This window comes from Seriola lalandi, unplaced genomic scaffold (genome assembly GCF_002814215.2).
Source record: "Seriola lalandi dorsalis isolate HSWRI2012SDOR001 ecotype SW California unplaced genomic scaffold, Sedor1 jcf7180002053680, whole genome shotgun sequence".
NCBI lineage: Eukaryota > Metazoa > Chordata > Actinopteri > Carangiformes > Carangidae > Seriola > Seriola lalandi.
This window is the reverse complement of record NW_019524233.1, coordinates 135,370-207,202: the sequence shown is the minus strand read 5'-3', so window position 1 is coordinate 207,202 and position 71,833 is coordinate 135,370. Positions and strand designations below refer to the sequence as shown.

The 71,833-nt window shown below is 42.7% G+C and overlaps 2 protein-coding genes across 5 annotated transcripts; one reads left to right on the top strand and one right to left on the bottom strand.

The window, feature by feature from the left end:
* Positions 1-5,647: 5,647 nt before the first annotated feature.
* On the bottom strand, positions 5,648-12,334 carry rdh8a (retinol dehydrogenase 8a). Its single transcript, XM_023401431.2, has 6 exons — positions 11,940-12,334; positions 9,382-9,543; positions 8,154-8,333; positions 7,101-7,194; positions 6,819-7,002; positions 5,648-6,661 (listed from the first exon to the last, which is right to left on the bottom strand). The coding sequence occupies exons 1-6, from the start codon at positions 12,043-12,045 to the stop codon at positions 6,434-6,436; spliced, it is 954 nt and encodes a 317-aa protein (XP_023257199.1). The 5' UTR covers positions 12,046-12,334; the 3' UTR covers positions 5,648-6,433.
* A 3,295-nt stretch (positions 12,335-15,629) lies between these two features.
* col5a3a (collagen, type V, alpha 3a) lies at positions 15,630-68,449 on the top strand. Of its 4 annotated transcripts, none has more exons than XM_087172718.1 (67): positions 15,630-15,975; positions 30,709-30,876; positions 31,209-31,422; positions 31,911-32,073; positions 36,994-37,116; positions 38,627-39,034; positions 39,952-40,071; positions 40,156-40,266; positions 40,372-40,425; positions 40,536-40,577; positions 41,057-41,119; positions 42,679-42,753; positions 42,929-43,012; positions 43,172-43,228; positions 43,589-43,642; positions 43,788-43,841; positions 43,967-44,020; positions 44,660-44,713; positions 44,967-45,020; positions 45,578-45,622; positions 46,865-46,918; positions 47,115-47,159; positions 47,428-47,481; positions 47,663-47,707; positions 48,123-48,176; positions 49,100-49,144; positions 49,556-49,609; positions 50,197-50,241; positions 50,373-50,426; positions 50,532-50,639; positions 51,119-51,172; positions 51,516-51,569; positions 51,692-51,736; positions 51,944-51,997; positions 52,339-52,383; positions 52,563-52,616; positions 52,754-52,807; positions 53,078-53,131; positions 53,271-53,378; positions 53,697-53,786; positions 54,057-54,110; positions 54,306-54,413; positions 54,739-54,846; positions 54,967-55,020; positions 55,225-55,278; positions 55,370-55,477; positions 55,610-55,663; positions 58,844-58,897; positions 60,485-60,538; positions 60,687-60,740; positions 60,856-60,963; positions 61,055-61,108; positions 61,197-61,250; positions 61,434-61,487; positions 61,600-61,653; positions 61,766-61,873; positions 61,988-62,041; positions 62,208-62,261; positions 62,350-62,457; positions 62,553-62,606; positions 63,388-63,423; positions 63,881-63,934; positions 64,036-64,336; positions 64,524-64,636; positions 64,780-64,848; positions 65,631-65,864; positions 66,098-68,449. In XM_087172718.1, exons 1-67 carry the CDS (start codon positions 15,963-15,965, stop codon positions 66,242-66,244), a joined length of 5,538 nt encoding a protein of 1,845 aa, XP_087028844.1. In that variant the 5' UTR covers positions 15,630-15,962; the 3' UTR covers positions 66,245-68,449. The 4 variants fall into 4 exon arrangements, with proteins under 4 accessions (XP_087028844.1, XP_023257186.1, XP_023257185.1 ...); XM_023401418.2 differs by lacking the exon at positions 15,630-15,975 and adding an exon at positions 21,272-21,556 and having other exon boundaries at positions 38,627-39,022; XM_023401417.2 differs by lacking the exon at positions 15,630-15,975 and adding an exon at positions 21,272-21,556.
* Positions 68,450-71,833: the final 3,384 nt, after the last annotated feature.

Sequence of the window (71,833 nt, the reverse complement as noted above, 5' to 3'; positions counted from 1 at the left end):
GTCTATTGCAATATATATATTTTGAGGTGTATTATTAATCTTTAATGTAAGGTTTAAACAAATACAGAAAAAAAAAAAGATCGCAATGACTGCTGGAAATGTACTTTAAATACACAAACACAAAACTGTTAAAACAAAACTTGTAAAACAAAAGGACAAATGTTCAGTACAGTCAGTGGAGGACACGCTGTGGGTTGTGTACACAGCGTAGGAAAAATAATCTTGCCTCTTGCGAGATCCAGTGACAGCGTGCAGAACGTGGAGTGACGTAGTGCCCACATCAATACGACCACACTCCACTGCCTGAAGAACAAGCATGTGTGCATAGGGTTCCCAGTCATATACTTTCCAACACTGAAAACTACTCTCCTATAGGATTCAAAAGAACCGGCCAGTTGGCACATGATGTACTTTGCAGTGTAGTATTTTGAATTACATTTCCAAATGAACAGAAGATTTTATTTTTGAATTCTGTACCTAACGTATAGAACTGTGCGCAGTGTTTAGTTTCAAACATTCGTAACATTGAAAACTTTTAAATGTTCAACTCCTAATGAATAACTTTAGCATAAGCGTAGTTAAAATTGATTTGGTTCTGGTCTTGTTTTTCCTTGTAACGTAGCCATGGATCTGGAGGTGAGCAGTGTAGTGTGTATGCATTACTTTTCGTCAAGGAAACTGTAAACTTGAACATATGACATGGACCTGGGACATGAACCCCCGTATTTATCAGGAATCCAGCATAAGTCTACTCCCTCAGGGACTCTCCTTACATCACAACACTTCCCCCTCGAGCAACCGAAACCAGGCTGTGCACAGACAAGCAAAGTTAATGTATGCCAGGCCTCAGTTACTTTGCCTCAGGGAGAAACATCCACCATCTAGATGAATAGATGAGATAGAAGGAAGATGAAAGAGAAAAAAATAAATCAGAGGCCAAGGTGGGAAGAAGAGGCCCAGAGAGAATAACGGCATGGTGTGATTTTCTCTCTATTGCACACACACATAAATAAGAGTTAAAAGGAGAGAGTGTGTAGAAAATAGAAGTGAAAATGAATGGAGGCGAGAGATAGAAATAGAATCTAATTTGTAACATCAGTTAATAAGAGACAGAGTGACAGAGAGGGAGAGATGAAGGGTGAGAGGGAGAGCAGCCAAATGACAGAGGCGTGTTTGTGTTCTGATTAGGCTGAGCCAAGTGGAGGCGGCTCACCAATGGAGATAACCAACAAAGACATCACTTCACTCGGGACAAGTCTACGAACATCGTTTCGCGGTCAATAGACGGAGGCATTCTTTTGTGTTTGGTGAAGAAAAAAAAAAAAAAAAAAAAATCAGCTCGGGTGGATCCATGAATGCAGCACAAAGTTTACCGTTCATCTGCTCTTGAATGAAGCAGATGACCGACATGCCAACTGGTTTCAGAGTCCAGGGGCATGGAAGTGTGCACAAGAGCTGTTTTCATTTTTCTTATGCTTAGCTGAGCCACTTCTTGAATCCATGTTATTAACTGACATTTTGAATATCTATTCACTCCCCTCCTGGCTGCCAAGATGTGATGCACTCAAGCTGAATAAACAATGATGTGGTCTCTTTGGGCTAAGACAGGCTTCCTGGCATGGGTGTGCCCCGCACCCTGTTTAGTTTCTCATCTTTTTGGTTGGCGACAGTGAATGGATCAGATCTGTGGCAGTGCTGATGGGGTCCACGGTGAGGCTTTCTCTATGGCAGGCGGAATAGGCCTGGGATACAGCCACGGTTGCCAGGCATGGACAAACTTCAATAATGATAGACTCTCTGATGAGGTCACTGTCTGTCACACAAAGCCCCCAAAGTGTCTGTCACTGTGCATACTATAATCTATCTATCTATCTATCTATCTATCTATCTATCTATCTATCTATCTATCTATCTATCTGCCTGTATCTGTCTCTCTCTCTCAGTCTTACTCATACACACATGCACAGACACATGCACTAAACTCACTCATGCTGCCAGAGGCACAACAGAAAAACGGAACCATCCCTGGGAAACAAATTAAAAGGATAATCATCTCTTGGTTGAAAATATTTTTTTCTCGGTGTCGGTCACACCAGAAAGCAAAAGCATATCGTTTTTTTTTTTCTTGTAAATTATAGTAAAAATAAAAATGCTTCACCGCACTAGATTCCCAGACGTCTAATTACAACATTGAAAGAGAGAAACAACTGATCCATGGTGGAAGAGGTTAGAAACCAAAGGAAAGATGATATGTTAGAGGAAGAAATGTGAGTGTACAGAATGGTGAGAAAAGGGCGATTTGTTTTTCTGGGATTGCCCACTTTATATGCACTATGTGTACCAATACAAGGTTGTGTGTTGTTTTCTCCTTATCTGTTAACTGTTTGCTTTTTTTTTGTGTGTGTTTTTTTTTTTTGCTTTGCCCCTTGGCTTGTCTTGCCCACAAACAGGAGTTTCAGGTTTTGACAGAAATCTGTGCACTGCTATCAGCAGCTTTGCTGTCAGACTCCTCTTGTGGAATATTACACCAATCTTACCTTACTGTCCACAATGCAAACAAGAGGATCATGTTATCCCAGGTCAGATTACATCATCTCTAAACCCAGCACAATCACCCATCAACCCCTTGTTCGAGAATCATAATCCCCGCACACAGATTGAGTCCTCTAATCACAGTTTCACAGTCACTGGAACTGGTAATTTTGAGAAAGTGAACACAGCGGAACACAACAATACGGTAGTGGGCAAACTGAGGCCCAGTCTGGAAATTCCTGCTGGATTGTTTATGTGCAGGAAGAGCATTAGGGAAAAGGAACAACACTAATGTTGTAACGATAGAGACAATAGAGGTTCTGTGTCGGTAAAACAATGTGTATGACTGGCCAGCGTGAGCCAAGATTCTTTTGATTTATGTTCCGACCTCCAAAAGATCCTGAATAGACGTGCAAACAAGCAGTTCTACTCAGAACGAGAGATGATGACCTCCCCCACCCCCACCCCCGCCCCCCTCTCTCTATGTGTGAATAAACAAGTGACCCACGTTGGGTCTGTGAGAGGTCACTGCACAGCGGAGTTATGGAGATGGACGGAGAAGAGGGCAGACAGACAGTGGGCCTCAGAGAGACAGAGAGAGAGTGAGGAGGAAAAAGAAAGGGAATAGACAGAGAGGGAGGGAGAAGGAGAGATAGAGGTTGTGTATTTGTTTCTCCCCCGTGGCCTCTCCTGCCCTATTAGACCTGGTCGCCCCAGGACAGCCACAGGGCAACTTTGGCTTCTCCTGTTTTGACTATATAAAGATTGATAGCCCCCCTCGGATCCCAGATCAGCTCTATGGATAGTAATATGTCCCATGTGGCCACATCCCCAGTCCCATGCAGCTGTGTTAAATAGTGGCTGCCCTCCACCTTGTTTTTCAGCTTTCATCCGTCTTGTTGTGCCTTGAATATATTTCTGATCCACAGGTCAGGTCATGTGGTGACTCTGTTTAATATTCTGTAACACTCCTCACAATTATTCAGATTGGATCCTTGATAGCAAGGGGAGTAGAGACAGAAACAGATAGTTGGAACCCGATTTAGATCCATCCTGACCTGGGATCAGGCTGAAGCACCATGTCTAGACACCAGTTCCACTTACTGTGATGCCAGCATCCCACAGCACCCAGACCTCTCTATCTATCTCTTTCTTTTCTTCTTGTGCTTCTTTCAAGCTTTCCCTTCCCTTTTGTTTGTTGCACAGTTTTCTGACATCTGCAGCTCCCTTTTGTTTTTGATCTCTGACTCCCCAGACTATCTCTTCACTCTCTGAGTCAGGCTTAGGTGCGGTTCTCTGGAGATGATGACAATAAAAGGAGGATACATACGGTAAAACGGTTGAACCTGATATGACCTGGCGACAGAGAAGGCAGACAGGTTGCAAAGCACAAATCCTGCTGACATGCCAACTTATTTTCCTTCTCTCAATGTATTAAATACCCAGAAATGCAAGTGGCATGTTAGTCAGTAAACAGCAAAGCTACATGCAGGAAGAGCTAATGTATGTTTAGTAGCTCAGTAATTGTGACAGGGTTACAATTAAGGGAAGACCCAACCACGTCACGCTACCCTCATTATATTGCAATTATGTTCTTGATTGTGAAACAAAGGTACACAACAATGGTTTGATAAGACCTCTTGTTTAATGAGACTTTGCTGTAACTCCTGTGTTCATTCAATTAGTAAACAGGTCCTCCATTCAGGCCCGGGCACCCCAATTCTCATTTTCCCAAATGCGACACACCCCCACCTCTCGCCGCCCCAAAATCCCCCCACCCACACCCTGCCCTTAGCCTTCAGCGTCCCACATTGGATCTTGGCATCCCCCTGAACATTCAGGACACACAGACTCCTCCCCCGACCTCCTCGGATCCCCCTCAACCCCTTCCCCTCCACCCCCTGCACACACACCCATTTGATTGTGATTGACAGCGTCTTTGTTCCATTGTGTGGAGCTGTCGCCTCTGATGAAGACACATACACAGAGCTGAGGCGCTGCGCTCATTGTACATTGCGAAGAAACTACAGGTCTGCAACCAGTTGCACTTTCCTCTGATGATGAGCTCTCTGCTTTGACCAGGTGACTGTAACTAGCCTGGACACGGCAGGGCACGGCAGGATGGGATGGGACAGGGTGTGCACACCGGGTAAACTCTGGTTAGGCTATCCAGGCCAGACCTCAGGCCTCTCCTAGTGTGGACCAGGGGGTCCCGGCCCGATGGGCTAAGGGGGCCAGCTGGAGAGGGAGGCTCAGGGCTGCGCAATGTGTCTGAGGAGGCCGTCATTAGGGTTCACCCCTCCTCAGGGATGGGAACCAGGTCACATTCTCTCACACGGCACAAAGCAGGGTGTGTGTGTGTGAGAGGGGTGGGGGTTCAAGGGAGGGGTTTTGATGGGGAGCAGGCCATGACCTCTTTATATCCATCAACAGATCACTAACTTGGCCCACAGACATGCTCATACAACATATTCACACACACACACACGCATGCATGCAAACACATGCTAATGTGCGCGTATGTGCACAGACGTGCACTCACAACAATGCTGATTTAAAAAGAAGGACGTGTTCTGCTGGAGGCCTTATGTGTGTCTTTACCTGAATATGGTCCCAGCAGCAGGTCTGATCGCTGGGATACAGTTGTTACATGAAAACTTTTATACAACTAAGGAATAGAAATATAGAATACAATATAGAAATTAGCCTTTCATAATTATCTGTATGAATTCATGTTGAATATTGAACTATTGAAACACATACTGCTCCAAATCCACGATTTAAACAAATATCCCTAGAAAAACATGATTGCAACATTGCATAATCACAATATAAAAATTTGAATTAATCAGTTCTATTGCACTTGTCTATCGGAAGCCACCGAGGACAAATTCCTTTACACTATTGCTCCAACCCTCTTGTTGCTGATCCTGTGAAATCCACAGGTTGATTACCAGGGGGGCAAAAAAACAGTAAAACACCGCCCCCTCTTGTTAGCCAAGGAGTCGTGCAGACAGACGGAAGAACCCTCCGGAGCTTTCAGTATTACTAAGCATTATTGATCAATATGGTCACATTTTGTTATCGATATCATCACAAAACAAAAATAAATACCTTTGAGGGTAAATCAGAATTCTGTTTATTACTAAATCAAGTTGCTGGATTAAAAATATCTGACCCACCCCTTCACAAACCTTTAAATCCCAAAAAACATTCAGTTTATCAAAAGAAGATTAAAAATATGATTCAACAGCAGTTATGACCATGAGAACACTATGTTAATGCAAACATGAAATAAAGAGCACAACACAATAAAAGCAGATATATTCTTTCTGACTCTGTCTTACATGTTATAACTCTGGTGAGCCTGAGTGTACAGTTATCTAGCTACAAGTTATAGCATTATTATTTCTCTATAATGGTATTCTTCCTCTCTGTAACTGAGTTCATTTTTTGTGCTTTGTTGTCTGTCCATGGGACTTGTATCTCATGTTCTGTGTGTGTGTGTGTTCTCGTTCAAACAAAATAGACATCTGGCCACTTACACTATATCTGCTCAGACCCTCCCATATAGCAATGACTCAGGCGTGGCCTCCTCTTTATAATATGTATGTACAATAATCCGATGTGTGTGTGTTGTTGTTTTGTGTATGCATGTTTCTGTGAGAGCACATGAGGTCATTCTGCATACAACATCTCTGTGACAAACTTGTGCAATTGTGCATGTTTTCTGGCAAAGCTTATCATGGTGGTGTCTTTGAACTGAAAGGCACCTCCCCTCTCCAGGTTACTGGTTCTAGTCTACCTGCTTAGCCCAAAACCTCAGGAAAAGACACCGGGGAACTGATTGGGGTCAACAAACTGGGAGGGTGAGGTTAAAGGGCAGGATTGGACACCCTCTTCAGTTAGGTGAGATTGTGCGTCTACGCAGGCAGCTGCACGTCAGGCACTTGAGGATGCTCATGGTTATGTGCATGAGGGGGCCGAAATTGAAGAGCAGGTTGTAGAAGGTGTTGACAGACAGGCCGCCAGTCTCATCTGCATACTTTAAGGCCACAATGGGTGTGTAGAGGCTGTTGGTCAGATTCCGAAAGCGAGGGCTGCTTGACTCAATAACCTTTTTAGTGCACTGGAGAGACGAGAAACAAAAGAGGTTTAGACTGGATTCCATTACTCTGTAGGCTGTTTGAATGTTTGTACCAGTTAGTGATCAGAGAAACACAACACTGATTCTTGAATGCTGAGATAAATTCAGCAAAATGTGAGATAGAAAAGTGTTCCCTTACTTTGGCTATGTCCTCCGGTGTCTGGCCCATGGCTTCAAAAATATCTATGGATGACGGCAGGTAAACATCTTTAAAATAACGAACTGTGTCTGCATCTACTCCCGGATACTCCATCTTAGCCACATCCTCCATCATCTTGGTCTCAAACTCGGTGTGCACTGGGCCAGGCTCAATCATGGACAACCTGAGGGGAGTCAGATACGGAAAAGCCTAAGAGGGAGCACCTACAATACGGAGTGAAGACAGATGTGGAGGAAGAACAGAGGAAAGAGGGTAATCTACCGGATATTGAACTTCATCAGTTGTACGGCCATACTCTCACAGAACCCTTCCATGGCAAACTTAGAGGCAGTGTAAACATCATTGAACACCACTCCTGATCCGGGGGGGAAAAAACGGGGAGATAAGGGACAACATCACTGCACTGCATTATCACATTTCACAGTGTTGAATTATCAGCAGACATCAGTGACACATCATTTACATATAAAGACCTATTTGCACTTGAATCAACCAAAGGAAAAGATAACACAAGACAATAAGTGCCAGACAGAATATTACAGTAAAGTCAGTGTAGCTCAGTTGCGTGGGATTGACAACTTATCAGACACTCTTAACTCCACCCACCTGGCAAACAAGTTAAAACAAACACTAAAAATTCTTTGCAACTGCTTGCTATTTGCTGCTTGCCATGGCCTTTACTGAAAATGTAAGACAAAGATCGGCCTGCAATAAACACTTTAAAATAAATACCTGTAAATACACATTTTTCATTCAAACATTCTGAAAAACCTTTAACTTAAAACTGCTTGCAAACATTGCCCGCACTTCTTCTGGGAAACAAAAGCACCAAGTTAAAGATGCTACACTTGGTTGAATTGTTTTGAATTGTACAGCACTGTAAACTCTAATTTCTGATGTCATTATTTTCATTTCATGCTGAAGAATGGAACACACTGTATAATTTACAGCCCAGTATGAGTGATTTCCAAGGTTTCAGGCTCTGCACTGCTCTGTCCAACAAAAAGTTCAGGTCACCACAGATGATTTGCAAATTTTTCCTCTTAGTGTGCAGAAATTTTGAATAAAAAAATTCTCTTGCTTTTCAACTGAGCCTTAGACCAACTAATATATCAAGTATTTTTATGACTGCTGCCGGACAAACTCAGCTGATGTGATGTTGGCGCAGCTGAGTGCAGCGCTCTTGTCTGCGACTGCATATTCAGCCTTTAAACGTGTCTTTTCGCAAACGGTTGGACATGTAAGTATCTGTTTCCGGTGATCCTGGATCAAAACGCTTTTTCCAATGTGTTGTTAATTACACACAGATCATACCCTGAAGACCCATGACGCTGCTCATGACAACGATGTGTCCTGAACGCCTCTTCTTCATGTCTGGCATCACTTCTTTGATCATGCGAACCACACCAAAGAAGTTGGTCTCGAACACTCTCTTCATCTCCTCGATGCTGATGCTTTCCACAGGTCCAAGCAAGCCCACACCTGCATTGTTGACTGACAGGAAACAGGCACACACACACACACACACACACACAAACACATGCAGATGACACACTGCTCGTATCTCCAACATTGCAATTATCAACCCTTCTAAACAGGATATTGTCAACTTAATATGAACAGATAACAGAACAGTTTGCGCTGTTCACTCGGCCTTTCTACATGAGGTGAACAGATTGGAGATGGTATTACTTGATATTGCCACCAGGTGTCAGTGCGTGACAAGAGCAGAGAGGTGTGATGTAACACCACTGCATGGGTATTGAGTAATTGGGTGAAGGGGGATAAATTTCTTGGATTTAGAGTGAGATGGAGACTGAGTCATAAATAGAACCTTTATTCAGACTAAATGTTTAAACATAAGAACTGAAAGAGTCACCTATACATAAGTTATCGATCTAGCAACCTACAATTTACTGCCCCGCAGCTCAAAATGGCCATAAAATGACTTAAGGGCTTTTATAGAGCGATTGATCGGTACCAAGGACTTAGTTGTTGTTGATCTGCTGAGATTTCTGCGTTTAAAAGGACATCTTCTGCTCTTACATACTGGTTGTCCTTCTTATTTGCCCACTGGATGTTCATGGCTCAGTGTCCTCCCCCCACATACACTTCTTAATGTCAAGTGCAAAACCATAGAGGACAATTCTACAGGACAGTCACCACTGTTTCAAGACTGTTTCAGTTATGAATCTTAAAAAAAACCATTGTCCTAAAGTTGTATTATCACAGTAATAACACTGTACTATGATATCATAAAGTCTGTTAGATTTTTACCCGTTTCTTGTCTTTCTCATGAAAAGTAGGATATCACTGTTTGTGTTAAATACGAGCTACTATAAAGGGAAGGTTACCATTCCTACATACAGTTAAGAAACTGAGTTATAGTCATACAGTAGATTACATAATGACTTTAGGTTCAACGTTGAAACTATTTAGCAACTGTAATAAAAGAAACACAACATTTTCATGCACATATGTTTATCCACACGTGTGGGTCAAATGGGAGAGGCAGACAAAGTTTCAGGTGTGTCTGACTCACTCAGGATATCAATATGACGGTCCTTGACATTACTGATGCACTGCTTGACCGACTCGTCGCTGCACACGTCCAGTGGGAGCAACATCAAGGTCTTGCCATATGCATCTCCTGCTGCTTCCACTAGCTTGTCCTTCTTCTTCAGGTCCCGCATGGTGGCAATAACTGATAAGGAGAGACAGAGAAGTGGGAAGTGTTATTAAACTCGTATGATGTGGCTTCAAACTAAAGAGCTTCTATAATACAAAAGAAAATGATTCTTTAGACTTGTACAGTCACATACCCTGGAATGAGAAGACATATTTAGGAATATATGGAGCACAGCATTAAGATGACTTTTTATTTGAGGCCATGTTTGTATATTTTACATTTCCTACTGTAGGGAATCATTAAGGAAATCATTAATAACTCTTTTCTGCAGTTTAAAAAAAAACCAAAAAAACCTTTACCCAGTGTTACACTGTTGACGTAACACTGTGAAACTTATGATCTGTGAAGTCACCACTAAACCGCTTCCTTAACACACACACACTCACATGCAAGCAAGCACACACGCAAACACTCAACAGTTGTGACAGAATCAGTTGTGCGGGTCAGAGTTCCTAGAAAAGACCACGCCTGTCAGTTTACAGGACACAGGATTGATCTCCTCTGAACTTTACACGCTGGGCAACATTAACCTAGACACAGCACAGGAATCTATCACGAGCAGTGACAGCAGCTATCAACAACAGTGTTGACTTGGCTTTCCCGGTTTCTTCCACGTTGTGTGCTCTGCTTACACTTTGCTGACTGACGTTATCTAGCAAAAGAAAAGAGAGACAGTGCTGTTCCACATTGGTAATCAGTAGGAGTAAACAACCTCTTATTCATCTAAATCCACCCGTTGTCCTTGACAGATAAAGGCAAACCCTCACCTGATTCATGTCTGAACAAAGACAGGGCTGGATTAGTGAGAGTAAAAGAGGTAATGCTAAGCTGTTGAGCTTTTGCATTGCTGTGAAATGTTACTAATGTAATATTTCATGATGTATGGTAATGAAACCAGACTTATTTTTTCAGAATCTTGCTTTGTAAGTGGCATGTGACTTATCTTTGCAAGCAGTCGAACACACACTATGCATTAATGACGTCTCAGGCACTCTAATTAAGTCTAATATTATGATTTGAGGACTGGGTGTCCATGAAGCAACACAGAGATTTACGTATTGGTAGAGACGTGAACAAGAGATCCATTGTTCCTCTGGCTCCTGCAGGAATTACTCTTGGGCAGCTTAAACATTCTTGAATGAACCCACATCGCATTACACACACAGAGGTCTTTTCGGGGGTTTCTCTGAATTCTGAGCATGTTACTGCAACTAATTATTACTTTATGCACAATGCAATATTTAATCTCTGTTGGATTTCCTAAAAACCCTGGGAAAAGAGCGAATCAGCTTCATAGCTCAGAGGTGGCCTTATTGAAAGCAGGTCACACTGCTCAAACCAATGTTGAGGGAGCAGTTAATCGCTTTTGCTAATCTATTTCACTGTAGGCCTAACATTCCCATCAGATCCCAGTGGCCCTCAAAGAAAAAGAAAACTTTAACTAACCTTTGCACACTTGCTCCTAAAGTTGCAAAAGGACAACACTAATGACTTGACTTGACTAACTTTTGTTACAGTGTAAGGTGAGTGTGGTAAAAGGGTAACACTCACTGACTGTAGGCTTACAGACAATTGTGTAAATTCTGCATGAAGTCGCACCTAACAACAAAATCTTGTCACAGGGGGTCTTGAAAGCAAACTCCTAACAACTGGGGTGGTGGTGGTGTTAGGGGTGGGGGGTGGGGGGGTGTTGGTCTAATGCAATTCTCTCCGAGGCTCCTGACATGGAAACGTTTTGGATCCCCAGTTCCTAGATTGACATTAATGACGGCTGGGAAGCAGGAGAGGAGACGCACCGAGCAACAATGTTAAAGTGGGACACCCTAACTCCACTGTGCACCAATGAAGACTTCAAACAAGGCCCTTGCTTCAGAGTGAACTCTGCTTGTACAGGTCTCAAACTTTGTCCCCCTTTCAACACTCGCTCCAGAGAGGGGACTATAGGCACATTAGACACGGCACTAAACCGGAGCAGGCGGTCTACAATTCACTGCGATAAAAGGGGGCTTTGTGCTGGAGAAGTCACTTGAAAGAGAACTGACAAGACTCCTTTTATGATTCCGCCTGGCAAGCGGCATCCTTGCAGAGCCCTACCCTGGAAACTGCGCTTTCAAATGATAATAGTTGAACCAGAGGAGCGACTGAACCCCAGTCCTTACAAAAGGATATGGATCCGATACCATTAGGGTTAAGTATTTCAATGGGCACTACACGAAATCACTTATTTGCGTTAAGACGGAGCGTTGCGCATGAAACTCAACCGAACTTTGTGCGTAAAGGAGCCTTGGTGCAATAGCAGAGCTTTGCAGGAAAAAGTAAACACGGAATGGTTTTTCAGGCGAACCACACTATTATAGGCTTGCTACTAGTAGGTTCGATCAAAGAAACAATGTAGAAGAAAGCGCATTTACCATGGTAACGCTTCTTTTCATCTTTGGCCAGCGTTACGGCGATTCGTAACCCGATGCCGGAGGAGCAGCCGGTGATCAGCACAACTTTCTGCCCGCTGTTCGCCATGATTTGTCCGGGTAGGCGCTGGTGTTTTTCAGCGGTCCTCTGCTCCGGATGGTCGCTGCCGAGGGAGCTACCGATCACCGGACTTTAAAAAACTAAAGCGGATCATGCAGCCACGGCAGCCATGTGAGCGTCTAATTCAGTCACATGTTCAATAAAATCAGCAAGCAAATAAAGACGTGGCATCGCAAACACCCCGTGCAGACAAGTTTGTAAACTTGATTGGTGCCGCCTGCCTTGAAAATGAAGTTAATTCCTTCAAAATGTGTGTGGTCGTGCATGCGCGCACGTGCGTGTTGTAGAGGGGGCAGTGCTTATTTGATTTCTGAGCTGGTGACCCCAACAACAAATAAATATAGGCTGCTATAGAGTATTCACCTAGTGATTTGCCATAGCTAATGCTATTTCCGCTTCTCTCCAATATTACAGTTCCTAATAGGACTTGTAGTTTTAGCACACCCGACTTTTATTTTATTTTATTATTATAAAATAATGAATTATATAATCTTTTAGAATTAAATTAAATTGAATTGGTTGATTAATTTAAAACAATCTTTTAAATTTGCTCTTATTTTAAATATTTGGGCTGAACATTTGAGCTAATTAAAATCACACCAATAAGAAAGAAATAAATAAATGAATAATAATAATAATCCTCTTTGCCGTTGCCCATACTATGAACCTAAATCTACTGTCATTCTCTAGTTTATTTATTTATAAATCATCCCATGCTGACCTTAATTCTGGTAGGTAATGTTTATAGTAATTTACAGCAATGTGCTGCATTGTACTGACATCTGGTGGTAAGGAAAGGCGCAGCACACTTAAGAATCACTCAGGCTTCCTGAATGCATAATACCTCATCAAATGAATAATAGTACTAATTGCATCACTGTAAACACAACATTTACGGAATACAAGACAGAGAAGAATGGTCTGAGTTGAGCTTATCAGTTATGTCTCACTTCTGGTTTGTCAGCTGATATGGTGATTAGTGGACCCTGTTCCTGATGGATGTTGTAAGAGGCCAAAGTGCCTGTGATAAGATCTGAAACTAGACTTGTTTCTTTTCCTCTTATGAAAGACCACTGTGCAAGAGTTAGAGTCTGCTGTGTCTGATCCTCTTGCTAAATATGATGCAACCCCATGCAAACTAAAAAAGCACAGGAGAGCACAGTAAGTTTAAGTTTACCATTTGCTCTAGTACTAATACTCATTATCCCACAGCAGGGATCACTGGATGTTCCAAAGAGCACTCTGGAGTGAATATTAAGTGAATGATTTGGCTAATGCAGTCTGTGCTTTAGATCCTTCTTTTATTTTATTTTATTTTATTATTTATTTTATATTTTATTCTACTTAAGCTGTTTTTGCATCCACTTATCAAATGTTAAGCTACCTTCACATGATGGAAAACACAACTGCTGGGTGCCCAATTAAGGGTGTTCTGTGATCATATTTTTTATCCCCTTACTTTTTGATTTTTTTAAATGCATAAATTCTTAATGTTTTAAAATATGTTATGTATATAATGTGATCATTATATAGGCTAGTGGAATAATTTGGACATTTGTTCCTGTTTTATAAAATTAATTGAACTTGGATTATTGATGGATGTTTTCTCTACGTGATGTAACTTGATCTTGCAAGTCAATACTTCTGCCCTTTAAAACAAAGTTGTGAACACAAGCGCACAATGATGACAGGTTTTAATCCTCCTGCTTGGCTAACCCCTTTAACGCCCATTCCCATTTTAACATGTTAACACAGTGTGAAGCATCAAAGGCAGAGAAAGGAAAAGAAAAGAGAAAAGGTGAAAGCAGAGGACAGCGATTAACACACACATAAATCAATAGAGGGGCCAGTAAGAGAGGACAGGCTCTGGTCCCTGGGTTTTCTAGCCAGTTTGTCTCCTCTGAGGGTAAACTAAGTTTACTTATGGACAGGCCTCCATCGTGAAGAGCAGTCTTTTCCATCATAACTTTGAAAGAAGACATACTCCCGTAGGGAAGACATATTTTAACAATGACTGCAGTCCTGGCCTGATCCATCAATGGTCAGCCAGGAACCAGCAGGATGATGGTGTGAGGACAGGTTCAGCCTTGCTGGAAAAAATCATCTTCAAGAATAAAATGCATACATAACTCAACACATAATAAAAAATCAATTTCATAGACCTCAATTCACCACCGCTTGTCATAAACTGTCTATTATTCAGACAACACAGAGCACACTGTCAGCTCACATAGAGTTCAGGCCCATTTTCCTCTTGCTGCCTCACAAAGCTGATGTCTGCTTATTTAGAACATCCCTAAGCCATGACCTATTTCTCTCACCGGAGAGTAGAAGTTTACAGCTGTATATATAATAAAGGTATAATTTGCATTGACACTGACTTGAAAACTTGCATTTTAGTTTACATATTTACATTTTACTACAGTTTGGATTTGAGGCATTTGGCTGACAGTCTTAACTGTCAACTGAGTGTAAAGGCAGAATAGATCATAATGAAAATCATAAGCAGCTAAAATAGTCATATACGAAAAGGGAGTCCATTTGAGCCATGCTGACTATTCATGCAAAATGAATTTGTCACAGAAAGTGTGTGCAGGATAGATTGCCACTAAGGATTGTTGCTTTTTTCATTTTCATGGCGGATCAGAAGGTGGTGATTTGAGCAAGTGTCATGGTCAGGGACAGAGAATGAAAAAATGGCCCTGAACCTTTGACCCAGACCAGACCACCAAAACTGAGCTAGCAATGAAAAAATAACAAATAGGCTATTTTACGGTCAATTCATTAGTTTGAAGTCAGTTCCAATTTAAGTTATTTGGCCCCTAATTTTTTATATCATGACACAATACGAGAAGGTATAAACTAACATCAACACAATCATGCTGTGGCCCAACAGGCTACTGATACTCTAGATGGCCTGTTGATCACTGGATAAGGTTCTGAGAGGGCGAGAGTAATCAATGTAGTAATGTAGTCGGGGGCGTTCCTGGCGTGCTTTCCCTTGTGCCTCCAGAGAAAGTGGACAGGTGTGGATGGAGATGAGGAGGGGTAGCCAGAGATGTCTACCAGCCTCCAAGCTATTGCTGTGGAATTCAGACGCTTGAGGCTCTGAGACACAGAGGGAGTGAGGAAAGAGACAAAGAGGAGGAGAAAGTACAAGTCCATACATGCGTTTCTATGACACGTGCTCTCTTTGCTTTTAAAATCCTGTTGTAAATCCTCCTCTCCTTTTCACCTCAGACTATATCCTTTCCATTTTCCCTGCTGGACCTCAATACCTATGTACCTACAGTATTTGACCCTCCTTGTAGCAGTCAATTTTTCAACATCCTCCCTCAGGACTTTTGCCTTTTCCCTCTGACACCTCAGAGCATACTCCAGCTGTGCCCTGAACCCAAGTCATCAGTGACCTCTCTATCGAAGTCCAAGTAATAGAAAATCCCCCCCCCCCCCCCCCCCCCCCCAATCCCCTGTAAACCCACTTTTATAGCTTAATAGTCAATTTCCTGTGTACTGACTTTAAGGATGCACAAGCAGATGGTCCTGGAACCTTCACTGCTTGTCCAGCTGATTTTATGAAGTCAGTGTCTGTTTGGAGTGATCATAATTAAAGATGAGCCATGTGATTAGATAGAGATGCTATTCTAAATATGCACATTTAACTATCTGCTTTAACAAATCATTTCAAATATTATCTCTTATGCATTCTTGTTTTTTAAATTTTACTAATCATTTCTAAAATAATATTCCACACCATATAGCAAGTGCATCGACTGACTTTCACTTGTTTTGTCCTCGTTTGTTAGTGGCATCTCCCTGCAGTGGCAATGGACAAGAGACATACTGGCTGATACTGCTGGAAGGACAAGGGACTCTGGCTGAGTGAAAGGGCCCGGAGGACTGGAATGTTTGCCACAGGTCAGGAGTGGCGCTTTCTGCTCTTTTGTGTGCAGTCTGCAGAGGAGGTGTGGAATGCAAACTTCATGAGAATAGAGGCGAAGAAAGGGACGAAGGGATAGAGAAGCTGGGGGTCGGTGGGCGGGCGGGAGGGAGACTTAAAAAGCAGGGAAAGAATGGGTGCAAAGACTTCGAAAGGAGTGAGCTGGGAAAGTGTTTGAGGGGTTCCGAGGCAGATAGAGCACACCGTTAATTGAGAGAAAGTGCTAAAAGAGTTGCCCACGAGCTGCACCAATAGAGGAGAGTTAAAATAATTGCTGCAGCTGCAGACCACAGGCAATGTGCTTTGAGAGCAATGGCATACTGAGGATCACCAGTGAATGCCATTCTTTGAAACATTCATAAAGTTACAGCACCTCATTATTACGTCATTTGTGCATTCTCAGACACATGCCTGTTGAATAGCATCACTCAAACAGTGAAATCTAGATTGTAGTTTTCATGTCATTAACTTAAATATGGAGGCAACGATTTTTGAGGCATGTATGTGCTTCATGGAAACAAGCTGAAACATTGCCACCTATAGGTTATTCAAAGGGCAGTGAAATTAGAAAGCAAAGAGAAACAACAGCGTGGTGCCAGTTACATCTGATCTTAGGCAAACAAAGTACACAAATAGATTCCCATGGGACTGTCCACTCAGGCACTGTGGCACCACGCTGCAGAAATCCTCTGACGAAATCATTTGCTCACTCTAAAAGTTCTCACGTACTCTGTAACCCTAACGGTAAAGCATATATCATTATATCAATGGAATTTACTCATTCATTATAAAAGCATAGCGGACATAATGAGTTTTCGGGCATATTTGCTCTAAAAATGGAAACAAATTTTAGACGTGTTCCACACGTTTGGAAGTTCCAAGAAATGATGTTTTGAATCATCTTTGGAGTCAGTATTTCGGTTTACCAGGTTTACCTCAAGTGTCCCTGCAAATACCACTTTTCAAACATAATCGCCTTGCCATTTAGAGATCAAAACAAAATCATGGGGTTTGGTGCCGTGAGCTAACAGTGAAGGAGGGTCCACAGCAGGGTAAGCTTGAGTGTGGTCGCTGGTTGAGTTTATTTAGTCTATTTGTTTGAGCAGTTCATTTAATAGACATGGTCCTTAGATGTTAATTAGCTTAGTCTCCGGTCCATCTCTAATGATTATAATTATCACCAGACTGGCAGTTCCTCTCACTGGCCCAGTGCAAAATGCAAAATTTCTGTATGCCTTTTTATGGTCCCAACTGTGTGGAGTGATATAACTGATAGCGTAGCTTTGCATCCAGTCCTATGCACAGATTCAGTTCTGATAGGGATCTCGCTCCCTTCAACAAAAGCTCAAGTACACTGTTTTGTTTTGTTTCTTTGCTTGTTTTTTTTTTCTCTTCGAATTCCATATACCACGATTGGTTAAGCTAAGTGTAGTAATGACGAAATACCAAGCAGGCAGCCTTATCCTGTCTAATGTGCACTTGTAGCGTAGGCAGCTAAACCCGGAATACCTGTTGCAGGATGGGTTTGTATCAGACGATGTGGTTTGGTGAAAACTCTCATGTAAGAACGCATGCTGTCTGATATATTGAGATGCTATCACCAGCAGTCAGTGGGTGGCACTTTCACATATCTCTTGAGGTACTTTGACAGATCAGGGGTTTTACCAGCCTCTGACAGATTAACCTACGTTTCTCCCCTCAAGCAAAATGTGCATTTGTTCTCTTTTGCCTTTTTTTTTTTTTTTCACTTGTACTCTCGATCAGTTAAGGATGTCAAATTGTTTTCTTTCTTGTATCGTAATCACTGACATAACCCACATTTTTACGCAAATTCTGCATAAAAGACCACATTTTCCATATAGCTTTATAGCTTTTCTTCCTCGTGACATACATGGCAGACAGATGTTGGCTGTTTCGCCATGTGCAGAAAAAAAAATTCATATCTAAGGTTCATTTACAATTCTGATATAAATGGTGAAATTAAGTGACAACAGATGAGCTGTCGGGCTCCACCACACACACAAACACACACACCCACCCACACCCACACACACACACACACAAAACACAAACTTAGATACACAATCATCAGTCACACTCATCTTTAAATCCTCATTATGTCACAATAACAGAAAGTAATAACAAGTTTATCACATAATATACAATTCAATGACACCGCAAGCCCATTAAGGGTTGGTGTGGGATGCAAAATGATTTGTATGGTGGTTATTTCACAATGACTGCATATGGAAAAAAGGTTTTTTTTTTTCTTTGAAACATACATAAATCAATTTTTGGCAAGTTGAAAGTGTCAGTTGCTTCTTTTGTTTGGATGCATATTTTTCCTGACAGGGATAACAGTTGTCCTGTTCTCTTGTTCTGGCATGTTTTAAACACAAGGAGCAGACCAGAGGCAGACTCAGTCCTAAACACTCATCAGCTTCTCTTGAAGATTAATAAGGTTTCACTATGTCTCACAGGCCCTAAAATAAGGTGATGACAGATGACTTCCAGTCAACCCTCTCAGTGATTAAATGATAAGAAAAGTCCACCATCATTTATCAGCACAGAATGACCTGCAGAGGGAGAAAGAGATGCTTTTGATTTGTGAGACCAAAGATCACATGTCTGGTATGAACTTCCATCTCCAGTACTGTAAGCACAACATGCATCATTCTGAGGAATTAGGGAGAAAAACAAAATAAAAATGACAAGGGACTAAAACTAAAACAGGGGGGAAGTGCAGAGGGGAAACAGAAACACATCCTTAAGCTTTTCTTTTCCTTCTACAAAGTCTGTAATAGATTCATCTCCTGCCAAACCTCACCTGTGATTTTGTTTCTAACCACTAATCCATGAATACTTGTCAAAACACATGGAGTATAATTTCCTATCTTGGTGTTTCCACAAAATTTGTAATGTGAAAAAAAAGTGGCTCTGTGAGTTTCTGCAGACTGAGTATCAGGATGAAGTGACTTCACTCTCCATGTATAGCACTTTTTAGCAGCATTGATGCGTTTACACCGACCTGAAAAATGATCATCCGTTTACCTTACATCACTCATTATCAGCCTAATCTGTGAAACCCTCTTGGTTAATGGAAGTTGACAAAATAGTGGCTTGAGATGGATGGAACTACTTTATCATGTCATATGTGATAATGGAAATATATGTGTTGGGTCTCAGGCTCAATCAATGAATGTTTGGTGCCAGTCATGTGGAAAAACCAAAGTCTGGGTGAGGTTTGTCAAATATTTCTTCATAAACGACTCAGTGTTTGTTACAAACCCGAGTTTTTGTTATATTGTTTTAAAGAAGAAGTATCTGTAAGCTGTACAGGTCCAGTAGTTGGACAAAGGTACATAGCACATGCTCTGAAATATTTCTCACCCAGAGCTCAGACTACCCACTGGACTCTTAGTAACTATCTGCTAAAAGCTGCTAGGAATGTGGCCCTGACTCAGGCTGGCTAAGCTGGTACTGAGAAGGGAGATGGTGGGAGGTCAGGGGGTCCATTGTTTACCTACCAGATCAACCTCAATCTGTCCAGTTATCTGGATGTTTCTGCTGAACCCGCCTCTATCTCTCTTTCTATGTTCTTTCTAATCAGTCTCCGACATGTGCTCCCACTATTCAGTGTTTTTGAGGATCAGGAAATGTGTCTTTTACATTGCCAGAGGGTTCTTTATTTTGAAGAATATGAATACATAATTTATTTAGCATGAAGAAGCATTACCATGTTTTGCTTTCACATCAGAGCTCTCTGCGGGTCAGTGGTGTTTAATGTCTAATACTTTGTGGCTCTGAGTTGGGTTTGGCTGGGAATAATATGGAACAGTATCTTTGGATAAAAGAAAGAATTGTGTCTTTTAAATGGATGTGTTTCTCCTTCTCTTTGTGGTTTGAGTCTCTTTTCCCTTGAGAATTTACAGTTTGGCTCCAGCTCCCAGTTACTTTACAAAGGCCTGTTGTATCTTGGACTCTAGAAAGCTTTTGGTCTTTGGTAATTTTCCAATTAGACAAGGTCTTCACAAGTCTTATCTTAGAGCATGTTTCAACTGAATACCACAGTCTTCTTGAATTAGTTAGGCTTCTGGCAGGAGCGTATTCAGCATCCACAAGTGATCAACACTGTATCAACTTTGGCAGAAGTTTTGGCAGATGATTGGGACGAATGTCCCCTGCAGTATGAAGAAGTAGGTGACTTGTCAAAACATATTACTTCTGCTCATTCCTCTCAGCAGTGTCCCAACTCAAACATTATTGACTTCTTGACATTTTATGCAAATTCTGCTCATATGATGTTATACCTGTAAAAACATGCTCAGATGTAAATATTTCTTCATTGTGATGAGGTTAAACAAGGACAAAATATATATTTCTGTTTTGTGTGAACATGAACTTTCTGTTGCCTGGTGGATTGGCCTATGTTGGGGAGCTTTAAAGGTGGGAGGACCACTCAAATTAAATGTAATGCTTGTGCAATAATAAATCTTATTATTTTAAATAATGTTTTTAGCCAGGTGTGACTGCCTCTGAACTAACAAAGCCGACCGATCTTGCACTGTCAGTAGTGAGCGACCTCTAACCTGAGATGTTTCAGCCTCCAGCCTCAAGCCCCAGCTCCATCTCTCAGTGGTCAAGCTCCAGCCCGAACAAGCATTGCTGCTGAAATGCTGGGATGAGATTAGGCTGATGGTGGAGATAACCTGCCCTGGTCTGCAAAAAAAAACTTGCTCATTGAAGTTTAATGTTTAGGAGTATTTACCTGCAGCTGTGAAGTTCACATACATCCTCAAGCTTCAAATGATTTGGTCAAACCTCTGATCTTCACTGTCAGGTGACACTTAACATGGGATCCATGGGCCAAATCCTTAGAATTAAATACAGAAATATCTGAAATGTTTGCATCATCATCATCATCATCATCATCATCATCATCATCATCATCTACCATGACCATCACTGTAAATCAAATAGTTTAATCCCTGTCTTGTTACAGTCTCGGTGGATGATAAAGTTTTCTACACATGGCTAGATCTGCAAAAATTAGGAAACTGCCAGGTTACCAGGTAAAACAGTTCCTATCGCCTCTGTTCCTAATGAGCACCCTTAAGAAGTGAGACCTAACAAATTATCGCGAGTAATAAAAGTGATTTATGACGGAGTCTTGTGCAGGCGTACCGCTCATCCATGAGTCCCAGGACACCGTCCTATGGGAGGGGAAGAGGCGGAGGAGGTGGAGAGCAGAGGGAGGGAGTGATGGTGAGAGGGAGAAATTGAATGAGAGGGACAGAGCGAAACTGAGAGGAGCCATCACAACAACAAAACTTCACCAACAATCAAGCAAGTGGAACTACGGACCGGCTTCTCTCCTTTTCTCACCGCATGGCTGCTTAGTTCCTGCTCACAGAACTACAGTGCAGTAGAAACTTGGTGTTTGCGGAGTCAGAGGGGGGTCTCCGCCTGGAAAGATGGACCATTTAGTAAGGACCAGGTCGCGCAGGAGAATATCGCTATTTCTTTTTATCCTGCTTCACGTGACGACCACACAAGCGGGTAAAGTATCAAGCTGCAACAACTGCAGTGAAATAATAAAGATATCCACGTAGAAGTGTCCATTGAAGTATCCTTAGTGCTTTCTGTAAATGATGCACTTCTCCTTTATCCAGGTCTCTATTACTTTTTTTTTTTTTTTTTTTCCAGACGCCTTCATTCATCACTTGGCCCTCGGCCAGCACAAAGTTGTTAGAACCAATGAATAATCTTTAGTCTCTGTCTGGTGCGGCTCACTTACAGGCTGGTGTGGGAGAGGCTGATATCTGTGCTGGGAATCTGTGTGAATGTTTGTGGTGATGCTGCTACTTGCCCCACAGAGTCGCTTCAGGCCGGGATTAAAACCGTGAGCTGGCGCAAATGACTTTTAGAAGTTGTCGGGACGTTTCAGAACTCTTCAAATTATGTGCAATTATGTATTATTTGAACACACACACACACACGCACGCACGCACACACGCACGCACACACACACACACACACACACACACACACACACACACACACACACACACATTCTATTAATTATTCGCGTCGTTGCACAAAGGGGGCACGCTTTGATTCAAACAGCTTCTTTCCTGCTCCAGCTTGCATTGTTATTAACACGTTTCCAAGGTTTGAATATGAATATGTTTTTTTTTTTTTTTTTCCTGCATGTGTCAGGTCAGGTGTGCCTGCAGCGACCTCAGGAGATGCATGATGTCATGTTTTGAGTTTGCTTGTGACCAGCGTCGGTTTACTGTGAAAAGATTTAGCGTTGGCTTGAGAAAGAGGTGAATGGTTGAACACTGACCGAGCTGAGTAGATTAAAATTCCTGTCATGGATCTGTTTAATGTGCCCTCTGCTCACATAGTTCTTAAGTGAAGGTGCTTAGCACTAACTCTCTTACTGCTTTAGTTATGATTATTCTGGCACATTAACATTTTTTTACATGCTGTGTCTGTCTGTGTGCCACAGTGTTCTGATGGACTCCAGTTTTTGATGCACTTTCAGGCATATTCAACGAAGCCTTGCAGCCATTTTCAAACTCCCCTGTTCCCCAAGACAGCCTGTAACAACCAGGTTGCGCATCTACACTGTATGTCATTTGGCCCGCTGCTATCTGTCACCCACACAGGCCTCCATGCCCCGTGGCCATGTCCTGAGTATCTTCGACTGGCAGCAGACTTATTTCCTTGCAGGTGCTGCTGTTTAGAGACTCCCTGATGGAGAGACATGCCCCAACAGCAGGAGTTAACCCTGTGGTCACCCTCGAGTGCTTTAAGATGTCTCATTTTCACTGGTGGCTTTTCCACATGCACCCACTTTAGGGCTGGCAGGAGCTGTTGGAATTTCATTGGCTGAAATAAAGCGATGGCAAAAGGAAGTGAGCCAACTGTCATAATCATATTCATGCGACACGGCGGCTGTGGTGTCCACTGCTCTCTAATGAGGGCCTGTGAAGTGAGAGGCTGAGATGATTTCAAATTGCATGGGACATATGGTGGCACTGATATGGCAGTCTTAGATTTGTGCATGTGGCTGATAATGCGTATGTGTGCCTCTGAGTCTGTGAGTGTTTGTGTGCATGTGTGTGTGTGTGTATTGCAGCGAAAGAATGTTTTCCCATATGCTTTCTGTGTGTGTTCGAGAGAGATGAGAGAGTACTTTGTAGTCATGTTTGCTGACAGGAAGTGAAACATTCTTGCAAACGTCCACAGTTAGTTTCAGTTAGAATCCTCTGTTCTTTTGCCTCAACGCCTTTTTTTTTTTTCTGTTTTCTTTTCCTTCTTTTCTTTTCTTTTTTTTTTTTAAATGTTACATTCAAAGTCTGTGAAGAGGGAGTGTTTGTTTTTATTTTATATGCATTATCACTTCATTTACATCATCTCCCTCCTCCTGCTTATGCCTTAATCCTTCACGGGTTCTATGACAGAGGAGAAATTGTGCATGTAGCCCCCTCACTGCGTCCCGTTTGATCCAACTTCCTTGCCAATCCCTTACCAGACTCCCAGAGGAGGGCGGCGAGCCTTGTTCGCCTTTGATCCAGCAGCAAATTAGTGGCAAATGAAAAAGGCAAGTGAATTTAGCAGGATAGAGAATAGGAAAAGAGGAATTTTTTTGATGCCTGTTACAGCTCTACTGTCTTCTTCTGTTATGAGCTTGTGTTTCTCTAATGGAAACATTAAACATCAGAGATGTCAGAGATGCTGATGTCTGTCCCCAGTCGCTGATGCCGCAAGTGTCACATCAAAATGCTTCTCAGACTTTTTGATGAGGCAAAGTGTTTGTAATTCTCCAAGTAAGTCTTTAATACGTAGAAATTATGCTTAAACAGTTCATGGAGCTGCAACTGCAATCTATAGTATTCAACACACATCTGGCATCCAGAAACTCACTAACTCCCTTCCCCTCAGGCTTCTATGGCTCTGTGCTTCTGATCACTGGATGCTTCAAGCAGCTTCTTGTGGCACCAGTTGCGAGGTGCTTCCTCTAGAATTGCAATGAGCAGACATCAGAGGAGCTGACTCCTTTGCAGTGTCCCTCAACATGTCATCTGCGTCTTTATCCCAGTTTATGAGCCTCAGAAGAGATTTATCACGCTCATCCATCTCTTCCACATCTCAGAGGTCACAGTAGTAAACCTTCCTACCGGAGCCATGTGTACGCTCTTGAAAAACAATATGCGACCCTCAGTGACATGGTGGCCCTGCTCATATTTACACTTCTGTCCTTTAGCATAGACGCTGAGCTGCTGCAGTAGAGGAACGTGTGTATATACCTGTATTACACATGGTGTGTGTAGCATATAGTGTTATGCTTTGATTTCGGCAGCGCTCGTGTTTCATTCCATAATAGCTGCCTCAGTGTTATGATGTCTGAGGGACTAAGTGATGGCTTAGAGTTGAAACGTGAATGGGCTTGGTCATGTGTACGCTTGCATGTTTGTGTCTGGGTAATCCTCTGTGCCTGAGGTCTTATATGCTGTATATACACATATGCTATAGAAACTGTATTGGTGCACCTTTGTTTGTATTTGTTATGGTGCTGTGTTACATATTTATGAGGACCCGATGAAGAGATGAGAAAAGATCTTCCAACATGAGGAAATTCTAAAGCCTCCACCACCTCTTAAAGGGAGTTCAGCGACTAGAAAGTGGGTCAGGATAGGTTAAGGGCCGATGTTAGGCATGCAGAGGAGATTATGGTTAGGGAATAGGTTTACTGTAGAATGTCCTCACAAATATAGAAGTACAAATGTGTGTTTCTGTGTGTGTGTGTGTGTGTGTGTGTGTGTGTGTGTGTGTGTGTGTGTGTGTGTGTGTGTGTGTGTGTGTGTTTCTGTGTGTTTGTGTGGACAGCCTGCCCAGTCTGAGGCCTTGAGGGGCAGGTGTTTTCTCTGCGGGCCAAGCAGCTTTTGGCCTGCTGGACCGACCTGCTGTGAACAAACATGAGCAGAACAAACTGTGGAGATTGAAGAATGTGGTGCTGATGAGAACTGGAAGGAAATGTGTAACCAGATTCCACCACAGACAGCGAGCATAAACAACAGGACACAGCCACTGACCTATATTCAGCAGAGCTCTCTCTGAATAAGCTAAATCATAATAATAGTGATGAATGAAGATAATAATAACAGCAAGGAGCAAACACATATGTTAGAAGAGGAAAGTGGTACTGGTGCAGTTTAACGCTTCTGTGCTTTGTTCCTCTGACTTCGTGTCTTGTTCAGATCTATAGCGAGTGAATGACAACGCTCTGATAAATAGTTTCTCTTGCGACATGGTCTTTGCCATCTTTGTAGTTTGCATGTAGACCGAGAACATTTCCCGCCGCTTTTCAAGTCAGGTCCAGTCTGCCCTCCACTCTTTCAGCGCATGCGCAGTTAGTTCAGCATGAAAACTCATGCATGTCTTCGTCTCGCCTCATGCCTACACAGGCATAGAGAGCATAAACTCGAATATTAATAATACGCTATTACAAATAATTTAGTATTACAGGCTACATGCTTAAAATGGATCAAAGACTTTATAACAGGCTGTACTGGTTGCTTTCATCATTGCTCTCATTGTCTCCCAATGATATTCATGACTTCATCATCCATATCCCCTCAGAACATGTTAAAAACCATTCCCAGCAGTCATGTGCACAGCCGCTCAGGGATAACTGGAAGCAGACCCAACCACAAAGCACTTTCAGGGCGATAAACATCGCTGCCTCTCAGTGTGCGGACTCCCAGCCCAACAAAAATGCCTCTGTCTCAATGTTACAATAGATTTACCTTTGCCATGGATGTTTCTAATGTGCCCCTCTGTGTTTTAATAACATGTGTTTACAAGCAAAAGAGTCTTTGACAGATAAAATAACAGTCATACAGAGAGAAATTATGAGAAAGGCAGAGGTCCAACGTGCTGTCCACCCCCCCACCCCACCCTCCTCTGTGGGCGTTATAAATGAGCTACACATAAACAGTGTTTGCAAATGGTTTGGTCATTCTGGTGTGACTGTGTGTACAATCAGTATTTAACTAACATTTGGCTGTTTGTGTGTTTAAATTTCCACCTATTCAGAGTGCACATTATCTTTCCTAGTCTCACAGTGTTGTTGTCCTCACACAGCAGTGACCCAGACAAAAGGTCACACCCACTGCTAATTAGATTAAGGCTATTCTTCATGCAGCCTGGGAGAAACAGTGTCTGGATTCATTCGATCACCTCCACTGGATCTGTCAGCAATTTTTCATTATTAATCACCATCTGTTTTACAAGGTGTCATGTTTGAAATCTTTTCTGAAGAAATGCTCACTCATCAGTAATGTTTCAATAAACAGATATTTCTAAAGGAAGAAGAGATCCAGAAAAGAAAAGAAAAGAAAAAGAATAACATACTGTAGATATATTTCAGCTTTATACATACGAATTTTGCTACGTCATGTTATTTGTTATAAGATGAACGCACATCTCCAAATCAAAGTTTAAATATCAGTCCTTTCCTTTCTCTCATCTCAGGGTGTGGTCCAATAATGTATCATGGGGAATTCTCATTGCCCAGATTCATACTGGCTTAATTTTTAGTTAAAATTCCCCAGTTCCCAGGCGCAATAGTTTTGGACAGTGTAGTATTGTGTGTGTGCGTGTGTGTGTGTGTGTGCGAGTGGTATTTTCAGGCAGAGCTAGGGAGTGTAGGTGGTGTGAGTCATAAACAGTGTCTTCACAGACATTAGCTCTGGACACACAGAGAACACATTATTGTCCATGTACGATTGTCCAGTGGTGCTGAGATGTGTGACCGCAGGGCATGGAGAGACTGTGGCAAGTGTTGCACAGCCAGAGAAAAAAACACAGATGTAGACTGTGTGGTGGCATTTGCAGGGGATAGAGCGTGATCTGTGAGGTGGGGTGCTCAGCTCCTTTTTGTCAGGAAAACTGCACACAGCACACTGTTGCTGGGCAGACGTGGTTGTCTCACGGTGAAAAGCTCGAGAACAAGAAAAAGGAAGACTCCAGAAATGTCTTATGCAGAGAACGCGCATTATTATGTACCCACACGCTAATCATACGCTGTACAGTGTGGGTGAGCTACAACTGTTCTCCCAGAATTGCCAGATGTTTGTGAAATGTGCTGGATGATTCAGCTGCTTCCCATGTACTCTGACCTTTTGGCATGATTGGACTGAACACTGAGTCATCAGTCCTTAGAGATTCAACTATGCTATTTCAAACATTGTTGAACCGTTTCTTTAAGTGGCAGGGACAGCATGCTGCACACACAGGCCGGCAGAGCAACCACTAGTTTGCAAGTTTTGTTCATCTGTACCCGTACTCTTCCTCTCCCTCTCCACTTCCTTCCTCTTTTCCAAAGTATCTTTAGAAGTAGAATATTTGACAGGTGAGGTAAGGACACGATTAGCACGAAGACTAATGAGATGCAAGCAAAGCCTGCTAAGACAGTCAGTGCTGCAGGATAGGTGAGGAGACTGCAAGAACTGGCACAACTCTAGGTGACATGAATGGATCCAAAACAGGGAATAGATAGCTTTGCTTTATTGAATGCTGCGTGGATACAGACTTCATATGGCAGCCTGCCACTAGCCTGGGGTTTTCTTCTTGACGCCAGAGTCAGGGGTGGTGGTACTGAGGGGGATATTCCACAGGAACTTGTCATTCTTGTATCCAATGTTTTTTTTCTGCAGCAGCTATCAGGGTTGCAGCTTTTTAAGTCCAATGCACGTTTTTTTTTTCTTCCCACGTTTTGCGAATCAGCTTGCCAAACATATCCCTCAGCAGTTTATTTTGCACACTTGGGTGTGGGATGCCTGTTTTCTCCTGCATGTTTAACTGAAGGATCATTGTGAAAGCAGTTTCTTTTTTTGGGAGGAATTTCTTCTGCCTGTCTCGAATTTCTCCCTGTGGCATTGTTGCGCATTTTGACTCATTTCTGTTGTCTTGAGAGTTTCAGAGGTCAACAGTCTCTTGTAAGCCCACGGCTGGAACATGTTCAGAATTGGGAAACAGTTATCGTTAAAACTCAGTGGTCTGGGCAGAAATATCATCTTTGGATTGCTTGAAATGAATTGTGTTAGTTTGTTTTCTGGCCATTTTGTCAGGTGCTGTTCTGGATGCGTCGACAGAAACCCAAGAATCCTGTATAATTAGACCCATGTTGCTTCAGTTTAGAACATTATTCAGACTGTTCCAAACATAACTGCCTTATGACCCCTCTTCCTCCCTGTGCATGAGAGAGAGAGAGAGGGAGAGAGAGAGAGAGAGAGAGAGAGAAAGAACAAGGTAGATAGAAGATGGAAAGAGAGAGGAAGAGAGAGTTTAGTAGATTCTGATCTTTGACTAAAACACACCCTTTCAACTTTGCCATCCCAAAGGAAATTGAGTCTGAGCGATTGCAGTTAGGAATCAAACAAGGCCACAACAGAGCTATACAGAGCTCACATGGGATCAGACAATGACAGAGACACTCCTACCAATGCAATTAAATACAAATATTAAGGATTAGGACCCAGACATGATCCAAAGTACAAAGTAAACTGTTGCAATGAATTAAGTCCTCTGACAGACATGCAGATGCTTACATATTTAATGAAAAGTAATATAATTGCTGTGTCTTTGTTTTGTGCTTCTGAAGTGGCAGCCTGCTTGGGGGATTCAACGATGCAGCCTTTTTTGATGACTCACTTACTTTAGTAAATGTCATGAAGATGCGTTTGTTGCAATCCATTCATATTACTGGCCAATTTAAGCAGCACTGTCAACCTGTTTTATTTTTATTAACCATATGAGACCAAGAGACAAACAAGACAAAGACTTCATTTAATGAAGCGTGAAACAGAGCCATTAAGCCATGTTACGTTGGGAATGAATCTCCCTTAAAAAGTGCCCAAAAATGTGTAATCGAAAAAAAAGTTCAGATTCCTTATTCCTGATCTAAGTGTGGCCGACCGGGCCATGGCCTTTTAAAATCAATAGATACCTTATTCCATGCGTTTAGGTCTAAGTTCACTATCATGATGGCTGGAGAAGATTTGAAAAGCATCCTAAATGATGGTGTGCGGTTGAACATTTATTGGTGCCAATTGTACATTGTACATACAAGAGCCTGAGTGTTTTTGTTGTTAAAAGCCTGGAACTTCTATAATTATTTAATTTACACAATTTGTTCATGACTCTCTATAAATTCAAAATTCAAGCCCTGAGGTCTTAAATACCTTTAGATCTGTACCTAATGTTTTCCATTGTTGGAGCCTGGCTGTAATTCACAGCTTAACCTATTTACAGCCCCATTGCCATGCTAGGGGACTGAGAGGGCAAGCTCTCAAAGCTGCTTGGAAAAAACGGCCTATGCTATGCAAATAAATAATGCCATAAAATGTAACGCTGTGTTTTTCTGCAAGCAACGTCTGGGCAACAGTAAACTCTCTCCACATGTTTAATTAACGAGGAGAATAAAAGGCGAGCTCTGTATGAGCGGCGAGAGCTACAGGAGGCAATTTGGGTTTAGGATCCTCATTTCAGTTGCCTGGAATGCTAAGTGCTGAGTCGCCTCAAACAGACTCTCTATAGCAGCTGGTGGGAGACCGGCTGCACACAAAACTCTGATCCTGGCTAATGCTCACGGCAACACTTTATCAACAGAACATCTAATAACATGACCAGCAAACTGCAAATAAAGTACAAGCTCATTGTAATGAGAAAGACCCACCACTGGGAGACATGTCATATCTAGAGGGGCAGTAGCTGCTGTGCTCATTGCAAATAAGCATAATTATAATATAATTATAATAAAAATAATTATATCAATTGTAATGACAAATTTGAATAAAAATCAACTTGTTTTAATGAGAATACTATCAATTATCATGATAGTGCTGCAGCAACTTGCCTTATTCTGTCTTTTTTCAGGATGTTTTCATGCACTTTGAGAAAATCAGGCAACTGCTTGGGGAACATATACAATGACTTTACCCCCATTGGCAGAAAAGTGTATTTCCTAAGGTTTAATACAAAGCTTTCTGACTTGTTAGGGCAGATGTTTTAGCAGTGAGAATATATGAATCACTGATGCACTTATTTATGCAATTGAAGTGTTTAAATTATGATAAATGTGATGTGGGCATATTGTTGCTCTCTGGTGCAGAGTGAGCGGTGTGCAGGTGTCAGCTGTCAGGTGTGCTGCAGCAGGATTATGGGTTAGGCTGTGTACCACCCCTATCCTATAATAACACCCACAGAAGCCTGGCCACCTGCCGCCACATCTCAGAGGAGCTGGTCTCTTCCGACTCTGAGGAAGCAGGAAGCCTCCTCACTTTAAGACCTGCTTTCAGCCGCACTAAACCCTGCTCTTCAGCTTGGTAGCAACCAGCACTTAACTGAGCCAGACAACAAAGTGCTGTCACACTGGCAGAATTTAACTGTGAGTCTGACATGACTAAAAGCATGCTGCCACCATCTGCCACAAGCTCCACCCTATCATAAGTAGTTTTTTTTTTTTCTCCATACAATGGTAGAGACAGGAATTAACAGAAAGCAAGGCATCAGCTATTTTATCTTGTCTGTGAGCATGACATCAAAAGAAAAAAAAAAAAAGCCATATTTCTTATTTCTTATATCTTCTCTATAACTGTGTGTAGATGGTTACTTTTTTCCTTTGTTTCCATTCCCAGCTGATCTCATTGATGTCCTGCGAGTGCTGGACCTGTCAGAGAACATGGAGGGGGTGTCCTTGGAGGCTGGTCTTTGCAGCAGCAGGAGGGGCATGGAGCAGCCGGACCTGGCCTACAAGATAGACAAAAAGATCCAGCTCAGTGCTCCCACCAAACAACTTTTCCCTGGTAGCCGACTTTTTTTTTTTTCCCCTACTTGATCACATACAGCATAGCCTCCGGTCCCATCCTGCAATTAGAATTTCCAAAAATAGCAAAAAGCAATCAAATGTGTCACTTTTGTGAGTCAGTAAGACCTTTAGAAATCTGACTTTGAACTCCTTTTACTCCTCCTCGTGGGCGCTCGTTGCTTCCATGGGCAATATTTTTCATCATTATTATCTTTGCTCGGGTCTCACTGGCAGCAGGTGGTGTCTGCATGTTATAAAAATGTCTGCTTCCTGCTGTGCTTTCTCTTGTATGACTTAACAGCTTCTCTCCTCTCCTTTCTCCCCTCTCAGATTCCAAATTCCCTGAGAGTTTCTCCTTGATGGCTACACTGCGAGCTAAAAAGGGCTCCCAGTTCTTCCTTCTTTCAGTGTATGATGACCAGGGGGTCCAGCAGCTGGGGCTGGAGGTGGGACGTTCGCCTGTCTTCCTCTATGAGGACCAACATGGGCAGCCCACACCAGAAATGTACCCCATCTTCAAGAAGATCAACCTAGCCGATGGAAAGTGGGTAGTTTGAGGGCCTAAAACCCTCTCCATTACACTAGATATCAATAAAACATCTGCCCTTTCTGTTGATTTCCACAGCACATTGTATCTGATGTGTGTGTGTTCAGTAGATCAGCACTGTGTAATCTATATTAACTGTGCATTTATAACTTTCCCAAACCTTGAAATCTGAGGCAGCCCTCACATTTCTGCAGTCTAATTCATACGGCTCACTCCTCGTGTTTGAGCTTGAGTGACCTCAAAGAGAATAAGGTGGTTGTGGAGCACTTGCTGCAATTGATTTGACCTGATCAAAGGTGTTAAGGAAATCAATCCTTCACAAGTCCTCTTGGGCTCAAAGACACTTCAGGTTTACTGCACTTACAAGAGGCATGAAACAACTCTTTACATCGCTGATTCTTTTGGGCATCAAATTTACCTTCAGAAACAAAATACTACATTTTGTTAACTGTCTGTTAATACTCACTCTGTCTCTGATCTGTCAGATGGCACAGGATAGCCTACAGCGTGCAGGACAAGTCTGTGACCCTGTACTTGGACTGCCAGAAGGTCGAGACCCTGGATCTGCTGCGAGGGGACGATGCTGTTGTCAGTACAGAGGGTGTCACTGTGTTTGGGACACGGCTGCTGGACGAAGATGTGTTTGAGGTAGGACATTATCAAAGCGCAGCAGCCCCTGAGAACAGACAATCACATGTATTATTTGGGTGTCACACTCTTATCCGATTCACTTGCCTGGTTTTCATTGGATTTAGTCAAATCCCCAGCAAGCGTGTGTCCTTTCCTGCATCTCTTACATAAAGATGCAAAGGAGGGTCAGTATGATGTGAACTTTGTGTTATTAAGTGTGTACGTGAAACCACGGGAGACTTTCACTGGGGTAATATACACTGCATATTAACATAGTCATCTGACAAGACACTGCAGGGGGACGCCTCGCTGACCTTGTTTTCATTCATATGAAGACTATAGACTATCACACTTTTTTAAACAAAACTGAGGGCGTTTAATCTGTGCTGCTTCAGACTTTTCTATGGCCAGTTGAGTACAGTTATGAGTGTTTGGATCGTTTGTTGTTTAGATTAGAGAACCTCTCCCTGCTGCACCATTTGCCAAGCACTGTTCATACCCACATTGCTTCAAATTCTGTTCTAAAAACAAAGCAACTATTTGAGGGCTAAATTTTGGAGAAATGTGCATAAAAATGCACAAGAAATATAGAAAATTTGAATTTGCAAGTTCCCTGTGTAAATTGCATCTCCATACATCATATACTCTATGTGACCTATGGAGTATGATACAGTACAGTCCAGTTGTGCTGGTGAAATGGTGGGAAAAGCAGAGATATAAATATATATTTGAGACTGTGGAATCCACCCACCACCACCCCCCACCCCCTACACCTTTAAAGCTACTTAGGAAAAGACTTAAAGGGAAAAAAAGAAATCACAGTTCAAGAGGCTGTGGGGTGACGAGGGCCTCCTGTCAATCAAGTGCTGCAGGAACAAAGCAGGGCAGAGGAAAAGAGGTGTTTGGGAAGGAGTTGGGGGAGGAGGGGGCGTGTTGTTCGTACATGCCCGGCCTCGTCATTGCAAAGCCAAGAAATGACACACACTCTTTGCTTTTTGGATTTGTCAGTTGGATCTGTTGGCTATAGATGTGTTGATGCGAGTCTGAATGGCCATCTGTGCATTTGGGCGCCAAGAAACACGTCTGACTGTTTGGTCATGTCTTGTGAGGGCCAAGGCTCATCCTCTTGCAGGATGAAATACTTGCTTCTTTCGGCTGCACATGTTGGGTTTTTGTGTCTTTCAACGAGAAGCAGGGGACATGTGTCACGGATAAAATCGTCGCTTTTGGTCATTTCAAATTGCGTCCGCCTGAAAAAGTTGATCATTTTCATCCTCTTGAAGTTGAAGTGCACTTCTTCAGTTAATAGCATTAGAGTATGTGCCCACACATGTATCAATATGCAACGGGAAAAGTGGAAGATCAAGAGGATTTAAATGAAACTCTGGGAGTGATTCCAATTTCTTTTTTTTTTTTTTCAGTGCAGTAACTTCTATTGTCATAAGTCATTCTCTGTGCTTCACATGACAATATGCAACAACCGCTCCATTGTCATTCCCAGAGAGGCTCCACTCTAAATCTCTCGCCCACAGCATGAAATAGAGATCAGCTCAAGCCCCTTCCCCTGCTATGTCTTCGTGGCTCTGTGTCTGCTCAGCTGTGGAGCAAGAGAGAAAAAGGAAATATAGATAGAGGTGTAATAAGGTACACGCAAGTTTCCCCTCCGTGTCCCAATATCCCACAGTCTGCAAAAGGGAACATAGCGTAGTTAAATTTGACCAAAGCACAGAGGGAGGGTTGTTATCACTCCCCCATTGGCCTAATGGACAGAAACACAACCTTCTTCACTTTCTCCAGGAGGAAACCAGATGTCCTGACAGGTGAACACCTTCTAATTTGGGTTTTGAGTGTGTAGTCAATAACTACGCCCCCCCTTAACCTTGTCCACACATTCATTTTACTTTCCCTATGCGCTAACTTAACCTCAGTTGCCCCTCCCGTCCTGCTCTCTGCTCCCCTCTCATACACTGACAGGCTCTCCAGTTTTCTTTATATTCCACTTCAGTTAGGAAATGTGTCTCTTTGTGAACTCTATAAATTCCCCTTTTCAGAAGCAATGGAGACCATTTCATCTTTGGCTATGCTCCAGAAACACTCGCATGTCCTTTTAAATCATTCTATGTGAAAAGTTATGATGATGATACTGTATTTTCTGTGATGACTAACCCAGATCCATCCTTTAGTCCAGCCTGTGCTGTTTTTGTGGTCACTGTGCTAGTGTTGTAGAATTAATAAATTGCTTTTTTTGGACCACATGAAAAAAATAAAAAAATAAAAAAAAAAATCTCAAAAAAGTCAAATATTTTTTTCTGTTTTCGTTTTTTCATCGATACATGTGATGGTGAAATATGAGTGTCATTGTGTGCACGTATGCATTCACTGCCACAAGTATAAGCATCAGTGTTGTATACCTCGGGTGAGGCCGGTACCAGGGGAGGAGAGATTAAACAGGCTGACCTCTGGGCCTCTGTTCCCAGGCCCTGGTTCTGTGGGAGGAGGCCGGTGTTCCGGCCCAGTTCTCCCAGCGTGGGAGCTCAGCGTGGGAGCATGGGGACCGTGGTCAGCCACTAATGTCTCTATTGCTTCCAGATTGCATACAAATGACTACAGAAGTTTGGTGCTCAAGCTCAACACTCTGCTTGCATTTGCAGTAAAGCAAACATCAAACTGTCCACAAGTCTGCTTGAGCTCCTACTTGGCTGCTGTGTGCCCTGTGTCTGTGCCTCAAACACGCTGACTGCTTAGATAAGATCCAGCCCAGCGTTTATTTGTTAGGAAATTCAGATCCCCTCTGCCTCGATTAGTACTGGAAATTATAAATGTTTTTTGGCTCACTGTTACAGGCGTGTTGAAACCATGACTTGTCAAGCATATCATTAAAGAGCAGCTTTATTTTTAATGTTCAGCAACCACGCCGACTTATCACCCAAATCAGAGACGCACATCGAATCTGTCAGGGTCCGTTTAAGTCATATTTTGGGCTGGTAATGACTTGTGTGTGATGGTGGTCATATGTTTTTGGTTAGATGTGAGCATCTGTTGCACTTTAAACGAATGAGAAGCATCAACAGGCTTTTCCATTACAGTGAGCATGTTTGTGGTAAACTTCCGGTTGCTCCTTAACCAACACGAGTTTGTGACTCACACAAGATATTTGTTAAGGGTTGAGATCTGATTAAGGCTGCAAATGCGCGGCCAGTGCCTCATATTAGGTCTGTCGTTTGGTAAAGCAGTATGAGGTGCTGGCTAGCGGGCACAAAACAAGTTATTGCAGACAGCAGGGGGAAAGCAAAGAGGTCACTCCCTGAAACACCAGTGAACTTTTGCCAGTGGAGCCATGCGTGAACTCATGCAGGATGTTTGTTAGCCATCAGAAACTTGTGGATTCAGCTGAGGTGTTTTCCTTTTCAGCACATCCTCACGTCCTCGTCAGATGTCCTTGCCCCCATCCTAAATGGGGAATGGCAGAGCACACATGATTTTGGGCAACACTTTACTCAGCAGAGAGCCCCTGCCAGGCAAGAAAAACAGGAAAACTTCTCTGTAAAAGTGTTGCCTTTGATCTCAAATTGAGATTGGATTAGATTGGATTAATTCCCTGTTGCCTTTCTCTCTCACTCTCACCTTAGAGTGCAATAATTTCCTTTGCTTGACACTGGCTTTTTGCCAGAGCAGGAAGAAAAAAAAAAAAAGGATAAGTGGATAACAACTCCTTTCATGTTTGATGTATTAAAGCATAAATTAGTGTTTCAGCAGTCATTCCAAGGTTTACAGTTTTGCGTATGGTGATCCAGGCTTTGCGTAGACATGCAGTGCTGATAAGGCCTGATTTCAGCTGCGTTAGAAGATATATATCTGGTGGCAGGAAACGGAGAAGCGATATGTTTTGATTTATTTCACCTCTGGCCGCTAAAGCCTAATTAAAGAGATTACAATGGGACTGTAATTACCACAACATCGAGCAGTTAATCTGACTTAATTCATCACAAATGGCTGCCCAGCTGTCCCTGGATAACATTTCACCCGGTAATATGTTTGCAGTGGCCTGTCAGTTACATAGATTCGTATCGCTAATGTAATCTAAACCCTGTCAAACACAGTGCCATGGGGCTGCCTGCATTTATATTGAATTATTTTCCAACTTGCGTCTCACAGAGAATCATCTTACAGTTATTTCAGTTCATCTTTTCGATCTATTTTTTTTTTCTCATCATTCAACACATGATGATGCCCAAAAATAATGACAAGTGGCTAAAGTTAATTGGGCCACAATTGTTGTGTTAATCTTGTTGTAATAAGAATTTTTATTTATTGGTGACATGTAACAGAAAAACATCCGTAAAGCTCTGTGTTTGGTATCGTATTTGACAGTTCATCGACTAGTTATTTCAGCACTACAAAGCATTATGTTCTAAAGCAACGTGGGCAGAAGAGTGATGTTGAGGCCACAAAGCCAACAGAGGCTCTGGGCTCAGCACTGCAGGGTCCAGCAGTGCTGTCTCTGTGTGTGTTTGTATATACACACTGGCTACGCCTCCAGGGCAGGATGGGAAGTGAAAGGTCCTGACAGGGGGGTGAGAGAGAGCTATTTGACTGTTTTGTGTATGCAGTCAGGCCCCTCGTGGAGTTATGGAACACAGGGAAGCAGTAGTCAGTAGCAATTGTAGCAGCAGTAGCAGTTTTCTTTTTTTTGATGCCGCTGTGTTACACTTTGCCTTACATCTAGGTATGCAGCCAGTTTTGTCGTTCTCACAGCGTCTTCGGCGTACAAGGTATTGTTCAGTCGTCTTGTCCTCGCAAAATGTCTCTTCACAGTGCGGCAGCAGCTACTGAATGTTTCTGTCAGTGCTCCAATGGGGTTATTCTTCTTCTCCTGTACATTTGACTTCATAACATGACACTTGTTTGCCTCTCTGTCTGTTCCCTGGTTTATTTCAGGGAGATATTCAGCAACTACTGATTCTGGAGGATGCCCAGGCTGCTGCCAACTACTGTGATAACTACATACCAGACTGTGAATCTGCTTTGCCATACAACAGCCAAACCCTGGACCTGCAGGAGGTTAGTATAGTGCCACCAACAGGAGATAATGCCGACTGGAAAAACCCCCCAAAAAATCACAGGTTTAGTTTCACCTCAGTTAACTGCAGAGACACCACATGTATTGCTATTTGAACACAAAGTCCTGGAAATCTTAATTCATTTTATTTACTGTTTTATTGTGTTTTGCATATTCTTGTAGAAGAGACTCTTTTTTTATAATGAGTTTAAGCAATAAGATGTATTTCTACTTCTTACACTCATGTCAGGTCCTTTTGGCTGCTAAAGTGGGCTTGAAGAGGTGCTTGCATCACAGCCAACCAGTAAAAGGCGCACAAGCACGCCTATCAATAGAGCTATTTGTCCCAGAGACTCTTGATCATATAATTTACAAGCAGACGTCGGCCCCAGCCAAGAAGAGGTCTGAGCACAGTGCAAATGTACCAAGTGTTTTGCAAAAAGATCAGTCAAAGTACGAGCGTCTTCTTTCAAACGCAGCCAGCAGTGGAGCATTTTAAGCTCAGGTGTTCCTTTGGCAAGGAGCATACACACATCCAAACACACACACACACACACACACACACACACACGGAGCCAAGAGCCCATAACTCAAACACAATATTCCCCTCCTCAAGGCGTGTATAAAAAATAGAATCAATCATGGATATGAATTACTGTATATTTCTTTGGTGGTGTGTGAAAGATAAAGATAAGGAGGAAGGAAGCAGTCAGTGGAGGTGTAGGTTTGTGTGTGTGTGTGTGTGGCTGGGCTTCGAGGAATACACAGTTTTAACCCATGAATTGCCTAATCTATGCGGCTATTTTTTTTAAGCGTATGCCACATGCATACGCTCGCATGTGTGCACACTTATGTGAGTGAACGTGTGTCTGTCAACTTTTGTGCGCAGACATTGATAAGGCTCCAGGCGCAGTCCATTAATTGTAGTGTGAGGCCATTCCGATAGTCATCCAGCTGGCTTTTGTAGAACTACAGCTGAGCAACGCGCTCTGTATCCAGAACATGTCAACATCTGTCACCCCACTGACCTACTTCCCATCATCCTCCCTTAGTCAAAGACCTTGTTTACAAGTGGATCTAAATCACGTCAGTGGTGTTTTTCACAGACTTGGCCTTCAGCGGCGTTTTCAGGCAGAGGCCATTCATATTAGTGACATGTAATGGACATCACTCTGGAGGACGACACAAGCCATATTTACTCATTTGCCAGAGCAAGAATTTGCAACACTTAGCACCTCTATAGGATCATTGACAGGGCGACCTCTGACCTCCCAAACAAATACGTCTTCTGCTTTGACTAAGAGGAAACAACTTTACATGTGTTTGTTCCTTCTCATTTCATGTTTGCTTTTAGGTTTTTACCAGTGGAAATCACAGTAGGTGTCTGACTTTGTAAAGGTGTCACAGGTCATATATGAATTGCTTTACTTTCCTGTTGCAGGCTATTTCTGCCATTGTTTTTTCATTCACAGCAGTGTTTGTCTCATCTTGCGTTCCCCTTTTTCATAAAAGAACTCCCAACTTGGGTCTGATGCCTTGATGCAAAGTGACCAGCCAGAAGAACCAAAGGAGGTCTCCAAAAAGGACAGGAAGGGCAAAAAGAACAAAAAGAAGAGAGACAAGGGCTCGAAAGGCAAGCGCAAAGGCAAGGGCAAGAAGGGATCCAGAAAGAAAAAGCATGAGGAGGAGGGTCTTGAGGACGGCTTCCTCACAGTGTCCACAACACTGCCTGAGTATCTATCCCAAGACCCTTTTGTGACCACAGTGCTGCCAGAAATTAAGAACACCCGAGAAACTGTCATTCCCACTGAAGTCTTCGACAAGACCCTCGTGGAGATGCCCACACACGAACCTGACTCCACAACCGAGGCACCCGCCGCGGTGCCCACTACAGTGCCTGAATCAGTGGTAACTGAGGAGGTAGACAAGTTTGCCTGTAGATGCCCTCCAACCTCACCCCTCCTGCCATTTGCAGTTCTAACCGATCACTTCCCTAATACCTCCTAACAATAGTGAGCACCTCTTCCTTCTACAGTTGCTTTCCACCACCACCACCACCACTAACCAGCACCATCCTAATCATCACATCCTCTACATCCCTAGCAGAAAAAGTGGTGAATGCATCTTGAATGAGAAATTGTTTATCTCACTCAGCCTTCTGGCTGTGTGTGTGTATTTATTTTTTATTTGTTTGCAGAACATGCACTACTACATGCATACTACTTTTCAAAAAAAGTAGTGTTTTATACAGTATATGTTTTCATGTACAGTATGTGGACTTACAGAATGAATATTTGGTTCAAGGTGAACATTGTTCTCAGATACCATATAAACTGTTTAAATCAAACTGCACATTATTTTGAATATGCCACCACAACTGTGCAGCCTTCTTTTTGTTCTTTTAAATTTCAATCAATTTTTAACTTGACACAGCAACAAACAAGAGATGCTTCTGTAATGTCTCCTTCATGTTTACTTTTGCTAATTTGCCAAGTAAACTCATTTTTCATGCTCATGCTGTTTCTGTAGCTGTTGCAGTCTCTGCCATGCTGCGACATGAATCTGATGTCGTCCATCAGCTAATTACACTCCAGCACTGTAATTAACTGCACACCTGTCGACCCGTATTCTGGATAACCAACACACTGCTATGAAATCCACCTGTTTTGCTAACATTCATAACACGCAAAATACGCCTTCACTCGGAGGCACTGTGCGCTAATGAGAACTGCTTGGTCTGCCCTGGTCCATCTTTTCTATGACTCATTCAAACCCGTGTGTGTGCGCGTGTGCGTGTGTGTGCATGTGTGTGTGTGTGTGTGTGTGTTGGCTTCCAGGAGGATAAGCCTGTAAAGAAGCCATTGGTGGAAGAGTATGGAGATGACCTTTACAGAGACCTCTATGATGATCTCTCAGTTTCCACGGTAACAGCGGGCCCAAATGTTACTGAATATGAGGTAGGTTAAATGCAAATACAGTAAGTGTCCTCACCGAGGCATTTATAGTACCCGTCGCTAATGGAGTTCTTCATCCTTTAACAGCTTCTTGAATACGAAGATTTCAAGAATGACACAGAGTACGAGGAGTATGAAGCATACGAGGACGGCTTTGAATTTGCGGAGCGGGAGAGAGCAGAGACGTGGGACGGACAGGTAAATTCTCATAGTGAACTCATCAAGTGAGTGGTCATGTCTTCAATTGCCTTTGTCGACTGATTTCTAACAATCCACATCTATTCATCTGTTTCCCCACCTCAGGGTAGCCTCAGAGCAGAGAAAGGCCAGAAGGGAGAGCCAGCTATTATTGAGCCGGTGAGCTCCTAGAGGCATTTCATGAATAGTCAAGTAGCTTTAGTTATGAGCATGAGAATCGGTTCACACTCTCCTAATGTACATTGCATTCTATCTGTGCTTGTTTCTAGGGTTCATTGGCGGTGGGACCCCCAGGTCTACCAGGGCCAGAGGTAAGCCTATTTTCTGCCTGAAAACAGGAGTAAATGGAAATGATGACTGCCGTCACCGTAATTATACAGGATGTGCCATAATGTGACCGTCCAGATGTGGTGCGAAATGTTAAGAATTTTGGATTGTAGCCATCAGGAACGCAACTGTGGTGTTTTCATAAGGAAACAGGGTTTCACACCCAAAAGAGAGACACATGCGCTACAAAATGTTGCCATGCCAAATGACACTTAGTGAAAGACTGCTTTTTGAGATATTGCTTGTTTGTGGTTTTATATATTTCCATACAACAACTAAAAGTAGACCCTCACAAAGAAGTAAAAAAAAGATTTTCACTCAAAACTACATAAACAAATCTTGTCTAGCATTTGCAGGGTCGGAGTTTGACATAGAGGAAGATACTCATTTAATTATAAGCTAACCTACAGTATGGTGAAGCTCTTCAATGTTCGTTTGAGTGCTGTAAATGTGTCCTTCACAGGGGCTCGCTGGCCCAGCTGGACCAACAGGCCCTCCAGGACCCAGGGGAGATCCTGGTGAATTGGTGAGTGTGGCTTAGGGTGTGGACTGAATGGCTTAACGTCCAGTTGACCTCAGTTTGACCCTTTCACTTGAGGGACAGAGATTTGGGTCAGTCTGAAACATGTCCATGGGATCACGATGTCCTCGTTCACTGAACCGAACCTGCTGGACTTTGGGGACGGATGTTGACTCACACATGTTTGACCTGATTTTCTTATTTTGTGTGTCTGATTGCTTGGATAAGTGATTCATCACAATGGAACACACTCCAACACACACTGTCACACACACACTCTCTCACACAAACACAAACACACACACACACACACACACACACACACACACACACACTCACAGATGATCTGTCATTTCCCACTAGTTTGATGGTCTTTATCATTTTGCTTTGCAAAGCTGATGATGGCAGTTTATTACCATGCAGATCCCCATGGCTTGCAAGCTTTACATGTGTTCAGGAGCTATTTAGAGTTCATGTTCAGCCTACATAACAAATCAACAAACCTATTTCATCTTATTTTATTTATATTTTATTTTATTGAAGATGAAATCAAAAGAGATGCAACAGTGGTGAATATAGCTGAAATCAATGAGCGAGTACCGGATGAACAAATTGGATATATTTACAAATAATTAGCCATTGCATTAAAAAGAGAAAAAGAGTAACCACAAATAATTATCAAATTTTATCCTGAAGTACAGGGCTGAAATTAAGGTCTATACTGTGTATAAACCTTTGAGACTACTGGTTTTTAAGGAAGCATAGAATCTTTTTATTTGACTCATTCTACAACCAAAAACACTTGTACATTCTACAATGGAAAATAAATATTGCTCAGAAACTTTGTCTCTGCTCTGTTGCAGAAGTTCACACAAATGTGTGTTGCTTTGCTTTCACCATCTGTCCAGTTCATCATCTAGAGAGTCTGGAGACTGTGCTGGCGATCCCATCATCTGGAGCCTCTGTCATGTTCTTTTCCTCTAAAAATTTCAAGCTATTGTTTCATTGTAGGATGAACCCCTGACCGACCAGTCTATCTTCCTTTGTTAATTACATTTTTCTCGCCACTGTGACAGCAATATACATTACTACTTCCTGCAGTAACGTATTGTCCAAACGCTTCAGAGGGGGTAGTGAATGAGAGAGTGGTCAGCTGTTGCACAAAAGGACCAATTTGAATACCTGTTAGACACTAATCTGATTCACACAATCTTTATGACTCAGTGCTACATTAAATGGCATGTCAAAATGGTCATTTACAATATGTAAAAACAAGATAAGGTAGTATGTGTGTGTGTGTGTGTGTGTGTGTGTGTGTGTGTATGACACACCCTGTGGAAATAGAGTAAAGGTTGTTTTTACAGTGATTAGATTGCAGGGATGTTTTTCTCTCCGTTTAGACACTCTCTCTCCCTATCTCTCTCTCTCTCTCTCTCACTCACACACACACACACACACACACACACACACACACAAACACACACACACACACACACACACACACACACACACACACACAACCACATTAGTCAATGCTTATTCCTTTACTTGTCCTCTCTTTTCAGGGTCCCCCAGGACGTCCCGGTCTTGCTGGGGCTGATGGAATTCCAGGTCCTCCAGGAACCCTGTTGATGCTACCAGTAAGACCTTAAAGCACACTCATGCATGCTCATGCACACACAAACACTCAGATAGCTCACCTTTTTCCCAGTGCGGTGTAGTGGCATGACCACAAGGGGGGGCTGTGTGATTGAACTTCATTACATTTGGGAAATCCTGCAATGGGGACCGACTCCTCCCTGTCATTGCCCCCAGTTCCAGTATGGAGGTGATTCCCAGAAGGGACCAGTGGTGTCTCCCCAGGAGGCACAGGCACAAGCTATCCTGCAACAGACCAAGGTACACGTCACAGAAACCTGCACTTTGTTGCAATATTATAACATAGTGACTGTTGACAATTGCATTACACGCTCTCCGAAGGCCATTTCATTGCATATTAAAGACCAAAACAAACCATGTGCAGCATACATAAACCACCCGGTTGTGCTTTTCTTCCAGCTGTCACTGAAGGGACCTCCAGGTCCAATGGGTCTCACAGGGCGACCAGGCCCACTGGTAAGGCACTCCTCTGTCCTTGACCAAATTTGCGTCATACCTCAAGGGCTCCTGCAACCTTTAACCTCAGCTTCACATTCTGGCTGACCAGGCACAAGCTCTACTCTCTCCCCACTCTAACCTCATCATTATGCATGCTCAGTATGTTCCACTCTCTTGTGGAATCTACCCTCATTTTTATATATATATTAAAAAAAAAAATCACTGTACGGTTGCAAAAAATGAACAGATTTTTAAGATGATTTGTTCTTAGCTCGTCTGCATTTTTTCTTTTTTTGGCGCTAAATTTGAGTGGAGTGGAATTTCCCCGCCCCTGTACATCATGTTTGCTTTAATGACCTTTTGTTTTTATTTTTGCAGGGTTTTCCAGGTCCCACTGGGCTCAAAGGAGACAGCGGAGACAGTGGCCATCCTGTAAGTCAGGGCATTATTTCCACCTCACTGCTAACTTCCTTCATACCACTCTTTTTCTTTGTTGCACTATTGATTTCCTTTTGTCCTTGTGCTTTCCCTATTACACCTTTTCCCATTTGTTTTGCTCTCTTCCTCTCTCACACAGGGACCACGTGGTTTGCCGGGCCCTCCCGGAATTAATGGAAAGATAGGAAAAAGGGTGAGATAGCTTGAGTATTGCAGTGGTCCACGCTGAAAACCTCTGCACGTCTCACGTTAAAAGCATACTGCGCCTGATGTACTGTAAAACAACATCCTGTTTTAACGGGACTGTGCATCTCGTAGGGGCGTGCGGGAGTGGACGGAGGTCGTGGAGCTCCAGGTGAAACAGGCTCTAAGGTAAGCCTTTTGAGATCTCACTGCACTGCATTGCAGTAGTGATAATCTCATCTAAATGAGCTAGACCAAGAACCCACCGATTTTATGTTTACATCCTTACTGCATATTTTTGGATACTAGTTTGTTTTGATATTTGTGTGAAAGCTACATTGCCAGCTGTCAGACCATATAACTCTATATATAACTATAACTATATATATAACTGATGTTGGTGTTGAGTTTCCATTAATCCATTTTCTCATTTCCATGAACTCAGCAATATCACACATGTTTAGGCAGCAAGGTCTTGCATGATAACAAACTATCTCCACTTGCAAGTGTAAGCCTTTAGGTATCAAGCAGCCCACAGCTTATTATATGTATTGACAATGAGGCAACTCAATACCTAACAGCTGCAGGAAGAGCTTAGTAAATAAATCAGGCTCCCCTGATGCCGGTCTGACAGAACAGCAGAGTCTTTATCAGTCAAAGCAGCATTTTAGCAGACCTACAGCTAATCTGAAAGCTTCCTCTCGCCGACACACACTCAGAGCAGATGGGAGGCTCTGCCAGGGGAGACTTTCAGTACAATTCTGCTAATGTTTACACATTATCGTATGTGTGCGTGTTTCAGGGTTTAATGCCTCTATTACTTCTCAGGGTGACAGGGGCTTTGACGGCCTGCCAGGTCTCCCAGGAAACAAGGGACACAGAGTAAGTTCGATTTGGTAACTTGACATTGTCACTGTATTTATTTAGTCCTTCAGATACCAGCGCGCTATTGCGGCACGCATGAATACCTCACACACCATATAGCAGATGTTTATTTGCATATTATGATCACGATGATCGTTGTGATTTCTGTGATGACAGTGTACACTAAAAATCATCTGCTTGATGTTGCTCTGCTATAAACAGAACAGTCCTAAATATCTTGAGGCTTGCAGCTAATGCTTTTATCTTGTAGGGGGACAGAGGAAAGCCTGGTCCTCATGGGCCTGTTGGAGAGCCAGGAGAAAAGGTGAGTGCACAGTACCTTCTAAAATTTACTTGTAACAAAGAAAGCCTAGAAAACACACCCTGCAGCAGTGCTTTGTTTTGCCTCATTTTTCCATCACGCAAGGTTAAAAGGGGAATCCTTTCCAGATCAACGAATCAATTCTACAAACCATTTAGATGGTAAAGCACCACAGATCAAAGCAGGCTTCGCTCAAATAAAGTCATAAACTTCTGAATTTTTAATTTGGCTATGCTTGCCTGAGTTAATTCAGTATCAGGGCTTGCAAAAGAAATGAAAGCTAGGCAGTGCATCCCTGACATTGAATTGAAAATATGAAAGATAGAAGCTCAGTCAAGATGGTATCTAGCCACACAGGAGGGTGGAGTGAAGTTTGAGCGAGCGATCTATTAGTCTTTGCTGGAAGATAGTTGAGCCTTATCTGTCAGGCAGTGAATTTCTTTAATGAGCTATTTTCACAGATTATGTCTGTGGGATATAAATTTATCCATGCCTGGGGTTGACTCGGAGAGGTGTATGAGATTTATGTATTGAATTTGTTTCCTTCTTTGTTACTCTAGGGATCTGATGGACCTGTGGGGCCAAGAGGGCAGCCAGGTGAACCTGTGAGTAACCACATCTGGAAGAATATAATGTTCCCTCATAGATACCAACGTCACAGCACACCTCTACATTAAGATATGTCATGGGTATTGTTTCTCTACACTAAAAATACTTAGGGGGGAAGATGCATTTATTGAGTTCTCAGAAATACACATTTTCAGTAGTGCAGAATCACAGGAACAGGAAGTGATTTCCACAGCAAAGATTAAGCAGGGTTAAGCTTCAGCAGAACTTTTAGTCAAAATCTTACAGAAGAACTTATAGAAATTGTGTACAATAGAACAACAATGAAAAAGTTGGGCAGTCAAACCTTATTAATGCAATACCGCCAGGGTGTTCAGCCAAGCATTAGGAGAGAAAAGGCCACCGGAAACAGGCATACAGCTTGAAAACAAAAATATACACTGGCAGAGCATGCTAGTATATTCACATTCTGTCACAGAGATTTTACCTGCACAGTAACTTTGGATCATTGAGAGACCACAAAGATTTTAAGAGCACCGCTGAAGAACCTGTCATTTTCTTTCTGTGTATCTTTGCGGCGCACACCGGTTGATTGGTTATGACTCACACTGTATCTTTCTCCCAGTCGGTGAGGCTGGGGCTCAGCAGGGCTCTGTCCCACCAAATGGATCACTCAGTGCAGGAAGAAACAGAGCGCCATAAGACATGTTAGGGAAGCTGTGTTAAACTACAAAGACACAGGAAAGGAGGCGAGTTGGTTGTTTTGATGAGAGAGAGGCAGCGATGGGAAAAGTGAGACAGCGAGAGACAAACTCAAGACAGAAATTTGGTTGGTGGTGGATGAGATAAGAGAGATGGAGACAGGAAAGAGGAAAGAGGGAGATTCGGAGAGGGAAGAGATAAAATCCTGGCCTGAATGATTATATTTCCATATCAATCACTTCCCAGGAGATCACAGATGTGGCTTTGGAACAGGTGGCTTGGCCAGCCTACAAAGAGGGAGGCTGACAAAAACAGAGCACACAAACACATTCGCGCAAGCACAGACTAGCACAGCCTCTGTGGCTAACACATACAAAACCAGATGCGTATACACACACACACACACACACACACACACACACACACACACACACGCTACAATATATTATCTGTCCCTCTCTGTGTTTCATTCTCTCTCTGTCTCTTTACTTCTGATGTATGATTTAGTATTCCAGACTCACTCCAGCTCATCATGTATGCAGGTTAGCTGCTGACTATTTGCTGTGTTTTGTCTCCAGGGTTCTCGGGGTCTTGTTGGGCCAAGGGGGCCACCTGGCCCACCTGGCCAACCGGTAAGTCAACATCTCCTTGATTACAAGATCAGAACTATTCAGTCTCTTCAACTCTATAAAAGGCCCCAGAGTGCACGGAATCATCAATATGCCACTGAAGATAAACCGGGAAGCCATTGAACTGTCTGGATCCAACTTTGACATTTCATCCAGGATTTTCTAACATCTTGTTTGTGTGCGTTTTTCTTTTTTTCAGGGTATTGGTGGAACTGATGGCGTGCAGGGGTCAAAGGGCAATCTGGTTAGTCCTGGTACCTTCATCATCAAATGATCTCATCCCCATAAATGCCATTATGTACAACTGATGACTGTAATATACGTATGTTCTAGTTTTCAGTGAAAATTAGTATGTGGGTAACTTTTCTTTGAAAGTGATCTCACCGACACATCAGCTGGAGTGGATTAGTCTGGCCTACTAATGAACCTGTTCACCAGCCATGTGACGATGAGCTTACGACAAAGGTCATGTGAAGTGTGTGACCACCAGTGTTTCTTGTTCTTGTTCTCAGGGTCCAGCTGGAGAGATAGGGCCGCCGGGTCAACAGGGAAATCCAGGAGTACAGGTACAGTCAAGCAAAGAAGAGTTAATCATATTTTCAGCTTTCCAGCATGTCAGCAATCTAATCCAAACTGCCAGCTCACACAAGGACATCCACACATATACACACACAAGCAAAACCTCAACGCCCAGCCTTCTCCTAGTCTTGTGACACTTAACCTGATTGATGCTTTGTTCTGGTCCAGGGCTTGCTTGGTCCTCAGGGTCCCATTGGACTGCCAGGGGAGAAGGTAGGTAACATGTCTCTCACTTAATTTCAGAATTAAAGCTGTGACTTTGTGACCTCTGTCATCACATACCCAAGGGAGGCAGGCTGAGCAGGACAGTACAACCCAGCCACTTCTGGCTCCCATTTAGACAAGATAAGGCTAGACAGCAAATCAATACACAAGAAGCACACACAGACACAGACACAGACACAGACACACACAGACAGGCTTACCAGACACTAGAGCCGGCCTTGACTGGTGCACTTCATGAGGCTAGACTGGAGAGCAAAATAAAAAACTGCACTTAGTCATAAATACAATATGTTTGCTAGAGGAGCAGCAACGTGGCAAATGGGGTCTCTTAGGGATGAGTTGAGGTGTTCTGTCATATCTGAAGCTCTGCTGCAGTATTCATACCTGTCTTTGTCCTATACAGGGTCCCCAGGGGAAACAAGGCATGCAGGGACTACCAGGCATTGATGGCCCGCCTGTAAGTTCACACAGACACAGACACGCAAGTACATATATGCATACATCAGCACAAAAATACATTCACATGCATGCATCAATACATACGGTACCTTTGCACATCCAGTATCTAAAAACTTTTGGACCCAACCGTACTTATACATAGAGAGTCCCACTGAATGTAAATGACAACTCAGCTGCATCAATTGATTACTAATTATTAATTGACTACTAGAAGAGTCTGCACTTCATTCAAGCGATGCATTTTGGCACAGGTAGTTCATCATTCAAATGTTTTTTGACAAAATAGGTGAAACATGCGTCCATACATCACCATATACAAGCAAAAGCTTAGGGCTACCATATTAGGACGACAAGAGGACAAGACCCGGACGACCGGGGTGTGCAGCTGGACATCCAGTACAGAAATGTCACAATAAAAGCCCATCACATGATGCTATACAAACAAGAAATACAACCAAACAAACTGTGTATGTAAACACATGTTTATATGAACACATATACAACCACAGGAGCTGGTTAATATAGAGTAGCCAAGAGGATAAAATTTGCCAACTTATATTTTCTGTTGTCTGCCACTTGGGGAGCACAGGAGTCATTTCTGGAAGTGATCCAAAGCAGGATGACAGTTAAAAAGAAAAAAAAAAAAAGAAAAATCTTCTTCTAGCTTTTCTCATCTCCAATAATTAATTTCAGATTGCAGTCAGACAAATTTGAATGAGCTTCACTTAATGCTTCTTGTATTGTTCTGCGAAGCTTTATGACACACAATGATATTTTTATGGTGCCTCGCTCTCAATGCCACCGGGGGTTTCCTCTTTGTCATTGGTCGGGCGCATTGAGGAATTTCAGTCAAGGAGCGATACAATAATGATTTATTTGCAGCACAGCTAAGTCAATTTGATTCATGTTTTTTTGCTTCAGGGTCACCCAGGAAGAGAGGGCCCCCCGGGAGAGAAAGGAATTCAAGTGGGTAACTGAATGTCTGAGGCTCGTCTTTTGTAGTGCCATAGCAAGATATTAAAATGCAGTTTCATGTTTTTTCTTGCAATCTGTTGTAACTGTGCAGTCACTCACGTTGGGTTACAATAAGGCTTTCTCTCTCATCATTATAATCACTGTGTTCCTACGATGTCATCATCTTTATTGTACAAGATCAGCGGCCCATTAAAGTCAGCAGCATGAACTCATCAGTATCATCCGCCTTTTCTGTTTCTTTCTTTCTTTCTGTCTTTTTTTTTTTTTTTTCTTCTCTTGACAATTAAGGATATGACACAGTGACTGAGTGCCTCGCTCAGTCATATCTGGACAGAGAAATATATTGCTGCTGGCTGTTGGTTGCTAAAACTGAAGAATGCTGTTGTTTGTGCTTTCATGCAGGGTTTACTAGGAGCTCAGGGGCCTGTCGGGTACCCAGGGACCCGCGGAGTCAAGGTGAGACATAAATGCATCATGATCTCAGGTGTAATGTCCACTTAGATATATATTCCCCTCGCGCAATTCGCTCTGCGTGTACGTGTCTGCCTGTGACGGACAAGCTTGTTTGAGTCTATGACTGATGGGTGACAGGTGGAGGGAAAGCACCACGGTTCTCAAGGGGACTGCTAACAACACAGCTAGGAACATTTGACGGGGAGGAGAAACATCAGAGTCAGATAGAGTGGAGCTGTGTGCCTTAGGAGCGGAGTGCAGTCCATTTTGACTGAGTGTGCTTTTGAAATTGAGAAATAAAAGTGAAGTTGTGATATGGCATTTCCTTTTGGCGTTTCCATTTGTCACATAGTTTAAGTTGAAGCCTGATCTTGTTGGCAATCATGTGTAAGGTCAGTAACTGCTCAATAACTTAGGTCAAGAGGAAATCAATACACCCCTATTAATCATTTCAGTGTTTTAAGATGAGGTATTACTTGAAATACAGGGAACCTTCGATTTCCAGCGTCTTTTCTTGTTCGTGGGCTCGTCAGTGTCAGTGATGTTGGATTCTTGTTAAATGAAGTGTTATTTTTCCCACTTTTTCACAGGGGGCAGATGGAGTTAGGGGTCTAAAAGGGAGCAAAGGAGAGAAGGTGAGTGAAAAAAAAAAGCTAGCAAGCCTTTCTTCTGCTACTTGTCAAACTGACACGTGATGAAATATGGTGGTGCGATTTATGATTATAGAGAATTTCACTAGACATCACCTCTCCTCAATGCATCACAGGGAGAAGATGGCTTCCCTGGGTTCAAAGGTGACATGGGCATCAAGGGAGACAGGGTGAGAGCGGACTTTAATCACCTCAGTATAATTTCCTCTCAGTTATTCTCCATCAGAATGGAGGTAAAACCATCACTTCCCTTCTGCTCTCATTCTTGACTTCAGGGTGATAATGGAGCTCCGGGTGCTCGTGGAGACGATGGACCGGAGGGGGCAAAGGGCCAATCAGGACCCATGGGAGATCTTGGAACTGCTGGGATCGCTGGCGAGAAGGTACATTTTTTAAAGATTACATTTACATTGCAAGATAAGGTCACGAGAGAGGGGGATAGGGAGAATAAGTAGGCTGCAAATTCTAAGAAAAATCTTATCTAAACCTGCTTCATCCTGCTACATCCATTATAGTGTGAGGTAGTACAGTTACATTTCCTTAGCTCAGTTTTTAATCGTGACAAAAATAGTGTGTCTGAAAATCACTGAAATACCGAACATATGGATTTTAATGCAACCACATTTATGACATCTTCATAAAGCAAAACTGCCACTGAACCAGTGCGCCTGTTTAAGCATTTAATCTTTCTGTCATGACTATATGCATTAACGTAGAGATATCCTGCTGAATTGGTACATGCATAGTTAGCAGTATGTCATAAAAATCTTAATTAAATGGTTTTCATGCACTTTTTTATCTTTATTTGACATTTCTCCAGTTTATTTCTTCCTCCCCTCTAATTCTCCCGCTCTCTCTGTAGGGTAAACTTGGCGTGCCTGGATTGCCAGGATACCCAGGAAGACAAGGTTCTAAGGTGATTTAGCAGTGATGAGCTATCATGATCAGTGAATGTGTCCTCTGGTTCCTTTATCAGAGCTTTAACCAGCGAGATGTGTGTCTTTGACTGGACTGTTTCCTGTCTGATTAAAAATAAAGGATGACAAATGGCTTATTAAAAAAAGGCTATTTTATTAATAGTTCATTAGTGACATCAATTCATTACATGTTGATGAATGGTGTATTTAAGGCTGTGTTGGGCTCATGGATTAGATTTGCTTTAATTTGATACAGTAGTTAATTATACGTTAATGAGACATTGGGGGTGATGTGTGATGAATGGAAGGCTGAGGCTGATTAACCTCTATGTGTGTCTCCAGGGATCGCTTGGCTTCCCTGGTATGGCGGGGGCCTCAGGAGAGAAAGGACGAAGGGTGAGGACTGTACTGACATTTTAATCCACAACACTTGCTGACTTCTTAATATGTAAACTTTTCTCTATTGTAAAAAAAACAAAAAACTGAGTGATAAATAACTGTTAACCTCTACAATGCAGGGTCCAGCTGGTCAGCCAGGGTCTGGGGGCCAAAGAGGTCCTAATGTGAGTACATCCGCAGTACAGGTGTTATGCCTATGCACCATATTTTTCTCACCGTTTAAAGCTGCATTTTCTCTAATTAGAAACCATCACTTTAGCACAACTTGTGGGAGTGAGACACACTGTTACATCACTGCAGTGTTTCCACATCACCGGGCGTCTATCTTCCACCTACGTGTGCTAATCAGACGATTGTTTGTCTTCCAATAGGGAGCCCGGGGGGGAAGGGGAGCGAATGGGCCCGGTGGAAAGCCAGGAGAAAAGGTGAGGTCAGACTGACACACAGACACACACTCAGACATAAACAAGCACACACGCACATACAGTTACACATACATAAACAAACACCTGGCTTTCTCATTAAGTATTAATAAATGCGCCGACCAGGTTGGAACTGGTTGTTTCGCTTCTGGATGACAGGCCATCTGGTGCAGAGAGAATTCTCTGTCTTGCAGGGGAGGCTTCAGTTTACACTCTCACCTTCGAAGACCGTCTTGGGAAAGCTTAAAGATTTGTTGTCGAGCAGAAAGCTAAAAATGGTTGAACGGCTCATGTTTTCATAGTGAAACTGTTTTTATTTGTCATCTGCCTTGTCCACCTGGTAGGGTTCTGCTGGACAAGATGGTCCTCAGGGATCCCCTGGAGAACAGGTAATCTTTTGACTCTCAGATAATACTGCACATACAGTGCACACACAAGACCATAGACAGTCTGAAAAACAATCTTGGTATCACAGATACCGTCTCATAAATCATTGTAGGAGAAGCATCAGAAAATACGATCTGGGGTTTGGGTCAGAGTTTTGATAATCTGTGTTATTATTTTCTAGGGTCCTCAAGGACCACAGGGAAGGAACGGTGAACCAGGACCTAGAGGGCCTAATGTGAGTGGGCTAACATCTACTGAATAGTGTTTGCCCTGTGATTTCATGTTTTACCTCATTCCACATTTATGCTCACCTTTATTTATGTTCACTTTATTACAATGATGTAAAAAAAAAAAAAATGCCTCTGTTTTTAGGGACCACCTGGAAAAGATGGGTTACCAGGTCACCCAGGCCAGAGAGGGGAACCAGTGAGTAGCCTTCACTCTCAGTAAAGCTACATATTTAGTATATAGCATCTTCCTCTATGAGGTGCACAACTCAGCATTAACTTAGAGTCGTCATGACCTACTATATGTGTTAACACAGCAAAGAAGTCAACATTTATGACTTCAGCATTGAATTATTGAAGTTCAGAGTGCACAACACCTTACCCTGCCCACAGTCTTCAGATTCTTTCTACTCCCCCTGTTTCAACTCTTGACTGCGAGTCATCAGATTCACTTGTTCTTATTCTTCAGGGTTTCCAAGGCAAGAACGGACTCCCTGGCCCCCCAGGTGTCGTTGGACCACAGGTAAGAGGATCAGCCCATGGTATATTGGTTGATTCTAAAGCAAACAGCTGTTTATTTCAGATAGCATTTTTTTTTTTTTTTTTTTTTTTTTTTAAATAACTGTATTGTGATGTTTGTTGTCTACTTTGATTCTCTCCAGGGCAAATCTGGTGAGACAGGGCCAACTGGAGACAGAGGCCATCCAGGTTCACCAGGACCACCGGGTGAGCATGGTTTACCGGGATCTGCCGGAAAGGAGGGCGCCAAGGTGAGTGGTTTTCATCATAATGTCAGGATCATAATCACTTACCAGCATCACCTTATTATTGTTATATTAGATACAATCCAAGGACTCTCTTAGCACTGCCTGAATATCTTATCTCGTTGGTCTCATCCTATCCTCTAATTTGCTAATAAATAAGAGAGGAAACCTTGCTGCGTTGAGTGTATTATAGCTCATAAAAGATAAATGTTCCTTCTTGGTGTGACTTGCTGGTTGCTGTGATTTATGAACGCATAAGGGCCTGCTGTCTGCTGGCTACTTGCCTTATATCTAATCACATGTGTGTGTATGTGTGGTTACCAGGGAGACCCAGGTCCACCAGGAGCCTCTGGGAAAAGTGGCCCTGCTGGGCTCCAAGGCTTCAGAGGGAGCAGAGGGACCCCTGGTGCAATGGTGATACAAGATTACACAGATCTCAAATCCTCCCCTTCTTTCACTGTCTGCTTCAGATTCTCCTGAAATGTGAAGATGATAATTAGATCATAAATCAAATTTAAAACCATAAAAGCATGCCTATTACATAAGAGTTACACAAACTGAAAGTCTGTTGTAAAAAATTCAACCAAAGCAATCGTAAACTACTGTCATTCACTGATCATACATCTTGTAATGAATAAGGTTGTCACCTGATTTTGAAGGCTGTTTATATCTGTGTCTCTCCAGGGTCCCGCAGGTCTGAAGGGAGGAGAGGGTCTACCTGGCATTGCAGGAGCCATTGTAAGTCTGTTTTTATTAAATTGCTTCCCATCCCATCCCTTGGTCTCTGTTCAGCTGCTATGTAATATAGGATGCGAGGGCATAAGAAGCAGGAGGCTGTTTCCATGGTGATCAGTGATCGTGACCACCACATTAAATCAAAGAGTGAATCATGTGACATACTCACCTAACCTCACTGTCTCCTCTTATTTCCAGGGTGCTACTGGAGAGAGAGGCCCTGCTGGGCCGGCTGGTGCTATTGGGCAGCCAGGACGGCCCGGTGGCGTGGGTCCTGCTGGGCCGATGGGAGAGAAAGGCGAGCCAGTAAGATTTGGAACATTGCTAATTTTATTTCTTAGGCAACAACGTCCACTAGCACATAGTGTACCATCACCTCCCACCAATGGGTAATAAACAACATTTGCTCTCGCTTCGGAATGTGTCATCATGAGACAGAGAACAGTAGAGAGGTAAAAGAGACAGAGAGAGCAATACAGAGGGAGAAATATGAATGTGATCAAGTCTGCTTTCTTGGGTGTGAGTTTCGTTCCTGGTACGATACATTAATCAAAGTGTCATACTGCTGTATGAGGATAATAAGTATTTTAGTATTTGCTGGATGTGTGCTGTTTTCCCATCTGTTCCCTAGGGAGAAAAGGGGCCTGTGGGGCCGGCTGGGCATGATGGGGAACTGGGACCTGTAGGGCTGCCAGGGGCTGCAGGACCTCCTGGGCCTCCAGGAGAGGACGGAGACAAGGTAGTTACACTCACAACTAGAATGGACTGCAGCACTGCTGAAGAGTGCTTGATGATTTTGGACTAATCTTTTTCGTGTGTGTGTGTGTGTGTGTGTGTGTGTATGCATTTGTTTCCATAGGGAGAGACAGGAGGACCTGGACAGAAGGGCAGCAAAGGAGACAAAGGAGAAGCTGTGAGTCTGAATTTTATGTCCTAACGTCACATCATTACTTTGCATCACCGGGAGGTAGAGGGCAGACTGGCTTATAATTGATTTGGAGTAGCTCATTCTAATAATTTTGGCTGCACAGTGCATTCTCTGGTGGAACGAGCAGATGGTTTTAATCACGTCTTTCCTACAGTGAATGTGTAGTGAACTGTCCCTCTGCTTTTCTAGGGACCCCCAGGACCTGTTGGAAGTCAAGGACCTGTGGGCCAGCCAGGACTGCCAGTATGCATCATATGAAAGCATATTATCATATGATAATTTGGTCCGGTTTGTACAGTGTTTTACAGTGCTGACCTGAGCATGTATGTTTCAGGGTGCCGATGGTGAGCCAGGTCCTCGTGGGCAGCAGGGCATGAACGGTGCAAAAGGAGATGAAGGACATCGAGGCTTTAAGGGGGCATCTGGTCCCTCTGGACTACAGGTAAAAATTACTATCAAATCCAAGGCTAACTGTATCTCCTGGTCTCATCTCTGATTTGACATGTATTCTTCAGTTTATATCCGTTTCCATGCCATGCCTGAGACTGCTCGCTCACCATATCTGCATTCGCAGGGAATGCCAGGACCATCAGGGGAGAAGGGAGAGAGCGGGCATGTTGGCTCAATGGTGAGTCCTGCTCAGCAATCACCGCACATACAACACTCATCACAAATCTGCAGCTATGGTCCAGTGTCAGTCTCAAGTCTGTTCTCAACACCACCTTTCTGACATCTTGCACTTTGCTTCATGATTATTATGACTTTGACTTGTCTCGGTCTTGTCTGATATTGGATATTGACTTGACTTTTCTACAATTTCCAAAAACCTTTGAATGTTTCTCCAGTTCATCCACTTTTCTGCATTCCTCCTCAGTATCAAAAGCAGTTTCACAGATCTTAATGAAGATCAAGCGTCTATGCATTCATTAGTAGACAAACAATAAATTCATTGGTAGAAAGGTTTGGGCTATGATGCAAATACTGTCAATCTACATTGATGTTTATGGTTAGGAAACTCCTTAGGCATTATTTTATGTTTGTAAAGTGATAGGCTTCTATTATGACATCAATAAATTGATATATATAGTCATTGTGGGTGTGGCATTCCAGATGTTGGTGTGTTTTGGTTGTGGTCTGATGAAGAGCAGGGGTCCTTGAAATGTCTTTTTTTTTTTTAATGATAAATAAGTGATAATAGGAGCCCTGCAGCGGTTGTTGTTTTATTGTTAGTTTGTATTTTGGCTCAGCACCTGCCCCTTCTCCAGTTTGTGTTTTGATTGTTGCCACAAGGTGCAGGTTTTATTCATGCATAACTGCATGTGACAGCTCTATCCAAGTAACAAACATACACCACCCCCTGTGATTGAAAAAAACAAGATGATGCACAGACTAAGATACAGAATAATGTAGTAAAAGTCAAAGAGTAACTCACTGTAAAAATCAAACATCAGTGTTGATGCCCCATTAGAAAAACAATTAGCAAGTATGTTACTATAGATGTAATTACAATGCTGGGTAGATAATGCAGCCCAAAATACTCCCAAACAGTAAAGCAATGCCATTGTATTATAGAATACATCTCATACATAGTTAATTAAGATGAGGAAATGAATCTTTTCTAATTAATAATGAATTTGAATATTAAATTTGAATTATAAATTATAGGAAATTTTTTTGTGTAATTAGAGTATTGTGTAGGTTCAGCAGCCTATGAACTATAGCTGGTACACAGACAACCCACCACAGCTCATTAAACTTTAATTAGTGCCACTTATTTAGTTTGTTAGCACCAGCTGTGCTGATCCTGCTGCTGTTGGTCATGGTCATGAAAGAACCTTTTCCTCTGCAGATAATCAGAGGAAAAGGTGTGTTTACCGCCCTCAAACTCCAGGCAGTGGTCTTGAGTGGAGATCAGTTTGCTCTGCTCCTTGATTTGTCTTAATAATGTTTAGCCATGGTTTTCCACTGAGCTCAATGTAATGCAAAAAATGAAGACAGATTCATTTAGATGGAGAAATTTGTCTGTTCTCCTCACAGACTGTATGAACTAAGAGCTGTGTTTTTCCACTGTAATGGCCTTGACAACACTGACAGTCTCACCTGTTGAGAAACTGAGGAAGCTTTTGTGGTTTGCTAAGAATAGGAATTATTTTTAAAAGCAAAGACAATTTCACTTGTCATAACAGAAAACAATGCTAAGGTTTCACAAATAACATTAATTATGGTTCTGCTATTGATAATTATCCTTATATGCCAAGCCAGTGAGCTAGCATGCACAAATATCAAAGCCCTGGAATCGCAAACCTAAATCTAATGCAGCTATGAATAACTATAAAGTTATCATTCATATAGTACATTCATACAGTGTCACATAATGACAGCTGAACAATGCTTGCACTTTGTGATGTGTTAGACAAGTAGTGGACATCCCACATTAGCTCTGCTAGCTAGCAGGTAACTTTATGGTAACCCATCAACCATATTACTACGGTTTACTGTATATCAAATACTGTGTTATTATTCTGGCTATGAAAAAAAAAACTGCCTATGTGAAAAAAACACTGTTCCTCTGTCTGTTAGCACTGGTTATATCTTTCTGTTAGCTTAAAAAAAATTTGATCCACAATAATGATGAAGAGAAATAAAAACCTTCAAACCTGTTAAACCTTTCAACCTATAACAATCTCAAATGATCTTTTCACTGCGTGATAGATGTTCAAGGCTGAGAGTGAATGACAAAATAGACCATGACTTCATGTGTTGAGAAAGACAAGGCCAGAGAATGAAGAGGTGGCCCTGTGTGTAAGAGTGAAGGAAAGGAAAAAAAAAGAGAGAGAGAGTGACAGAAAAGAGGCAGTGGAGCAATGGAGTGGAAGGAAGAGGTGGGGGCACTGATTGTGAGCAGGAAGACGGTGTGACAGCTGCTAATCAGATTAGCCTCAGCCTTGGCTGTCTAATGAGCATCCTCCTTTGTGACAGTCATCTCACAACGCTGTCAACCATGAACACAGGCTCAACAAGATTCTCTATAGCCTCTCTTCTCCACAGTCAGATTAGGGAGGGAATGCATCAAAATGGAACCAAAACAAAAGAGAAAGAGAAAGGGAGGGGAAAAGAGAGAGAGAAAGAGGGAGAGAGAGAAAGATGCTGTGGACTCAGTGGGGAAGTTTCATTCATGTGTGAGCGTTGCGGATCACAAAATTCTCCCCTCTAATGCTCAAGTATCTCTCCGCCAGAAGGATATGTGTTTCCTCTAGTTCCACACAGTCTCTCTCTGGGCAGATTGTCTGTCTGTCTGTCTCAGTGTCTTTACAACACAATGCTCCGTCCAAGACTTCAGAGTGATTCAGAGCACAGCTCCACATCTACTCAACTGAAACTGAAGCCGAGCACAGTTAGGATTAATTGCTTGGCGCTCTCTTGAGCTGCACAGAAGACTCAAATCACACGCCGTCACTGTGGTTGAGAGAATATGGTCTTGCACATCACAGACTAGAGGTTTTCTTATTAATAAGAGAGAGGGGGAAGGTGGGAAAATGAGAAAGAATCAGAGCCTGTGTCATATTGAGGGTAATGACCTGTCTGGACGTCTTCATCATGTCACTACGATAATGATCATAGATACTGGGGCCATTACATAAGCAATTCACCATGGGCTGACTTCTAACTCGCATTAAATTTAGGAGGCACCAGCCAACCCTTAGCTAACATTCAGTTTGTATCTCTTTGTGTATTTTATTAATACAGTATATCCTTCTTGTCTGCACTGAGATCCTAATAAAAACATTTCATTTCTCTCTCTCCACAGGGTCCTCCAGGACAGCACGGCCCACGAGGCCCTCAGGGGCCCATTGGTGGAGAGGTAGACTTTTTATGTGTCATTGTTTTTTATCACATATTTGGGTTTAGATGTGGGCATGACTATCATGATATATGATGGAGACAGCTTCATCGAGGGAGGAGAATACTCTATACACTGAGGGGCACAATTCAGGCTTTATTGCAGATTATATCAACAAGCTGTTCATGTGCATCTTCATAACACAACTGTAAATATCCCTTTCCGTCTTGCTCTAAACCATAATTCTAGCAAAAGCATTTCAATGAAACATACACAGACTGCACAACAAGTGTTAAATTAATTGAAACAATAGATGCACCAGCATGGTTTAGTTCATTTGGTAATTTGGTCTAATTAGCATAACCGAAGCATTACCAAATATTATAATTGATTGTATCATAATGAATAAATGTGCATACATTTTCATAACTTCTATCAGATTTTAGCCTCATAGCCTTGCATTTTTAAGTCACTGAGGTCTGAAAATTCTTATTGTTTATTCTAGTTCTTTTTCACAAGTATCATCAAGGCTAAATCATTATTTTTGCTTATTTCATTTTTGTATATTAAAAGGTTTGTATTAACCTGACTTCATTCCACATACCCCGTGCACATATTGGAGCCATATTTTGAAGTGTTATGAAGAGTCATAAAGAAAACATGATGAATCATCTTTTGAGTCTAGAAGAATCCCATTCAAGACACAGTCGTATCTCAAGTTCAAACTGAACAGTAGCTGATCCTCACACACCACAGATGATTATATTTTCCAGCCCCTCATTTCTACATATACGGCCTACCCTCCGCTGCGTTTGAAACTTGAATTATTAAACAGTATTAGGATATAATCCCTAGGAGAGAGTTATATTTACTGCTCTATGAATCATTAAGATGTATTAGACTATCATCCCTGAGAGGCAGTTATATTTACCTCTAGTAATGGCCGTCTCTCTGCAGCCTCTCATACCAGTCAATTATTCAGCAGCGAGTTGCAGAAAGCTGTGTGAGCCACGGTAGTGCTTCATCACAGGAAGCATGGAAATGCAGCGGTGCAGAGATGGTGGGATCCATAAATGGACTGATACAGGAAAAGTGGAGAAGAGTAGGAAAAAAAAAAGGAACGTGGGGGTGGGGGGTGCCGGTGATGGCATGTGAGGAAAGTAGCTGACAGCAGGAGCTCGGTAGTAGTGCTTGGCTGTACTCAGCTCTCATGTTTGTACACTCTACCGAAGACATGCTTTTACTGGGTTAGTCTCATGGCACAAAGCACAATACACTGACATGACATGCGAGCACGCTAACACGCACAAACACATACACACTCACAAACAAACAAACTAACTGAGTCACACAGTAGGGGGCCATTTCCCCCTCCCTCAATCAGACACTATCCACATTGCAAACTTGACACACTATTTATCCTTGTGTTGTGATAAATATGTTCCAGTTTCAGCGTTCTGTTAGCAAAACTGCTGACAAACCAGAAAAATAAATAAATAAGTACTGCACCAAGAACTTGATTTTCAAGAAATCAAATGAATATTTAAAACTTGCCCTCATTTTTATAATATTCTGGTTCAAGCTGTTCTCTCTCTCCTCCTGCCACAGGGTGCACCTGGAATGCCTGGTGGAGTCGGTCAGCCTGGACTTGTTGGAGAAAAGGTCAGCATTTCCCATCAGCAACTACGCCGCGTGTCTGTGCACATACAGTAGAATGCTGGCGTTTTATGAATATGGGCTTGTCTGCCGATGTGTGTGTGTATGTGTGTGGGGTGTTTTTTGGCTTTACTGAATGTCCCCTCTCTACCAGGGTGAGGACGGTGAGGCTGGAGACCCTGGATCAGTTGGAGAGCTTGGCACTGCTGTGAGTCGCATCACCTCCATTCCTCACTCCTGGCTTCCTTACTCAAAGTCATCCCTTCTTTCCTTTATTCTCCTTGCCCTTTCAATGATTGTCATCTGATTTGCTTGTGTCCCAGGGTGCTAAAGGCGATGTGGGGGAGAAGGGTGACTCTGGCCCTCCCGGTGCAGCTGGGCCTCCAGGACCCAGAGGAACACCAGGCGAGGACGGACCCAAAGGCAACCTTGTGAGTCTTACTCTCTAGTTCAGTGACTTTTTCTTGCTCTGATTGCCAGGTCAGTCTGTTAATGTCATGCATATAATGTTTTTACCCCTAGGGCCCTATTGGATTCCCCGGAGATTCAGGACCCCCTGGAGAAGCTGGTGTCAATGTGAGCATTATTGTTATGGTTATTTTAGTAGAAATTGTCATTCACTTCTTTTTTGATAACTTCTCCTGTATGACATTTCTTCATTTAGGGAATAGATGGTGCACCAGGGCCTAAGGGAGACAATGGAGAACCTGGCAAATCAGTAAGCAGTGTCTTTTTTTTATTAATTAATTTACTAGCAATATTATTATCTTTTGTATGCTTAGGTAAAGTCTTTATCCTCTGACACAGTGAAATGTAAAGTCTTCATTTATGTGGCTGGGCTTTTAGTGTTTTTATGACTGGATGAAAAGGTGTTTTAGTTTAAGTAATTTTTCTCCTGCAGGGACCCCCAGGAGCCTCCGGAGAGCCAGGTCCTTCAGGACCTCCTGGACGGAGGGTGAGCTTAGTGTATTGCTTAAGTTTGTATGCATGTGTATGTAACTCTGTGTATTTGCTTTAGTTAATAGCTCTTGTCATTATCTTAGCAAGATTGCCTTTCTCTACCTCAGGGTCATGTAGGTGCTGCAGGAAAAGAAGGGAAGCAAGGCATGAAGGGAGCCAAGGTAAGGATGAGGACTGGCACTCAGTGGTTGAATATGTCGCCTTTTAACAAAATCTTTATGATCTTTTTGCTGTTAATGTTGTCCTGTCTGTCGCTCTCCCTTTTTTCTGTAGGGGACAATAGGAACCCAGGGTCCAGTGGGTAAGACAGGCCCAGTGGGGCCCCAAGGACACCCAGGAAGGTCTGGCCCAGAGGGGTTTCGAGGCATCCCAGGTCCTGGGGTTAGTACACCACGACAACCATCCGATTTTTAACAATATGAGGTCCTTTCTGTGTTTATGTTTAATTAATGTTTTGGCATAGTGTAATCTCCATTTCCTCTGCTTATTTTACAGGGTGAACAAGGTTTAAATGGGCCACCAGGACAAACTGGACCTCCAGGACCAATAGTAAGATCCTTATATTTGCCTGATAATGGAGCCTAGCAAATGAGAGGGGGTTTGGGACATTAATAATGATAAATCGGGATTCAAACCCAACACAACCAAACCAGATTTCATATACCGACTCTATAGCATTGATGTGACCAACTAATGCATCTGGCATCGTTAACAGGGGCCTCCAGGACTTCCGGGATTAAAAGGAGACCCTGGAAATAAGGGAGATAAAGTAAGTGTTTAGCCTTTAATATAGAGAACACTGTGTACCAGTGTAAACCATGGGAAACAATGCTAATGAACCATACATCTGTCTGCAGGGACATGGTGGGTTGATCGGTCTAATTGGCCCCCCAGGAGAACCTGGTGAGAAGGGAGACAGAGGCCTGCCAGGGAACCAGGGTACACCGGGGCCTAAAGGAGATTCGGTACATATAGTTGCAACATGATGTGTCCGATACATATGTAGAAGTAATATTCCTTTACCAATTTACCAGCAAGATATGTTTGTTCTCATTTCTAGGGTGGTGTCGGCTCATCTGGTCCCACTGGCCCACCAGGACCACCAGGACTGTCAGTAAGTGACACAGCTGTTACAAAAATATACTTTTCTATGATCCAGCTCTATGAGATTATCTTTCCAGCCACCACATGTTAAGTTCTTTGATTTTGCCGAGTGTTCAACACAAAAGATGTGACAATACACAGATACTTTATAGGAATTGTTTAGTAAATACTTAAAAGAGGTAAGTAAGAGATGGAAGAAAATTATTGCTATCTTAGATGATAAAAAGAAAAATTAATCTGTCTTCTCAACACAGTGGAGTGATGAAACCTGTTATTTGCTGATATTATGTGTGTATTTGTGTCAAAGCTGCATGTCCAAAAAAATATAACCGGAGAGTAGTTTGAAATTGTAATTGTTGAACTGCCCGCATGAAGTTTATACCCATCGTCTGCTGCATCTCGTCAGTGCAGATGTAAATGTAATTTGTCTCAGGCATCAACCTTTTAGTCTTTTACAAAGATTGTGCAGGTATACAACAAACAGATGCAAAACAAATGTTAAGGAAAGAACACAAGAGCGGCAACGAAGCTTTTAGATACTGTCACTCACTGATTTAAAAAGACATAAAAAGATTTTGATCTCAGTCCTGTTATTGATTTTCGATGACTCAGTCGTGAGAGTTCAGACTTTGACCATAACCTGTCCTGTTGCTAAGCAGGCGCTTCATTTTCCAGTGAATAGCTGATTACTATTTTTACTTGAGCGATTACACAATTTTCCAACTTTTAATAACTTTTACACTTTTATTTATGTTTTTTATTGTTTGCTTACGTCTCCTCTCCACTGTTAGGGTGCAGCTGGTCAGAAAGGATCGAAGGGAGATTCGGTGAGTCCAGTAGTCTGTCTTATTTATACATGGCCACTCCTGTGCTCAGGCCTCAGCTTGGTTCACAGCTGCTGGGAGCATATGCTGGGGAAGAGAGCAAAAGTGTGTTTGTTGGCTAAAATGTACCACGCTTCATAACCATAATGCTCTACTGTGTTTACTGCATGTCTTTGGAACTAAAAGCCTGCTGTACAGCTACTCTTGCCTTGTGTGTGATTTTTCCATCGGGTCCCTTTTAATAGGATTTGGTTCTGGTGTGTGTGATGTTATGAAAACCACTATAGTGTGTCTTGAGAGCCAAGGCTTTGACCGCAGAGTGCTGATGCACAAAGCTGGATAATCCTATAAAGCAGCAGCCATATCTGCCTGGATAAAGCCGGGGTTTAGCCAAGTGGTGTGAGAGAGGCTCCAGGTGAGACATGATTGACACAAACTTTTGTCCTCCTCTATTCTACAGGGTGTTGTTGGTCCCAGAGGAGATCCAGGCCCAGCTGGCCCCCCAGGACCCCCCGTGAGTACATCCAATGATCCACATCATGGCTTTCTCAGTGCCAGCTTCATGCCCTTTCTTTTCCCTTTCACCTCTTGCTCACCTCTCTGTGCTTCCTCCAGGGACCCCCTGCTACAATGGTTGAGCCCCTTCCCATCAGGGAGGGCAGGCGGAAGAGACGGAGGCACTCTGATCGTGGAGGAGGAGCAGCCGCGGCCAGGGAGGAGGATGTGGATCTGGACATGGAGGAGTTCCTCCAGGGAGATCAGCCTCTGGAGGACGCTGAGGGAATGGAAGAAGTCTTTGCTACCCTCTCTTCTATGAAAACTGAAGTGGAGTTGATGAGGAGGCCCTTGGGAACCTTCGAGAGCCCTGCCCGGACCTGCAAAGAGCTCATGATGGTTCATCCTGATTACAAAGATGGTTAGCATAAACATAATATGATGCCTATTTCACCATCGACTGGACACGTCAGAAATGAACATATTCTTTAACATACATTGTTTTTTAATTAAGATGCTGTTTGTCATTTTGCCAGCTGCACTTTATCAATTTGTTATATTAACATCTGGCACTTGATTGATTGATGTCTGCTTTGTGCACTTTGTAGGAGACTACTGGATAGATCCTAACCAGGGCTGTAACCGAGACTCCATTAAGGTGTACTGTAACTTCACAGCTGATGGAGAGACCTGTCTCTACCCCGACAAGAGGATTGAGATGGTAAGTCTCCAATGTCACACTGTCAGCCTTTACAAAGCCGACCTCATCACACTGCATCAGAGCACAAATAACTCCTTACATCCCTTGAGCCTAAAATTTTTACACAACATCCTCCCTCTCTCTCTCTCCCTCTGTGTGTCTAGGTGAAATTAGCAGCGTGGAACAAAGAGAAGCCAGGAAGCTGGTACAGCCAGTACAGGAAAGGAAAGCAGGTACAAAAAAAACAAACAAAAAAAAACAAAATAAAAAAAAACATCAAACCTCACCTCCTACTATTAATTTCAGCTAGCTCCGGAACACCAGGCGGTCTTTTTCAGCTAGCTAATTGAGAGTGTTCGAGTGATATTCATGCATGTGATTGACACTGATGTGTTGGCAGGCATGTGTGTGTCTGTGTGTATCCACCCATGAGCACGTGACTACATGTGAATGTTTGTGTTTATTTGCTCAGTGTACAATTAGGTATCAGTTCATTAGTCTATGTGCAGTGAGAGAGCAGATTTTGGTGTTGCCAGCGGTTGTTTTCAGGAGTGCCGCACACAAAGTCATTGGCAGCTCCGTCTCACTGACTAGTATTCAGGGCAGCACGCTTAGAGCACTGGCTTTTCATGCGCACCTGATCAGAGGTCTCATAACCCTCTCAGATAATCACAGAGTTGCCAGTACAATTGCAATTCATTGGATTTCTTTCTCACACACAGTGCCTGGATTTGCTTAGATGTTTTTTTTTTTTTTCCTTTAATTTTCTTAGTTTTCCTTTCTGCTTCACTTTAACTGGCTTCTCTGATTCTGGAGAAAAGTTGCTGTAACTTTTTCAATCTTGCTTACAAAAATCTCTTCATAAACACAGGGAGATGTGACGGAAATACGATGGGAACCCAAACGTTTCTGATACAGTCTCTCATTCAGTGAGATCTCGTGTCATTTCAGGGTAATGGGTTACATACTCTCTGCCTCTGTCACACTCTAATGTCTGTGTGTTTGTGTCATCCAGTTCTCCTACAATGACAGGGATGGGAACCCTGTGCATGTAGTTCAGCTGACTTTCCTGAAACTACTGAGCGCCACGGCCAAGCAGAGCTTCACCTACACCTGCCAGAACTCGGCGGGCTGGTTTGACAACGCCTCCCGCTCCTACCAGCGTGCCCTCCGTTTCAGGGGCAGCAATGATGAGGAGCTGATGCAAGCCAAAAGCCCCTTCATCAACGCAGTGCATGATGGATGCCAGGTCAGTGCTGGGACATGCCAGGGACAGGGACTAGCTGGACAAACAGGAATTAGCCTTTATGAAATTAATGTGTTTATCAGTTGTGTTGCTCCTGTCAACTGGTACATGATTCAGTAAGTGGGCACTCATCAAATCACTGACTTGAATAGGGGTTTAGGACTGAGTGGAGAGAGCTAGTTAGTTGAATTAAGCCGAGCAAATTCTAATAGCTGGCTTTAATTTTTCTCTTTCAGTTCCGCAAAGGTCAGGACAGGACTGTTCTAGAGATTGACTCCCCCTCTGCAGAGCTGCTCCCTATTATAGATGTGGCTGCAGCCGACTTTGGCAGCAGCAACCAGAAGTTTGGATTCCAAGTTGGACGAGTATGCTTCAGCGGTTAACATCTTGCCAGCAACAAACGAACAAACAAACAAACAAACAAACAAAGAAAAAAGACCTGCACAGCAAGTTTTTAGTGAAAGAAACTGGACTTTTACCGCTGGCCCAATCAATATTTATTACATTATGTTCCTGTATGTGGTGGGTTTGTGGTATATTATTTAAGATTCTTCAACAGCCAATGAAATAGGTTCTATGGCTTTACAACAGCAATAAGAAGAATGGCACGAAAGAGGACATGCAACAGTGGGCACAAAGCACATTTACCAAAGGGAAATATTCCAGTTAGATATATTTAATTTTAAGTGTTTTTGTTTGTTTGTTTTTTTTTTTTTTTTCACTGAGTGTGCTCTAATTGATCCTCAAGAATTATGAGGACCGCACCACTTGACAATGACCACGTAAACGAGACGGATCCGTCCGATCTCTGTCATTCTGTGGTATGGGTCGGTTAAGTGGGACTTCTCAGATCACAGACGAGGTAGTTGCTACCTAACGTTTTACAAAAGACTGAGACTGAATAAATCAGAGAAGTCGTCATACTCATTTGCATGCTCGGATTTCACTATAATGACAATTGCATAGCAGCTGTGAACTAGCCTAGCATATTAATTCCACACAAGCGCCATAATTAATTTCCTGTGTGCAGGAATGATAAATTGTCCTTTTTACCCTTCAACTGCAGTTTTTCGCAGTGAATTACCTTGATTAGTATTCAATAGGTGTAGCTAGTTACTGAACCCGACACTTACTTGAATGGATAAGGTTGTTTCCTGCATTGGACTGCTTCCCTCTATGGGCTTGATAAGAAGCTATTTGAGCCCCCCATGTTTCAACTGACTATAGTACTGTACATGTCAGACTTACATCCTTTCTACTGTGGTATGTACTTGCTTTGACATACTTCAGAAACTAGGATGGGGATGTTTCAGGGCAAGAATTAAGAGAGATTAAAATGTTCTCTGTTCTCTAGTCTTAACTGCAGTCCTTTATACCGAGAGACGTTTTATGCTCTATGTCTTGAAAGCATTTTAGAATTGCTGACATATCCTGTTTTCACTTTTCTGCCCTACTCGAGAGGTTTTTGCTTCTCTGTTTTGTTCATATGTTGAAATTTGGAACAGCATATGCTGCTCGTTGTTCATTTGACACGATTTGCTCTTTCAGTGGTGCTAAAAGATGATTCTGTGATTTTTGTGTCACTGTGTTTGTGTGTCTCTGTGGGCAGGATTATAGGACTGGAGAGGAAAGGGGTTATTGCTCTTTCAGCAGCACCAAACATCCTCAGAAGCTGGAGACATAGTCTGCTGTGTGTTTTTTTTTTTTTTTTTTCGCACGTCTTCTGGCTGATTGTGCCAATTTCACAGGGCCGGTGAAAGGAGGTTAGGGACAGTTCAGAGCAATGTGGTTGATCGCTTGAAAGGGAAAATCCACTCTTAGATCAAAATTGAGACTGTGCTGCTCCAGCAATTTTGGATGGTAAATCCAGTATCTACATACACAGACATCTATTTTCCCGAAAATAGAAATTACAAGAAGAAGACTGGAATTTCAGTAATGCTGTAACATTTTAAGAAGTTGATCCACTGCAGATGTTTTTTCTCAGACTGTTATTTTCAAATAACTTTTTTTAATTGTAGAGCTATGAATCAGAAATTGTCCTCACATCCCGGTACAACTACTACGATTGCTATTATAGTGTCATAACCAGTGTTCTGTATCGGTGGAGCAGCTACAGGATTTGTCTTTAGATTACTTTGTTCCCACAGTCTGTCTCTGCATTTTGGCTTGAATTGTCTTCTCTTCTTCAAATTAGCAAATAGAGCTGTGAAATATTACAGAAATGACATATGTACTGTATGTGAATTCTATTTTTACGGTTCATTTTCCCTCCAGCAAATGAAATTTCTTAATGCTCTGCTCACCTCCTCCAACTCAAACAGTAGACTGTGTACCCAGCAAGTGCAATTTTGCAATTCACTCCCACTGCTGTATTTGTTTCATAGCATTTTAACATTCCAGTGATTAACTCCTCTCCTCCGGTCTCCATCCTGCGCTGCCCCTCCTGTGTATAGTGTTTGTTGTACTAATTTTATATACTGTACAGTTATTCTGAGGACTTTATGAGCAATAACCTGTTGCCTGAATGAAAAACAAAATGTACTTGTTCAAAAATTGATGTGCGAATAAAAACAAACAAGAAATCATTCGGTTTTCTTTTTCCTCCCCGGACCCCCCACGGGTGGGTCAGAACAACATCCATGAGGGCACGTGGCTGTCTGCGATGTCCAGTGAACGTTTAATAGGCAAACAAGGCTCTTCATTACCAACCAGTCTGCGACATTCACTCAACAAGCTCGCAATCAGCATCCCCACACAGCTGATGTTATCAACTGTGATTTGCTCCCCAGTTCATTTATTTCAATTAGGCCTGTTTCAGTCCTCAAGAGGGGAGGTGGGGAGGAGACCGAGGAAAGGGAAGGATGGAAGGATGGATGGATAGTGAAAACAACAGAAGAGGTCAGTAATAAAATGGCTGAGGATAAGAAGCAGGGGTAGGAGATTTGGTCGTGTTTTGGTGGCGGTAGCACCGGCTGGGCTGATTTATATCTATGTGAGACAGACAAAAAGATATGGTAAATGTCCCAGTGACTTTGTGTTTTAACAATTTCATCGTACCCCCATATATAATTCTTTCTCTTTGTTATCCCGTCTGCCTTCTTATTTCTGTTGCTACCACAAACGCACAATCATTGCTTTTTGCTGCATTCGCTCACAGCCATGCACATCACACACAAACTGTAAGCAAAGGAGTGCGCACGCACGCACGCACGAACGCACGCACACACACACACACACACACACACACACACACACACACACACACACACTCTAAAGCCTGTTCTCTTGCACACATTAAAGTACAAGACACTTATCCCCTTTGGGGCCCATTGTTCAAGGTTAGCATCAATGGCAGAATAAAGGTTACCATGTTATTTTTTTTTTACCTCCTTTCTGCTCTCTCCCACTCAATTGAATTTTAACCACACTAAGCTCTTGACCAGGAAAGGTCATCTGTTGCCACTACCTCAGAATAATGATCAAGCAGAAGAGCAGTGTGACTGTCAATATGGTATTTCACAGCACTATGCCCTTTCTCCTCGCTCGCATTCCATCCTCTAGTGCCCATTGTTCCTGTGACATTGTGTCTCCAAAGTCTTGTTTCTCTTCTGCTGAGAACTGAACCTTTGTTACATAGCATCGCTGTACTGCTATGTACAATTATTATCTCGGTTGAGAGCTGAAAATCTTTATTCTAGACTAATATACACCATGACTGGTGGAGGCACGGCGTGGGACCACTGCAGTGGCCAACAAATAATATCTCATTTTGAGTGCGAGGGAATAGTCTGTCAAGGCAGTGCGGCACACAGACACACTTCCCCTGGAACAAATTCAATGCAAAGAGAGTAAATGTCTCACACGTCATAAAGCGACAACACGTTCCACTTTCGCAGCACTCTACCCTCAGAATTGAGTTGTCAAACATGACAATCATTTGGAAAGCATTGGTACACAGACTCTCCACTGTGCCGAGATAAACCAGCTTGAGCAAAGCAATAACAAGAGCTCTTCATCCAGCTGATCCTGGAGCTCAGCTCTGTGAAGTCTGGCTGAATCCCATGGAATTGCAGTCCCACGAGAGGAAATTTTTTATTTACGCTACAAATACAAACATACAACATCTATACAACAATGCCGAAAAATGCGGATGAGTGAAAAAGCTTGTAGGATCAAGAAAACAATCTCAATTCTAGAAATGATATGATGTGTAGTTTGCTTTTGTTTTCTGCTGTCATAAAAACATAAATACTATCCCTCTGTTCTCTCGTAAACTTTTATAAAACTAGATAAGAGTACAATATGAATTTATTATTTTATGATTCCTTTACATGTTCTAAAACCTACAAATTGATAAAGAACAGGTTGAGATTAAAGGGGCTCTCTGTAAGTTTTCTCTGCTGCCAAACGTGGTTTCTTGCCAGGAGAGGGGGGTGGTGATTGGCGCTTGATAAAAGCTTCGGCCATTGTTGCATTTACAAAACAAAGGTTAAAATACGCCCTCTGAGCAGCGCTACACCTTCATGGCAGATCTGAGGCTAGAGCGAGTCACTTTTGGGAAATGACGAGACGGCCCGGGGCTAGCTGGTTAGCGTGCTAAAAAAGATGTGATAGAGACAAGAGTTAAAATTGACGTTGCTCTCCATCGCTGGAGTGAAGTTTGATGCTGAACTCGCAACATTTCCTCCAGACTGGCTGTTAATGCTAATGTCAGCTATGCAGCAAAAGCAAAACTTACGAAAAGCTCCTGTAAAGCCTTTAAATGAAGAGGACAGATAAGGATTGCTTAACATTAACATTTGTAAAGTGAAAAAACATCTGAACAAGTGGTTGTGACTTTTGAATTTCATGCCGGTGAAACATAAATAAGTTGAATTTTCTATCAAAAGGCAAAGTAGGCATATTGATTGAGAGCACGATCTCTGGGAGACAACTCCCCAGGTAGCGCTCAGTCTTTTAATACACTCTGAACAGGATTGTTGTATTATCTTTGTGGTATCTCTCCTGCCGTATCTAGAGGCTGAATCTGACGCACGCTGATGTTCCAACATTATCTGCGTTAGATACAGGATATCTGCTGTTGCCTTGTTGTAAGCTTCACCGTGCGGATCTGAAAATGTTAAGGTGTACTCTTGAACTAAGCTCTCAGTCAACTCTACACTGCTGTTCCCAGCTCTTCCGTCAAGTTTTTGAGCTTGGAGTTGTGGGTCTGTAGTAAAGTGCTGATGAGTAGGAGTACATAACCAACAGGCTGCGAGATCCTTAGTTGCTGCATGTTGGAAACAAGACTGCCTCTCTCTTTCCATCTCTCATCTCTCCCTCTCCCTCTGTGTGGCTCCGTCTCCCTCATGCTCCTCTCACATCTCTGCCTCATTATTCTCAAGTTGAAAATGTTACAGATTTTTCTTTGTTGGTTGTTGGACTGTCTAGTCTCCCTCCTGTATTCTCTCTCTCTCTCTTCTCCCCTGCCCTCAGCTCCTCTCCTGTGACGCTGATTCTAACTAAGCTGAACGTGTCACAAAAGTCACAGTGAGAAATGAACAACTTAAACAGACATTCAGATTAATGACAGCGAGTCAGCGGAATATGAATATCCATATTTCCGGGTGAGCAGGGACGTTCCCTTGGTCTCAACACACATCCACCCGAATCCGGATGTCGTGTCACAGTAGATAACAGCAGAAATTATTTTCCACGCCGCTGATGTGCGCGTGAACGCTGCTCTCAGTTTAGCATCTTGTACTGTACGGTGGTGGAATGGCTCCGATCATCTCTAGCTTGCGACGAACATGCTCATGACTTTCACACAGACACACAAACACGTGCACAGGCATTTGCATCAAGGAGTATTTGCGGCTGAGCGGCGGTGTGGGTGGGTGGGGGCTCTTATTAGTGTGCATGCAAGCACCTCTCCTGCCAGGTCCCATCTTCAGCTCCTTTATCTCACGGAGGGTAGAGGGAATCATTTC

Bases quoted from the DNA above. Each gene is read 5' to 3' on its own strand.
- col5a3a (XM_023401417.2), top strand. From the start codon at position 21,472: ATGGACCATTTAGTAAGGACCAGGTCGCGCAGGAGAATATCGCTATTT. The intron at 32,074-36,993 runs GTAGGACATTAT...GGTTTATTTCAG, and splicing joins TGGACGAAGATGTGTTTGAG to GGAGATATTCAGCAACTACT. The intron at 44,714-44,966 runs GTAAGTTCGATT...TTTATCTTGTAG, and splicing joins CAGGAAACAAGGGACACAGA to GGGGACAGAGGAAAGCCTGG.
- rdh8a (XM_023401431.2), bottom strand. From the start codon at position 12,045: ATGGCGAACAGCGGGCAGAAAGTTGTGCTGATCACCGGCTGCTCCTCC. The intron at 8,334-9,381 runs GTGAGTCAGACA...GTTTCCTGTCAG, and splicing joins CCGTCATATTGATATCCTGA to TCAACAATGCAGGTGTGGGC. The intron at 7,195-8,153 runs GTATGATCTGTG...CCCCCGGATCAG, and splicing joins CAGCGTCATGGGTCTTCAGG to GAGTGGTGTTCAATGATGTT.